The following is a 72,089-nucleotide window of genomic DNA, read 5'->3' as shown; positions in this document are numbered from 1 at the left end:
TATGGTATTTATACAATTTTCTTTTACCAACTCCCTCCCCAAATATAATCTACTGGTTTCTTATAAAAAACAACAAAAATGCTTACTATTATACTTTAAATAAATTCAAAATATTTACTGTACAAATCATTAGTAAACATACAAGAATTATGGGATTATTGGAGTTAGTTCAGTATGACAACTGTCTACTCATCATTTTTAGGAAAATGCTTCTTATTTAGAAACGCTCCATTGAAAGGAAAATCATAATGCCCAGAATTATTCCTGTCTATAAATTGAGTAATTTTCATGGTTATTTCAAATCTATTAATGAACACTGACTTCTTACCAGAACCTTCCATTGGTTGTCTGTGGAAATAAATTGTATGAAATCAGTTCAAGTAGCCTGCTCCTATCAATGTGAAATTGAGAGAGGTAAGTCCCAGCCCTGCTAACAAAATCTGTTCTTACATTAAAGGACCTAAATTTCCAAAATTTCTCGGATATACACTGAAAAGTTTCCAAGAGATAAATAGTAAGAATAGCATAAATAATAAAAGAAGCCATTTTTGATGGTGGCTGAGGATACTGAGGAACTAAAGCTTTTGTCCAATTGCTTTGTTTGAATAATTGGGGCCATGTTTTGGACTGCTCCTAGGTTCCCCTTTGGTGTTTGCAGGTACTTTTGCAGAAAATGTAGTGCCCTCTTCTTAGTTGGTATGATTGCATATCCATGCATTAACAGAGAAGAAAAATAGATTTCTGTTATTTATTTACTTTTAATATTCAAGCTTTTTATTATCCTTTTTTTCAGGCAAACTTAGACTCCTGGAGTCTGTGTGGATTTAGATATATATACAACAAAGGGTTAAGTGTAACGGCAGATATTTTGATGAAACTGTAAACCACATATTATTTTTCACTCATATTTCAGAAGAATAATTTGTGGAAAAAAACAGCAGAAAAAATTGACAGTAGAAGAGTTCCGTGAAGACCTTTCCTCCATGATAAATGAGGAAGCATGGAAACTAACTCACTAAAAAAAAACACATCCCCAAATACCTGACCTATCTATTGTAGTATATTCAGGGACCATTTTTTTTTTTAACTCCTGCTGTCTAATACTATGTTGTTTTCTGTATGTATTCTTTTTCTTTTTTAATAGTATCTTACTGTATTTTCGGTGGAAGTGTACACAGCAAAACAGGTTCCCATTCAACATTTCTACAGTTATTGCTCAGTAATATTGGTTACATTCTTCACATTGTATCAACATTCTCATTGTTTCCGTTCTAGTTGTTCTGTTCCCTTTGACCTAGTTTTACAGTTCCCCAACCTTCTCAACTATGCTTCAGAGTTTTTGGTGACCATTTTGGTCTCATATAGATGTATTTTCTTTCTTTCTTTTTTAAGAGCCCAATACTTAAGGGTGATGTTTCTTACTTTATGAGCTAAACTGTTATTTAGCTAAAAGGTGACTTGAGGGAATAGTTTCAGTTCAAGGTTTAAAGAATATCTCAGGTAAATAGTCACAGGGGTTCCTTCTGTCTAAGTGGGTCCATTGAGTCTGGATTTATTGAAAACTCGAAGTTTTGTTCCATATTTTTCTCCTTTTCTATCAGAACCCATCTACCATATTTTTTATGCAAATAACACTCACCTTTTATGTTTGTTTGCCAACTGTGCCTTCACCCCACGAGGTATTTTCATAAATGCCACTACGCCATTTTATTTTTTACATGTTGCAAAAAAAATTAGCATAGGGCATTATGAAAATACTTCACGGGGGAAGGAGAAGTTGGCAAACAAATGTAGAAGGCTCAAGTAATTTGGATAAAAATATGGTGTTGTGATACTGATCAGAACATTTGGTAGTGGTAGCTGTGTACCATCTGGTTCTGGTCTCAGGGTAAATGATGCCCTAGTTCATGCAGACAGTGTGTAGACTGGTTCCTTCTCTGAGTCTTCGATTTCCATCTTTCTATTTTGCTCCCAGATGAGCAGAGACCAATAATTGTATCTTGGATGGCCTCTCCTAGGCTTTTAACACCCCAGATGCTACTCGCCAGACTAGGATGCAGAACATAAACTTTATGAACTATGTTAAACCAATTGACTGAGGTGACCTGCAAAACTATGACCCTAAGTCTTGAAACCAAAACAACTAATCCCATGAGGTGACTGGTTATGTCTAAAAAGTATCAGTTTCTGTGACCCTTATTTGTTTATAAGTATATATGTATATATACATTTCACATTTACATCAATAGTAAAAAAATCTACTCTCCAGCTATTTTGCATATTAACAATGTTCACCTGGCAGTAACTAACACCAAGGTGCTAGGCTAGAGTAACGCTGGTTGTGATGGTTAAGATTATGTGCAACTTGGCTGGGTCATGGTTCTCAGTGGTTTGGCAGTTATATAATGCTGTAATTTGGCAGTTATGTAATGCTGTAATTTGGCAGTTATGTAATGCTGTAATTTAGCAGTTATGTAATGATGTGGTCATCCTCCATTTTTGCAAAATGTAAATTTTTGCATACCAACATAGTCTTTGGACCCTAGCCATGTCAATAAGTGAGAAGTGGGTGTATATATAGGCACACACACACACATATTTATACATATATATGTATATATAAACTCACACAACATGTATTTTGGTTGTTGTTGATATGGCTGAAAAATTCCATATAGCATAGCATTTACCTAAACATCTTGTGTGTGTGTGTGTGTGTGTATGTGTGTGTGTGTGTGTGTGTGTGTGTACAACCTAGCAGCATTAGTTATCTTGGTTAAGCTTTGTGAACTTCTCACATACTTAGTGCTACCCTTTCCATCACCGTAAGTAAAAAATGACTACTGTATATAGAATGAAAACCCCTTTCCTCCCCAATCCCACCCCTGAACCACCAACAAATATTGGTCACTGCATGTATAGCTGTTCTTGTCATTTTATACAAGTGAGAACAATATTTGTTCTTTTGTGATTGACTTATTTCACTCAGCATAATGTCCTCTAGGTTCATCCACGTCCCAAGATGTTTTGGGAAGTCATCATTCCTTATGGCAGCGTAGTATTTCATTGTATGTATGTACGACTTTTTGTTTATCTACTCATCCACTGATGGGCACTTAGGTTGTTTGCACCTTTTGGCTATTGTGAATAATGCTGCAATGAACATAGGTGTGCATATGTCTCTTCTATTAGATCTCTAGGGTATATAAAAGGAGTGGAATTGTTGTAACAAAGGGTAGCTATATGTCTAATTGTTTGAGGAATTGCTATACTGTTATCCACAGTGCTTGTACCACTTTACAGTCCCACCAGCAATGGATAAGGGTTCCAAACTCCCCACATGCTCACCAACATTTATCCTTTTCTCTTTCTCTCTCGTTTTTTTTTGTTCTGTTTTAGTTTTATTGTGTTTCAGGTGAAAGTTTACAGTGCAAAATAGTTTCTCATTCAAAAATTTATACACGAATTGCCTTGTGACATTGGTTGCAATTCCTGCAATTTATCAGCAGTCTCCCCCTTTCCCTTTCCACCCTTGGTTCTCAGTGTCCATTCATTCAGTTTTCCAGTCCCTTTCTGACTTCTTGTCTTTCTTTTGGACAATTGTTGCCCATTTGGTTTCATTATTGTTTGTTTTATAGGCCTGTCTCATCTTTGGTTGAAAGGTGGACTTTGGGAGTGGCTTCAGTTCTGAATTAACAGGGTGCGATGCTTAAAACTGTGTATGAGTTTGGCTGGGCCATGATTCTCAGTGTTTTGGAAATTGTATAATGTTGTGATCACTTCCCTGTTGAAATTTGATATGTGATCACCCCCACGATGGAATCTGCTGAATGGGACCAGTGGGGATGCAGCTTGTGGCAGCTCATAGCCCCCTCAGCTTTCATCACTTCCACTGCCTACTTCCTTCCTGCTTGCCTTGCAAAGATTGTTGGTTCATTCAGGATCCAACAGTTGTCTCTTGTCTGATCTCTGGTTCTTGGGACTTGAGCTAACAGCTTACCTGCCCATCTTGGGATTTGTCAATTTTCAGGGCCTGCGAGCAAGAGTCCTGTCCCCTGACCTGCTTATCTTGGGTTCGCCAGCCCCTGCAGCTACGTGAATCAGGAGAAACCTGGCAGTCTTGCCTGCCAACCTTGGGGATTCCTTGACCGTCACAATCTGTGAGCAGGATTCCTGCTCTCTGACCTGCTCATCTTGGGTTCACCAGCTTCTGCGGCTCCGTGAATTGGGAAAGGCCTCTATCCTGATCCAAGGACTTGGGACTTTCCAACACCCACAGTCACGTGAACTGTTTCCTTGATATAAATCTCTCTGTATATATTTATATGCTTTAATGGTTTTGCTTCTCAAGAGAACCCAGCCTAAGACACAGAGTGTCAGAGGGCCTTAGTCTCAGGGGTTCCTCCTCTCTCTGTCAGACTGGTAAGTCTGGTTTTCTTTTGGGAATTTAAATTTTGCTGTCTATGTTTCTCCTGCCCTGTCTAGGACTTTCTATTACAATCGCTGTCAGAGCAGTCAGTGGTCTCTCTCTCTCTTTTTTTAATCATTGCCAATTTAGCAGGGGTGAGAACTCGTTGTTGTTTTGATTTGCAGCTAATGACTTAGAGCATCTTTTCATGCGTTTGTTGGCTGCTTGAATGTGTTCTGGGGAAGTATCTGTCCATGTCCTTTGCCCATTGTTTTATCGGGTTATTTGTCTTTTTGCTGTTGTGTTGTTGAAGTTTTATATATATTTTGAAATTTAGACCCTTATCCAATATATGATTCCAAAGACAATTTCCCAGTCTGTAGGTTGTCTTTTTACTCTTTTGATAAAGTCTTATAATGAGCATAAGTATTTAATTTTTAGGAGGTCCCAGTTATCTAATTTGTCTTCTGCTGTTCATACACTTCTAGCTGTGTTTGGTAACCTATCTTTATAAAAAATTAGGTCCCATCGTTTTGTCCCTATGTTGTCTTCCAATAACTTTATAGTTTTAGCTTTAACATTTAGGTCTTTGATTCATTTTTAGTTAGTTTTTGTTTATGGTGTGAGGTATGGGTTCTGTTTCATTTTTCTGCAAGTGAATACCCAATTTGGAAACACCATTTGTCGAAGAGAGTATTTCTTCCTCATTGAATGGACTTTGACCCCTTCTCAAAAATCAGCTGTCCATAAAAAAAAAAAAATTTCTGTCCATAGATGGATTTATTTCTGGGTTCTATTATACTCTACCGGTCTATGTGTCAATCACTGAACCAGTAGAAGGACGTTTTGGTTACTGTACCTGTAAATTACGTTTTGAGATTGGGCAGTATGAGGCTTCTTACTTTGTTCTTCTTCAATAGTTCTTTGGCTATTTGTGGACTCTTTCCTTTCCATATAAAATCGATGATTAGTTTTTCCATTTCAGTATAAATGCAGTTGGAACTTTTATCAGGATTGCATTGAATCTATAAATCATTTTGGGTAGTATTGACATTTTCACAATATTAAGTTTCCTATCTATGATCACAGAATGTACTTACATTTACATAGATCTCTTTTAGTCTCCTGTAGTAGTGTTTTACAGTTTTCATTGTATAAATCTTTTGTATCCTTGGTTAGGTTTATTTCAATGTATTTCATCCTTTGTGCTGTGGTTGTTGTTGTCATCAAGTTGGTTCCAACTTATAGTGACCCTATGTAAAACAGAATAAAACACAGCGCAATCCTGCACCATCCTAATGATCATTGTTATGTTTGAGCCCACTGTTGCAGCCACTGTGTCAAACCATCTCACTGAGGGTCGTTCTCATTTTTGCTGACTCTTTACTTTACCAAGCATGATGTCCTTCTCCAGGGATTGGTCCCTCCTGAAAACATATCCAAAATATGTGAGACAAAGTCTTGCCATTCTTGCTTCTAAGGTACATTCTGGCTGTATTTCTTCAAAGACAAATTTGTTCGTTCTTTTGGCAGTCCATGGTATATTCAATATTTTTTGCCAACACCATAATTCAAAGACGTAAATTCTTCTTTGGTCTTCCTTATTAACTGTCCAGCTTTTGCATGCATATGAGGCAATTGAAAACACCATAGCTTGGGTCAGGCACACCTTAGTCTTCAAGGTGACATCTTTGCTTTTTGACACTTTAAAGAAGTCCTTTGCAGCAGATTTACCCAATGCAATGCATCTTTTGATTTCTTGACTGCTGCATCCATGGGTGTTGATTGTGGATTCAAGTGTGATGAAATCCTTGAGAACTTCAATTTTTTCTCTGTTTATCATGATGTTGCTTATTGGTCTAGCTGAAGGCTGTGGTCTTTGACCTTCATCGGTAAGTGCTTCAAGTCATCTTCACTTTCAGCAAGCAAGGTTGTGTCATCTGCATAACACAGGTCGTTAATGAGCCTTCCTTCATTCCTGATGCCACGTTCTCCTTAATATCATCCAGCTTCTTGGATTATTTGCTCAGCATACAGATTGAATAAGTATGGTAAAAAGATACAACTCTGACCCACACCTTTCCTGATTTTAAAACATGCGGTAACCCCCTGTTCTGTTCTAATAACTGTCTCTTGATCATCTCTTATACAGGTTTCACAGGAGCACAATTAACTGTTCTGGTATTCCCATTCTTCACAACGTTATCCATAATTTGTTTTGATCCACACAGTAGAATACCTTTGCATAGTCAATAAAATACAGGTAAACATTTTTCTGGTATTCTCTGGTTTTAGCCAAGATCCATCTGATATCAGCAATGATATATTCCTCATTCCACATCCTCTTCTGAATCCGGCTTTAATTTCTGGCAGTTAGCTGTCCATGAACTGTTGCAACCACTTTTAAATGATCTTCAGCAGAATTTTACTTGTGTTTGATATTAATGATATTGTCCAAAAATTTCTGCATTCTGTTGGATCACCTTTCTTGGGACTAGGCATAAATATGGATCTCTTCCAGTCAGTTGGCCAGGTAGCTGTCTTCCAAATTTCTTGGCATAGATGAGTGAGCACTTCCAGAGCTGCATCCATTTGTTGAAACATCTCAATTGCTGTTCTGTCAATTCCTGGAGCCTTATTTTTTGTCCATGTCTTCAGTGTGGCTTGAACTTTTTCTTTCAGTACAGTCAGTTCTAGATAACATGCTACCTCCTGAAATGGTTGAAGGTAGACCAATTCTTTTTGGTATAGTGACTCTGTGTCTTCCTTCCATCTTCTTCTGATGCTTCCTGTGTCATTCAGTATTTTGGTCACAGAATCCTTCACTATTGCAACTTGAGGCTTGAATTTTTTCTTCAGTTCTTTCAGCTTAAGAAATGCCAAGTGTGTTCTTCCTTTTGGCTTTCTATCTCCAGGTCTTTGCACATGTCATTATACTTTGTCTTCTCGGACCACCATTTAAAATCTTCTGTTCGGCTTTTTTACTTCATCATTTCTTCTGTTTCCTTAAGTTACTTGACATTCAGGAGCATGAGTCAGAGTCTCTTCTGACATCCATTTTGGTCTTTTCTTTCTTTTCTGTCTTTGTAATGACCTTTTGCTCTCTTCATGTATGATGACTTTGGCGTCATTCTACAACTCATCTGGTCTTCGGTCATTAGTGTTCAATGTGTCAAATCTATTTTTGAGATGGAGTCTAAATTCAGGTGGGATATACTCTAGGTCATGCTTTGGCTCTTGTGGACTTGTTATAATTTTCCTCAGCTTCAACTTGAACTTGCTTATGTGCAATTGATTGTTCTTCTGCAGTTGGCACCTGGCCTTGTTTTGACTGATGATATTGAGTTTTTCCATTGTCTCTTTCTACAGATGTAGTCGATCTGATTCCTGTATTTTCCACCCAGCGAGGTACATGTGTATAGTTGCTGTTTATGTTATTGTAAAAAGGTATTTGCAATGAAGAAGTCACTGGTCTTGCAAAATTCTATTATGTGATCTCCTGCATCCTTTCGATCTCCGAGGCCATATATTCCAACTACCGATCCTTCTTCGTTTCCAACTTTTGCATTCCAATCACGAGTAATTATCAATGCATTCTGGTTGCATGTTCAATCAATTTCAGACTGCAGAAGTCGGCAAAATCTTCAGTTTCTTCATCTTTGGCCTTAGTGGTTGGTGCCTAAATTTGAATAATAATTGTATTAACAGGCCTTCCTTGTAGGTGTATGGATATTATTCTATCACTGACAGTATTGTACTCAGGATAGATCTTGAAATGTTCTTTTTGACAGTGAATGCAAAGACATTCTTCTTCAATTTGTCATTCCTGGTATAGTAGACCATATGATTGTCTGATTTAAAATGGCCAATACCAGTACACTTCTGCTCACTAATGCGTAAGGTATCAACCTTTATGCATTCCATTTTATTTTTGACCATTTCCAATTCTCCTATATTCATACTTTGTACATTGCATGTTCAAATTATTAATGCATGTTTGTGGCTGTTTATTCTCATTTTGAGTCATGCCACATTAGCAAATGAAGGTTCCAAAAGCTTGACTCCATCTACATCATTAAGGTCGACTCAACTTTGGGGAAGCAGCTCTTCTCCAGTCACATTTTGAGTGCCTTCCAACCCGAGGGGCTCATAAGAAAATATTTTACATAATGAACAATTTCGTGTATATCTTAAGTTTCAATTCCAGATGCTTTTTCACATATATTAATGCAACTAACTAGCTAACTAACTAATGAACCTGTTGCCATTGAGTGATTCTGACTCACAGCAACTCATCTGTTACAGAGTGGAACTGTTCACAGGAGTTTTCTTGGCTATAATATTTATGGAAGCAGATTGCCAGGCCTTTCTTCTGCATAGATCAATTTTGTTGTTGTTGTGCACCATCAAGTAGATTCCAACCCCAAACCAACTCTATGTGACAGAGTAGAACTGCCCCACAGGGTTTTCTGATTTGAAATCTTTAGGAAATCTGATCTCCAGGTCTTTCTCTCCTGGAGCTGCTGGATGGATTCGAACCACTAACTTATTGGTTAGCAGCCAAGTGCTTAACCATTGCACCTCCAGTTTATTAAATACATAGATCCACAAATGTATGACTTGATTCAATGGCTATATCCTCACACCCAAACTGATTCGTATCTTTACACAGGAGTAATAATGGGCAGACAGCATGAAGCTTCTTTGAGGACTTTTCCAAATTTTGACCACCAAATTCTCAAGCAATATTCATCTTGGTCAATGATCTTTGTTCATCTAGCACCTGATGATGTGGAAACTTCCCTCATTCCTTCATTCTGTTTCTTGTCACTTCAACAATGGGGGCTCAAAGACTTGAGTATTTAACTTCCAGAGCATTAGGAGCCATTTCCCTGTTTGTTAATGTTTTCTTTGTATCACGAAAAATAATATTTATGTGATTATTTCAAATATTTCTTTAATTTCGTCTGTTGAGTGATTTTATTTAGGAAAGGAAAATCCCTAGACTACTTTTAATTGAAAGCTGATTTCAATAAAAATTCAAGGATAGCGATAGATTTTAATTCCATTTGATTTATCAGTAACCTTTGACTACCGATTTTGAGACCATACTGTCATTTATCTTGCTTTTTCTTCTTAGGCAACTTATTTTTTAAAAGTACACATTCCTTGAGTGGATAAACAAACTATGGTACATAGACAAAATGGAGTATTACACAACAATAAAGAACAATGATGAATCTGTGAAACATCTCACAACATGGATGAATCTGAAGGGTGTTATGCTGAGTGAAATAAGTTAATCACAAAAGGACAAATATTGTATGAAACCAGTCTGGTAAAAACTCATGAAAAGGTTTACACACAAAAAGAAACAATCTTTGATGGTTACGAGGGAGGGGAGGGGTGAGGGTGGAAAAACATGAAATAGACAATAGATAAGTGGTAACTTTGGTGAAGGGTAAGACAGTAGTACACAGTACTGGGGGAACCAGCACACTTGTATGAGGCAAGGTCATGGACACTCCATAGATACATCCAAACTCCCTGAGAGACCAGATTACTGGGCTGAGGGCTGGGGACCTTGGATCTTGGGGAATATCTAGCTTAATTGGCAAAGCATAGGTTATAATCATTCTACAGTCTACTTTGGTGTGTAGCATCTGGGGACTTAAAAGCATGTGAGTGGCCATTTAAGATACTCCATTAGTTTCACCCCTTTGGGAGCCAGGGAGAGTGAATAAAACTAAAGACACAATGGAAAGGTTAGTCCAAAGGACTAATGGACCACAACTACCATGGCCTCAACCAGACTGCCTCCAGTACAACTAGGTGATGCTTGGCTACCACCACTGACTGCTCTAACAGGGATCACAGTAGTGGGTCCTGGACAGAGCTGGAGAAAAATGTAGAACAAAATTCTAGCTCACAAAAAAAGACCAGACTTACTGGCCTGACAGAGACTGGAGAAACCCTGAGAGTATGGCCCCTGGACACCCTTTTAGCTCAGTAACGAAGTCACTTTTGAGATTCACCCTTCAGCCAAAGACTAAGCCCATAAAACAAATGGAGAGTAAAGGGGCACAGCAGCCCAGGGGCAAAGACAAGAAGGCAAGAGGGGACAGGAAAGCTGGTAATAGGGAACCCAATATCAAAAAGGGAGGGTGTTGAAATTGCATGGAGTTGTTAACCCATGTCATAAAACAATATGTGTACTAACTGTCTAATGAGAAGCTAGTTTGTTCTGTAAACCTTCATCTAAATTACAATGAAAAAGGACACATCCTTTATTTTTGATTGTTTTATGACATCCAAAGCCGGCATTAATCTCAACTACTATATGATGTATCACAATTACATTATGAGTCATCTACTATTTTTTGACTCCTTGGCCTGTCATATATTCAATAAAGAATTATTATTTCCAATTGAATTTCAATGCAAATGACCTAAAAGCACACCGTTTGTTTTTCTTCTTTGCCTGATGATATTCTTCATTTTTAACATTCCAAATAAACTGGCCGATGCAATGGGCCTTTGGATATTCTGAAAGTCATTATAGAAATATTGAGATTCTCTAATCTACAAGACAAACACATTTTGTGGGAAAATGAAGCATTCTAATAAGTTTTGTAAACTGTATATCGTTTACCTTATGCTGTTAGTCAAAATTTAGCTGAAAGAACATTAAGAAAATCAAAGTAGACAGTTCAAGCAACTTTCTAACATCAAGTGTGCAGACTTGAGTGATATAGGTAGCGATTTATCAGCTACTTTGGAGGGAAGCACATTCTTAAAGGAAATAGCAATAAATAATCAATATAGGTGAAGACCAGAAGAAAGGCAGATAAAAAGGAAAAAGTAAGGAGAAGATTGCATTGAAAATATACTGCATAAAATTTATGTAAATGTATATGTGTGTGTATATAAAAGCATAAAGAAATTAGAAAAGTATATTTCAGGAATATCTATCTATAAGGTAGAAAAAGTTACTTGCAGATTAAATAGTACATATTTTTCACTTTTTGGTGCAAACAAACCTATCAACAACAAACCCCTGAAGATATATGTATATACATCAGTATATGTTATATGAGCAAGAAATATGGAGGATGCAAGATGATAAGTGCTCTGGAAAGCTCATTGTCCTCATCTTTATACATTTTGCTATTATAATATTTTGCTTCTCATAAGAGGCATTTATTTTTATAACTTGAAAATTTTATCAAATAGCTAAAACAATGTAGCAAATAAATAGAAGTAGGAATAGAAAACATAAGAATATAACAAAACAGTGGAAAAAAGGCAGATTTGATAAAGTACCAAATGGAAATTTTAGCAAAGAAAAAACTTAGTCATTAAAATAAAAAAACCTCAATATTCAGTTATTCAGAAGTTTAAACAGGTCTGCAGAGAGCATTAACAATCTAAGCTCAGCCCTTAGAACTCTTTTCTAGTTTTCCTGCCCTAATTCCCTTCGTGATCTCAAGCGTTCTCAAGGCTTTGAAAACTATCTCTATACAAACATTATTTTTTCAGATTTATGTCTTCAACTTTTAACTTGCGGCTGAACTTCAGTCTTATATATTCAAAAAACTCAAAAATCTCTACCTGCGGAGGCACAGCCAACATGGATCTATAGACAGAAGCACCATGCCATCCCTCTAAGAAAAAGATCTGAAAAACTAAGTAAAACAGATACAAATATCAATCATGGAACCCCAAGTGTCAAAGGAAGGGATAAAGAACTAGATCGAGCACCAAAAGGAACAAGAAACTGAGAGAGAAGAAAGAAGGAGGACAGCTATGGAGTGTAGGTCCCCTACTAGCTAATGCAGCACAGATTTGCCATCTTGGACCTCAGCCACCAAGAAGAGCAGACAGGGAGTACAAGAAGTCAACTTCACGGAGCTCCCAACAGGAGACAGAGCACCCAGTAACCAGGGATACACACTTTCCCATCCCTCATCCTTCTTCCCCCCACACAGCCTCCACCACTTTCCAAAGACCATGGTCACTTGACTAGAGAGACACCAGTTCACTGGCAGCCGGGGCCACCCTGTCCTCACTGGTTGGCTCTTTCAGCACCATTTTTTGGCTTTTTTTTTGTTGTTGTTGTTTTTCTCTCTCTCTCTTCCTTTCCTTTCTTCCACCTAGCTAGCACCATGTGACAGCCTGTGGCAGACCACTTGGCTAGAGAGCCACCAGCACATGGCTTTCCCAGTCAGTGCCACCCCACTGACTGGCTCCCTCAGTGCCTGTTTTGTTTGTTTTTTTCCTATCTCTTTCTCCTTCCTTCCTTTCCTTTCTCCCACCCAACTAGCCACATGTGCCATCCCCACCCTTTCTTGATGGGCTGTGCCATACCTCTCAGCCAGAAAGTCATGGACACACAGATTCCCCAGGTCCGTGCCACCCCACCGGTAGGCTCCTTCACTGCCATTTTTTTTTCTCGGCTTCTTCTCTCTCTGTCTCTAACTCTTCCTTCCTTTCCTTTCTCTTGCCCACCTTGCCCTGTGTGCCATCCACTGCCTGTGTGGACAGGCTGTGCCACACCACTCAGCTGGAAAGCCACTGGCACAAGGCCTCCTTGGTTTCACACTACCCCTACTGGTAGGCTCCTTCAGCACATTTTTTCCTTTCATTTTTTTGTTTGTTTTTGCTTTTCGTTGTTGTTTCTTCACTCTCTCTCCATTCCTTCCTTTCCTTTCTCCCACCCATCTAGCCCTGTGTGGTGCCCCTCCCCCTCAACGGGCTGTCTTTTACCCCTCAGCTAGAGAATATCCGGCACAAAGCCTCCCTGGGTCTATACTGCCCCCAGAAGCCAGCTCCCTCAGTGCCATATATTTTTATTTTTATTTATCTTTCCCCTTCTCCCTTTTCCTTCTCTCTCCCATCTAGGCCCTGCTGCTGCCTCAGTCCCTTACTGACTAGCCATGCTGTGTAACCTGCAAAGATAGACATCAACTCACCACTACCCCAATTCCATCCCATCCCCAACAGCTGGCTCTCAAAGCACCATATTTATTTTTGTAATTATTGTTGGTTTTATATTTTTTGTTTGTTACTTTTATCTCTTTCCCTTCTTTCATTTCCTTTCTCCTGCCCCCCTAACTCTGTGTGCTACTCACACTCCTTCTCCACAGGCCAAGGCACACTGCTCAGCTAGATACCCACTGTCACGCAGCCTCACCAAAGCTGTCCTGCCTCGACTCACTTAATCCTACCCTGCTACCATTTTATTTACTTTTTCTATTTAGTTTTTTCTTTTTTCCTTCATTTTTCTTTTTTTTCTATTGTTTCTCTTTCTTCTTTTCATCTTTCTCTCACCCACTTAGATCCACACATCACATCTTCTCCCTTTCCTCCTGCCTATTTGTACTGTGTGCTTAGCATCATGCCCCCAAGTGGCACAGGGACAGACCGCCACAACCCACCCTGTGCTGCCCTCCAGCACCACCCCATTCACTCCAGTACATGCTGCAAATGAACCATCTTTGCTCATCCCCTCCTCCACTGAACCTGCTGCACCATAGCTGAGTGACTGGCACTGCCCTCCTGGACAAGATGGTGAGAAGCACCATGCCCACACATGAACAAGCAACAAAACATGCCAAGCCTGCTTGCCCAGACATAATCAAATAAAACAAAAAAAGCAGGATGAAACAGGCAAATATACAATAAGTAAATGAATAAAATAATTCTTGAATGTCCCAAAGACAGGAGATGTTATCAAAATATATATTTTTTAAAAAAGGATAGGAAGGCTCCAGAAAGTGGCAAAAATAAAACATCAGAGGACTTTCTGGTAGAAGAAAAGGAGCTGGAACTTTCTGACAAAGAATTCAAAACTCTAACATTGAGGGCTCTCCAAGAGATGAAGGAAAAAACACATATAAAAATGAGGAAAAAATAGACAAAATCAAGGAAAATACAGACAAAATCAGGGAAAACACAGGCAAAGCAATGGAAGAATTCAGGAAAATAATACAGATGGAACAACATCAAAATAAATAAGCAATTAGAAATCATACAAAAACAGCAATTAGAAATCCAAAAGATAAACAACAGGATTTCAGAAATGGACAGCACAATAGGTTTTAGGAGTAAATTTGAAACAATGGAAGTGAAGTTCAGCAAAATTGAAGGCAAATCCTTGGATACCACTTTGTTTGAGGAAAAATCAGAGAAAAGAATGAAGAAACCCTAAGAATGATGTGGGGATACAAACAAAAGCAGAGTCCCAGAACAGGGGGAAAAAATGGAAAAATTGAAGATTTGCTGATGGGAAACTTCCTAATATTAGGAAAAATGAAAAGCTGGCCATCCAAAAAGCTCAATGTACACCATATAGGATAGACCCCAAAAGAAAATCACCAAGACATATCATAATCATACTCACTAAAACCAAAGACAAAGAAAGAATTCTGAGAGCAGCTCCAGGAAAATGAAAAGTCACATACAGAGGGGAAACAATAAGACTAAGCTCTGATTACTTGGCAGAAACCATGCAGGCAAGAAGGCAAAGGGATGAGATATATAAAACCTTGAAATAAAAAAAATTGCCAACCAAGAATAATCTATCCTGCATAACTCTCTTTAATATATGATGGCAAAATTAGGACATTTCCAGAAAAATGTAAATTAAGGGAATAAGTAAAAACCAAACCAAAATTATAAGAATTATTAAAGGAGTCTTTTGGTTAGAGAACCAAAAATATCAGACAACAACCTGAATCCACGAAACAGGACAGCAACAACCAGATATCAACCTAGGTAATGAACTCTCACAGATAAAAACTATAATATTTACAACAGGGAACCAGAGAGGTCAATCTGTAAATGACAACAATGTCAGAAGAATAAAAGAAGGGATAAACGACATAGGAGAGGAAGTCAAGGTAATCTCAAGTAATAAAAGACTAGTTTAAACTTACGAAGATAGGGGCATTTTTCAAGGTAACCACAAAGAAAATTAACAAACCTACTGATCGAATTAAAAAAGAAAATCATAAAGTTTCATTAAACACAAAGTTTACAAAAACAAAAGAAATCCACAAACAAAAGGAATTCAGCACAGGAGAGTAAGAGGAACAAAACGTCAACACCACAAAAAAAAAAAAAAGCACAACAAAATAACAGTAATAAACTCACATTTTTTATCAATAATCGCACTGAACTTAAATGGCTGACATACTCCCATAATGAGAGAGTGGCAAAATGTATAAAAATCAAGGTCCATCAATATGCTGTCTCCAAGAGACACCCCTTAGAAACAAAGACATAAATATATTAAAATCAAATGATGATAAAAAAAAATATGTCAAGCAAACAACAACCAAAAAGATCAGAAGTGGCAATACTAGTCTCAGATAAAATAGACTTTAAGACAAAATCCACTATAAAAGACAAGGAGAGAAACTATATAGTATTTAAAGGGACAATCTACAAAGAGAACATAACCATAATAAATATCTACACACCCAGTGACAGGGCTCCAAAATACATAAAACAAACTCTAACAGCACTGAAAAGAGAAATTGACACTTCCGCAATAATAATAGGAGACTTCAATAAACCACTCCCGATAAAGGAGAGGCCATTTAGAAAGAAACTCAGCAAAGATACAGGAGATCTAAAGGACACAATCAACTAAATCGACCACATAGACATATATAGAACACTCCACTCAACATCAACAAAGTACATATTCGTTCCCAACACACATGGAAAGTTCTTCAGAATAGACCACATTTTAGGCCAAAAAGCAACCCACAAAAAAAATCCAAAACATTCAGATAATACAAAGTATCTTCTCTCATCACAAGGCATAAAAGTCAAATTAATAACAGGAAGAGCGAGGGGAAAAAATCAAATACATGGAAACTGAATAACACATGGTTATAAAACCACTGGGTAATAGAAGAAATCAGAGAGGCAATAAAAATTTTTTTTCAGAATCAAATGAGAATGAAAACACATCATAGCAAAACTTTTGTGATGCAGTTAAGGCAGGGCTCAGAGGTCAATTTATAACAATAGATGCACACATCAAAAACAAAAAAAGGGACAAAATCAAAACATTAGCTATACAACTTGCAAAAATAGAGAACAGCAAAAGAAGCCCACAGACACCAGAAGAGAGGAAATAATCAAGATCAGAGCAGAAGTAAATGAAATAGAGAATAGAAAAACAATAGAAACAATCAACGAAACTGAAAGTTGGTTCTTTGAAAGAATCAACAAAATTGACAAACCAGTGGCCAAATTGACAAAAGAAAAACAGGAGAGGACTCAGGTAACATGAATAACAAATGAAATGAGGGACATTACAACAGACCTAACTGAAATAAAAAGGATCATAATAGAGTACTATGAGAAACTATATTGTAACAAATTTAAAAACCTAGAGGAAATGGACAAATTTCCAGAAACACACTACCTACTTAAAATAATAAAAACTGAGGTCAAAAATCTGAACAGACCCATAAAAAGAGAAGAGAATAAAAAGGAAATAAAAAACCTCCCAACAAAAACAAAAAAACCTTGGCCCGGGTGGCTTCACTGGAGAATTCTACCATTCAGAGAAGAGCTTATACCAGTACTACTCAAACTATTCCAAAACATAGAAAAAGAAAAAAACCTCCAAATTCATTCTACGAAGCCAGCATAGCCCTGATACCAAAGCCAGGCAAAGACACCACACAAAAAAAAAAGAAAACCAGAGACCAATATCTCTCATGAATATAGATGCAAAAATTCTCAACAAAATTCTAGCAAATAGAATTCAGCATCATAGAAAAAATAATAATACACTCCAACCAAGTGGAATTCATACCTGGTATTCAAAGATGGGTAAACATTAGAAAATCAGTCAGTGTAATACACCGCATAAATAAAAGGAAAGAAAAGAACCACATGATCATCTCAATCAACAATTGATGCAGAAAAGGCATTTGACAAAGGCCAACACCCATTCCTGATAAAAAACTCTCAATAAAATTGTTATAGAAGGGAAGTTTCTTCAATGTAACAAAGGACATTTATGCAAAACCAACAGCCAACATCATTCTTAATGGAGAGAGGCTGAGAACATTCCCCTTGAGAAAAGGAACAAGATAAGGATGCCCTTTATCACCACTCCTACTTCACATTGTGCTGGAAGTTCTAACTAGAGCAATAAGACAAGAAAAAGAAATAACGGACATCCAAATTAGTAAGGCAGAAGTAAAACTGTCCCTATTTGTGGATGATATGATACTATACATAGAGAACACAAAAGACTCCACAAGAAAACTATTGGAACTAATAGAAAGATTCAGCAGAGAAGCAGGATACAAGATAAACATACAAAAATCAGTTGGACTCCTATATACCAACAAAGAGAATGATGAAAAGGAAATCAGGAAAACAATACCATTTATAATAGTCCCCTAAAAAAATAAAACACTTACGAATAAATCTAACCAGGGTGCTGCAAAACACTACTGCAAGAAACTTAAGAGATCTACATAAATGAAAAAGCATGCCATGCTAATGGATAAAGTAGGCTCAATATTGTGAAGATGTCAATTCTATTCAAAGCAATCTACAAATACAATGCAATTCTGAGGCAAATACCAACAGCATTCTTTAACAAGATGGAAAAAACTAATCATTAACTTTATATGGAAATGGAAGTGGCCCCAGATAAATAAAACACTATTGAAGAAGAAGAATTATGTAGGAGGATTCACACTACCTGGTCTCGGAACCTACTTACTACACATCCAAGATAGTCAAAACAGCCTGGTACTAGTACAATGACTGACACACTGAGCAACAGGACAGAATTGAGAACACAGATGTAAATCTATTCATTTATGGTCACCCGATCTTCAACAAAGGCCCAAAGTCCATTAAATGGGGAATAGATAGACTTTTTAACAAATGGTACCCGAAAAACTGAATGTTCATCTGTTAAAAAAAAATGAAACAGAACCTATACCTTACTCCATCCACAAAAGCAAATTCAAAATGGATCAAAGACCTAAATATAAAACAAAAAAAACATAAAGATCATAGAAGAAAAAATAGGGTCACCTAATGCACAGCATAAGCAGGATACAAACCATATCTAACAACACACGAAAATCGGAAGATAAGCTAGATAACTGGGATCTTCTACAAATTAAACACTTATGCTCATCAAAAGATTCACCAAAAGAGTGAAAAGAGAACCTACAGAACGGGAAAAAATGCTTGGCTATAACAAACTATGGCTTTAACAAAGGTCTAATCTCTAAAATCTATAGGAAAATCCAACACCTCAACAACAAAAAGACATACAACCCAATTAAAAAATACACAAAGGGTATGAACACACACTTCACCAAAGAAGATGTTCAGGTGGCTAACACACATATGAGGAAATGCTTGCCATCGCTAGCCATTAGAGAAATGCAAATCAAAACTACAATGAGATACCATCTCACCCCAACTTTACTGGCACAAAAAAAAAAAAGACAGAAAATAAATGCTAGAGAGGAAATGGGAAAATTGGAATGCTTATGCTCTGGTGGGAATGTAAAATGGTACCATTTTGGAAAACGATATGGCACTTCCTTAAAAAGCTAGAAATAGAAATACCAGCTATCCCACTCTTAGGACTATATTCTAAAGAAATAAGAGCTGTCACAGGAATAGACATATGCACACTATGTTCATCGCAGCATTATTCACAATAACAAAAAGATGGACGTGCCCATCAACAGATGAATGGATAAATAAACTATGGTACATACACACAATGAAATACTATACAATGATAAAAACAATGATGAATCTGCAAAACATCTCATAACATGGATGAATCTGGAGAGCAGAGTGAAATAAGTGAATCATAAAAGCACAAATACTATATGAGAATATTATCATAAAAACTCATGGAAAAATTTACACAGAAAGAAACAATCTTTGGTGATTATAAGGGAGGAGAGACCGGGAGAGGGAAAAAACACTAACTAGAGAATAGATAAGTGGTAAATTTTGCGAAAGGGTAAGACAGTGCACAATAATTGGGAAGCCAGCACAACTTGACCAAGGCAAGGTCATGGGAGTTTCATAAACATATCTGAATCTCTGAGGGACCTAAGGGGAATCTAGCTCAACTGGCATAACCTTGTTTATAAAGAAAATGTTCTACATCTTACTTTGGTGAGTAGCATCTGGGGTCTTCATTCTTTGCATATGTATATCCGATTCACAGCACTGTTTATTGAAGAGACTATTCTTTTCCCACTGAATGGACTTAGCACCCTTGTCAAAAATCAACTGACCATAGGTGTATTAGTTTATTTTTGGACTTTCAATTCTATTCCATTAATCTGTATGTCTATACTTACACCAGTATCACATTGTTTTGATTACTGCAGAATTATAACACATTTTAAAACTTGGAAGTGTGAATCCTTCTACTCTGTCCTCCTTTCTCAAGGTTGTTTAGACTATTCAGAACCCCTTGCAATTCCATATGAATTAGAGGTTTGAAGTCTCCATATCTCCAAAATAAAGCTGTTGGAGTTTTGATAGGATTTGGTTGAATCTATAGATCTCTTTGTGTAGTGCTGACATCCTAACAATATTAAGTCTTCAATCCATGAACATAAGATGAAATAATTATTTTTCATTCAAACATAGCTGGTGTAATTTGCATGACTCTTCAGGGAAGCTTTCATCTGTGTAGTAACTCAGTGATTCAGGCTGTTTTAATCTTGTGACATTCTGCTAGCTCAATACAAAGGGAAGAGATATCTTGAAAAACATGCAGGAGCTTTGCATTGTCTCAATCACTTCTGCTCACAACCCACCAGCCAGAACTAGTTAAAACACCCCTCTCAGCTGCAAAACTAAAAATGTTTGCCGCCACCCCTGGAATCAGTGGGACATAACATGCAAGCTGAGACAAGACAAATGCAAAGTTTTTGTTAGAACCAAGGAAGTATTAATAATTAAAAATAAAAATAATATTGAACAGTTTTGCCATAATAATGTTGAAATTAAAAATTTATGTAACAAACATTATTGACTTTTAATTTTTAATCGAATTAATACACTACTGTGATAAAAATACTTTATAAAATTCCTTAATGTCATAAAACATTAAATTTTCTCGTTAACCTGTACATTTAATGCAAGTCCTATCAGAATCCTGCAATTTTTATTTTGAAATTGTTATTATTTCTTGAAGAACCTTTTGAAAAAAGAGGATATTGAGAGAGGACTTACACTAGCAGATATGAAAACTTCCTATAAATCTATTGATAGCAAATTACAAAAAAAAAAAAAACAGATAAGGGAAGCAGATCTGAGAAATCAGAAGAAGTTGCAAGTGTGTATGAGAACTTAGTATATTATAAACTAAACATTTCAAGTTAGTGGTGAAAGAATGGCTTATTTAATAATTTATAGTTGCAGAATTGACTATACATTTGTGGGGAAGAAAAAGACTCAGTCCATTTAAAATAACTTAACAAAATATTTCACATGCATTAAAGATACGTTAGTGTTAGAATGTCCCCAGGTGGCACAAATGGTTTGTGTTTAACTGCTAAACTGAGGGTTGGCGGTACAAACCCACCCAGTGGTACTGTGGAAGAAAGGGCCTGGCAATCTACATCCATTAAGATTACATCCAAGAAAACCCTATGGAGCAGTTCTTCTGTGTAACACGTAGAGTTGCCATGAGTCAGAATTGACTCTATGGCAACTAACAACAACAGAAGATATAAGTAAACACAAATTATATGTACACATATATATGATATCAAAATAATAGAAGAAAATTGAAAATGATTTTGCAACCTCAAGTTGGAGAACAGAAGTCTAGAAACCATAAAAGAAAAGATAAATATATACTAAAAAAAATTATATACTACAACACGAATATTAAATAGTCTATGACAAAAAAGGATATTACTATGAGCAAAATCAAAACGAAAATTACAAACAAGAGGAAAATATTTGAAAACCATTTTTCAGACAAGAGGCAATGTCACTAATACACTAAAGAAAAAAGAGCTCTACAAATTGATAAAGAAAAGAAAAAAAAATACAATAGAAAATGGGCAAGGAAGGTAATCTAGAAATCAATCCATCAAGAAACAGAATTCAAAAGATCAATAACTTAAGAATAGATTCTCAGTATCACTAGTAGTCAGGGAATTAAAATTTGAGACAACAAGATAACATTTTTTTGTTGCTGATCCATGAGTTTGGCAAAAAATATAAATGATTCGATAATATCAAATACCTTTGGCTATACGGTCACTATGAGTAGGAACAGATTCGACAGCAAAAAAAAAAGATTAACAACAATGGGGGAAATTGTTACAATCATGCATTAGTTTGGAATGTGATTTAGTACAACCTTTATGCTGTATTTACTTAAAAAAAGTAAAATGCATGTACTTTTTGACTCATTAATCCCTCTTCATGTAAATCTTATTCAGAAATAAAAGCACTAATAAGTAAGTGCGTGTGTGCAAGGATTCAGTCTGCATCATTCATAGTGGCCAAACGATAGTAATAACGTGAAGATCTAGCTATAGGAGAGTGACTGAATACCATACTTTACATGAAAGAAATAAAAAAACTAACTGGATAGGAAAATGCAAGATCACTGTAATTTGTTATTTCAGTTACAGGAGTCATAAGCTGAGAGTACTCGTTTTGAGAAACAATCTATTTTAGATCTTTAACCATCAGAAAATCAAGGTGCCATCAGCCTTTCTTTGTCTGCATGAAGAATATGACTTTGTTTTGAAGGTTGACATCTGTATCAATCAGATGTATTTATGTCTTAAAATATGCTTGTAGATGATGCATTAGGATAAACAGAAAACTACAACTCTCTTCACTTAACAACTTTAGCTTTTGAATAACCTGGCATTGAGTAAAAAACTGTTGATTTATACAGATATATATATATATATATATATATACTTATATTTCCATTCATTTTGATTGGAAAAGTGTGATGCCTTCCATCTCAAACCTAGATAAACAATTTGCAAATATATAATAATAGGCTGATTGAACAATGCAAACAATTTATATAATAATAAAAAGCATTTTGAAAGTAAATAGAAACATTTTTAAATAAAATAATATAAAGTTTTATTGTACTTGCTAAAGGAGGAAGAGAAGGTTTGATTATACGTGGAGGAAGGATGTGAGGGAGTCATCATTTGGAAGATGGTGGGAAGACAAGTGTTCAACTTTTAGCAGGTATTTAATACCAGAATCAGCTGTGGTTCAATGATAATTTTCTCTTACTGGAGATTTTGACAGAAGTTCCTGACAAAAAAGGCTTTGGCATATCTGTAGAGGAAGTAGAATTTGTAGTTTAATTTTTTTTAATTAAACAAAAAATATCCTCAAAATAAAAATATAAAAATGTACTTGACTTCTCAGAGTTTGCATCCAAACATTATCTTGTACTCAAATCACACTCAAATACAGTATCATAACACACACACACAAAGAAAAAAAACACCTTAAGGCAAAATACAAGAGAATTACAAACATATGGAAACAGATGGAAGAGTCATGGAAAATACTACTTCTTTACCATTTTTGCAACAATTTGGGGTTCATCTAAACATGACACACAATACAAATTTGTCCTTTATTATATGATTTGACTAGAAATTGTTATGTCAAGTAAAATGGTGAGTGTACTTTTGCCTGAAAATATGATGTTGAAATATCACTTCTTATAGCCTTATTTGTCCCTGGGTGGCACAAACAGGTGCTGGACTACTAGCCAAATGGTTGGTGGTTCAAACCCACCCAGAGGTGCTTTGGAAGACAAGCCTGGTGATCTGCTTCTCAAAGGTCACAGCCTTGACAGCCCTGCGGAGCAGTTCTACTCTGTAAATGTGGGGGTTGCTATGAGTTGAATAGACTCGATAGGGCAACTAACAACAACATAGCATTATTTATGTGACAGGAAATAGGTTATCTATTCTAAAGGGATTTGCTCCCCAAAAAGTGGTATAACTTTTCGAAAAGGCTTTATGGCAAAAAAAAAGTCACAAATAAAACAGTTGTTACGTGAGTTATGTCTGAATTTAGTTGCTGTGATTTCAATTCTATGGCAAAGAAGCCTGTATGTGAATGAGTTAGACAAAATTATTTGATTAAATCTGTTCATCATAAATCTAAGTGGGGATTTATAAGCACTGTAGATATGATGATACCTTCATAATATGCCTACACCAAAACACAGTGCCATAAACGTATTTGACAGCTTCACGGCACTGTCTCCTTTTCTAAATGTTAAGGCTGCATCTTCTTAGCATAAATGCCAAAGGATATTTTAATAATTGTCAAAATAAACACTATATAACGTATTTTATAGTAATGATATTAACACCAAGTTATAGTTAATATATAGGTAGTGAACACACAAGACCCCTAAAATGCTCTCACCATCCTTTTCTATCAATTTTTAGCAGAATTCCAATATTGTTGTGTTCTTAGGTGCCATTGAGTTGGTTTCAACTTATAGCAACCCTATGTACAATGGAATGAAACAACGCCCGGTCCCGCGCCATTCTCACTATCATTGATATGCTTGAGCCCGTTGTTGCAGTCATGGTGACAATCCATCTCGTTGAGGGTCTTCCTCTTTTTCGCTGACCCTCTACTTTACCAAGCAGGATGTCCTTCTCCAGGGTCTGGTCTCTCCTGATAACATGTCCAAAGTATGTGAGACGTAGTCTTGCCATCCTTGCTTCTAAGGAGGATTCTGGGTGTACTTCTAAGACAGATTTTTTTTTGTTCTTTTGGCAGTCCATGGCATATTCAATATTCTTTGCCAACACCACAATTCAAAGGTCTCAATTCTTCTTTGGTCTTCCTTGTTCATTGCCCAGCTTATGCATATATATGAGGCAACTGAAAACATCATGGCTTGGCACAGGCACACCTTAGTCTTCAAGGTGACATCTTTGCTTTTTAACACTTTTAAGAGTTCTTTTGCAGCAGATTTGCCCAATGCAGAGTCTTTTGATTTCTTGGCTGCCGCTTCCATGGGTGTTGATTGTGGATCCAAGTAAAATGAAACCTTTGACAACTTCAATCTTTTCTCCGTTTATCATGATGTTGCTCATTGGTCCAGTTGTGAGGATTTTTGTTTTCTTTATGTTGAGGTGCAATCCAAACTGAAGGCTGTGGTCTTTGATGTTCATTAGTAAGTGCTTCAAGTCCTTTTCATTTTCAGCAAGCAAGGTTGTGTCATCTGCATAACACAGGTTGTTAATGAGTCTTCCTCCAATCCTGATTCTCCATTCTTCTTCATATAATCCAGTTTCTTGCACTATTTGCTCAGCATACAGATTTAATAAATACAGTGGGAGGATATGACTCTGAAGCACACCTCTCCTGACTTTAAAACACGCAGTGTTTTAAGAGTCATATATTTTATGATCTTACAAAATACCATAATGAAAGAAGTACTACTAAACTTTCGCAAGCCTGGGGCTAGTGTTCTGCTTTTGGCTCTTTGGAAGAATTTAATGAAATTTATATCACTATAAGTGTGCCATTATGTAATTTGTTATCAATCTTGTAATTACAGTATCTTAAATGATAAAATAAAAAGCAGAATTAGATAGTATGACCTAAAGCAAATAGGTGGCTGGTGGTAGTAGTGGCACAGAAAAAGTAAATCAATATCAAAAGTAAATTACAAGGGAAAATACTAACATATCCTTTCCTACCCTAGGCCCAGGGCCTTCAAACAAATACTGTAGTAGTTACCTTGCTCATTTGGTTGTGATTTTGTTTTTGTATTGCATATTCTAAAAGTAAGGCATTCTCACTGTAGATAATATGTAAAATACATAATTACTCAATTTTTAAAAATCAGCATTTTTATTTTGACCTTTTCAATATATTTTCAGGAAGAAACCTATTAAAGGCAATCCTTTAAATTCATATGAATATTTAGAATGATATACTTTAGAGCAAGTCATCTCAATTTTTTTTCTCAATCACAGATCTTTAAATTTTAGTAGGCCTTTCTAATCTCACTCTTATTTTTTATTATAGATTGAATCCTCAAATTACCTGATAAATTTCATTAGATTTCAAAAATTTTGGGTAAAATGATCAGGTCTCTGCTTTTAAAAATTGAAGGATGTAGAGAAGCTAGGCTATACGCCCGGACATTCCAGTGAATAGAGCGATGATATCCTTTTCTAAATTTTAAGAGGAACCCAGCAAGCTCAATTTGATTTGGATTGTTCCCTTCTCATTCTGCCCATTTTTATAAAATTCTTTCGATAAAGAGGTGGGGGACAAAAGACACTCTCTTTGCCACACGATTTTCTACTCCATACAGTTTATCTTCAACTGAAAAGGACTTGCATTCCACATACACATGAGCAAAAAAAGAAGAGAGCATGATGCCCTCAGATCTGTACATAGTCTTCCTCCAATCATAACAGAAAAGATTTCTTTTTTATTTGACTCCTCTCATCATTACCTGCCTCAACATTTAAAATCTAGAGATAGAATTAAAGTGTGCTAGGAGTAAATAAAAAAAAAAAATTTTTTTTTTTTTAGGAGTAAATGAAGGAGCCTTGGTGGTGCCTTGTTAAAGCACTTGACTGCTAACCAAATGGTCGGCTCTGAACCCACCAGCAGCTCCATGGAAGAAATATATGGCAGCCTGCTTCCATAAAAATAACAGCCTTGGAAACCCTATGGGGCAGTTCTATTCTGTCCTATAGGGTCACTATGAGTCGGAATTGGCTGGGTGGCAATGGGTTTGGGTTTTTTTGTTTGATAGTTTTTAGGAATAAATATCCAAGATGAATCTTTTGCTGCTGACTTTTTGTGCTCTTTTTATTTTTAGTTCTAGTATATGTATTTTTTTATATTTGTAGGAAGATAATGGAGTTATGGGCAGAGTATATGTAAATGTACACATAAACATCTTAAAAATAACTCTAGAAAACATATAAAAATATTCCGGCATCATTTGGATCATTATTACAAATAATTATTTTCACAAAACTTTAACTTCCATTAGAACTGTATTTTGCACTTTTTTTTGCAAATTTCTTTCTAGTTGTGGAGGCAAAATCAAAACAACAGCAACAACAATAACCTTACCGATCATTGTGAAACCAATCTGATTTTCAAATGTGATTGTATAGTAGGGGAATAGTTAAGTATTTTAAATGAGCATACTATTTAAATGAATATAACAATTTAAATGATCATAATATTTCATGGGATTTCTTAAAGCTCAGATTCTTAATTGAGGAGGAAGATGAAATACTAGCACTATTTTATATTCTACAAAAGTATTTTAGCATAAAGCCCATATAACTGTGTGCCTTTATTGCCTCATTTTTCAAAAAAGTTCAAAACAATATCAAACTTCCAGGAAAACTAAAATCCTGGTACAATATCTTTTCTTTCCTGAAGCATTTGATAGTACTTTGCTGACGGGAAGCCCCTCATCCCCTGAATACTTCAGTATTTTCTACAAAAAGAATATTTTCTTAGTAACTACAATAAAACCCTCAATTTAGAAAATTAACATTGACACATTACTACCATCTAAACTTCAGATTTCATTGGAGTTTTTCCAATTGCCCCAACGTAGCAAAAGGATCCAGTTCAGAATCACACATTTCATTTTGTTGTAATGGGTCTAAGTGTCCTTCGATCTTCAACAATTCTTTCACCTTCCCTTGATTTTCATGACCTTTACACTTTTAAAAAAAATGCAGGCTAGTTATTTTGTAGAATGCTCTTCGATTTGGATTTGTCTGATATTTTCTGGTGATTATATTTTATATTTAAGTTATACACCCTTGGCAGTGATATCACTGATGTGATGTTATTTTCTTCTCATTGCATGCTATCAAGTAGCAAATTATTTCAATTTGTCTCATGACAAATAATGTTCACTTTGACCACTTCTTTAAGGTAGTGTTTATCAGTCTTATCCACTGTAAATGTACTCTTTTTCCATTTGTAATGTGTGGAGCTAGTCTGAGAATATATAAATATGCCATTCTTCATCAATCTTTCAGTGTATTCATGGAGTTATTTATATAGATCTGGATCCACAGTCTCCTATTTTATTCAGGGGGTTATAATCCATTAGTGATTTTGTTTATTATGATGCTTATATTGACCCAGATTTGGCCAGTGGAAGCCCTTGCAAGGTGGTTTCTGTGTCCCTTTGATATGCTTCCATTATTCGTTGAACATTTCTTTCCTTTATGGCCCAAAAAGTTGTTCTATGATAATCTTCAACTTTCCCTTTCCTGCGTAGGATCATTAATTTATCCAAAGAGACCTGGCACATTTTAGTGGGAATAGTATTTAAAAGCCAAGATCTGCATTCTGGGGTACTTGTTTTTATTGAGATGTTCTTACTCCCTGCCATTTCAACAAACAGACCTAGGGAATATAAGCATATATGCACACAAGCATTTATCTTTTCCTTTCTTTCTTTCTTTCTCTTTTCCTTCCTCCCCCCCTTCTCCCTTTTCTGCCTGCCTTCTTTCTTTCTAGAAAATCATGCACTTCCAAATCCAGTTGAACAGTGAAAAACCTGGGTCCCATTATTCTTAATATATTTAATCATTTGATTAACCCCACATAAATGAAAAAAAAATCCTACCTCTGCTGCCCAGGAAAATGCTCTCCTTTTTTTTCTATTCACGCTTAGATACTTCATACCCAACAACCTACATGAAAGGCCTCCTTGCTCTGCCTGTGCTCTGACAAAACTTATCAGGTTACCCAACCATGTAGAAGCTCTCCCAACCTCAACTGGACTCTGAGACTGTGGTGGGCCAAAAACTTGCCCCTCATTGAGCACCCTCCTTAACCCACTTAAGCTGTAAAAACCAGTAAGGCAGCCCTTTTATGCAGATGCTGTACTCACTGCCACAGGCTCTCACAGCCTAAACCAGGCAATCCTTCACTTTGTCATGTTCTGACACACCACCCTCAGCCACCACAGCTCTGCCCCTTTACCCACTCACAGTGTGGATGCTGTCCTGCTTGGCCACATCTAATGGCTTTAGGATTAAGTTATTTGGTGAAGGGAAAGGGAAGCTCTTGCTTATTTCTGTATATTCTTAAAACTGGAAAGAGCTTAAGAGATCACTTAGTATAGTGATTTTCCAACTATATTTCACAAATCTCTGGAAAGGTACAACTGAGGCCACTATAATAGAAAAGTGTATGAGAAGGCAGAGATTGAAAGTGTGGTGGTGTCTGAACCCTTCCATTCTTGCTTAATCAGATCAAATCCAATTTTTCTTTATAATATATTGACGTTCCATGTAAAATTTTGTTTGGGGAAAAGTTTTACTGTTAAATAACAAAAACTTAAAAAAAATGATCTAAGCTAGTTCCCACATTTTACAGACATAAAAACTTATGCCTAGTGTCTTAGGCTGCTTTCTCTAGAGAAGCAAAACCAGTAAATACAAATATATAGATAGATGATAGATAGATAGATAGATGATTGATAGATAGATAGGTAGATGATAGATAGATAGATAGACAGACAGATAGATAGATAGATGATTGATAGATAGAGAGATAGATGATTGGTAGATAGATAGATGATAGATAGATAGGTAGATAGATAGATGATTGATAGATAGAGAGATAGATGATTGGTAGATAGATAGATGATAGATAGATAGATGATAGATAGATAGATAGATAGATAGATAGATAGATAGATAGATAGATAGATAGATAGATAGATAGATAGATAGATAGATAGATAGATAGATAGATAGATGATAGATGATAGACAGACAGACAGACAGACAGATAGATAGATAGACAGACAGACAGATAGATATTTATATCAAGGAAACAGCTCACACAATTGTAGGGGTTGGAAAGTCCCAAGTCCTTGGATCAGGATAGAGGCCTTTCCCAATTCATGGAGTCACAGAAGCTGGTGAACCTAAGATGAGCAGGTTGGAGAGCAGGATTCCCACTCACAGGCTGTGAAGGTCGAGGAATCCCCAAGGTCAGCAGACAAGAACGCACGGTTTCTCCTGAGTCATGTAGTTGCAGGGGCTGGCGAACTCAAGATAGGCAGGTAGGGGAACAGGACTCTTGCTTGCAGGCCGGGAAGACTGACGAATCCCAAGACGGACAGGTAAGCTGCTAGCTCGAGTTCCAAGAACCAGAGGTCAGACAAGAGACAGCTGCTGGATCCAGAACAAGCCAACAATCTTTGCAAGGTGAGCAGGAAGGAAGTAGGTGGTGGAAGGCGGAGAGATGAAGGCTGAGGGGGCGGTAAGCTGCCACAGGCCTCACCTGCACAGGTACTACTAAGCAGACCCCATCATTGGGGTGATCACATATCAAATTTCAACAAGGAAGTGATCCCAACATTATACAACTGCCAAAACACTGAGAATCATGGCCCAGCCAAGTTAACACACATTCTTAACCATCACACCCAGGACAATTTAAATAGTCTTCCAAGGTCATACAATTTTAGTAGCCGAAAAGGTATAAGTACTTCAGTTTCCTGGTTCTCAATCCAGTTGTTTCTGTTCTATCACATATTCATAGTTTAGAATTCAAAGAGTTATTATGGTGGTCCATATATTTGAAAACACTTATGCTACCACAAAATATTCAAGTGTTAGATAAATTTCATAAATGTATGACAGTATGATCAAGAGTCAGAAAAACAACAAATTAACAAAATGAGTTTTTTAAAAATTTCAGATATTGGAATGTTCAGATTCATAATATTTTAAATATATGAAATGTTTATAGACATTAAAGACGCTATTGCAAAATGACTCAGGAACAAGATTGTCTAAATTTTTTTTCTAGCAGACAGATTTGAAAAATAATAAACTAAAACTTCAGGAAAAATGTATATAAATACTGAGGTTAATATATGCCACAATCCAAACCAACCAAACCCAACCCAGTGCCATTGAGTCGATTCTGACTGATAGCAACCCTATAGGACAGAGTAGAACTGCCCCATAGAGTTTCCAAGGAGTGCCTGGGGGATTCAAACTGCTGACACTTTGGTTAGCAGCCTTAGCACTTAACCACTATGCCGCCAGGGTTTCCCAGAAGATAAAAATAAAGACATTTTAAAAGCATCATTCATGGAAAAAAAAATCTATTGGGAAAATAAGTTGAGCTATAGAGAAATATGAATTCTTGGCCCCATATGAAATTATCTGGCCAAGGTTTGAGCATTATTGTACTATTACAGCAAAAGTAAGGTAGGAATCAGAATGACCTATGCAAAGTTTCCCTGAAGGGAAAGGATGAAGAAAGGGTTTTAGATTAACTACTCTCTCCTCTCCCCCTCTCCCCATTCTGTCCCTCTCCTTCCCTGTCCTTTTCTCCTTTTTGTGTGCATGTGCGCATGCTGGAAGAAAACTCTGAAACTCCTCTTCACGCAAGCATTCTCTGCACACGTATTTTCTCTATCACACACCTTTACTGTCTGTCATAAACTACTGTCTCTGTCACATACTCTTTGTGGCATACTTTTGTGTCAGCCGTGCTCTCCCTATGGTGCCAGCCCACCCACTTGCTGTCACCTACCCTCTCTCTAATTCTCTGTTTCTCACTATCTGTTGCCAATTTTTTCTGTTTTTTTTTAGTAGACAAACATGATACTGGACGTGATATCTTACAGACTTTATGTTGCTGTAAACATCTTATGCAGGTAATTGAGGGAAAAAGCTTACATCAGGACGAAGTTTGGAAAAATATCTCATAACTCACTGGAATACGTGGAAACAACTGATTGAAGTGTCCCACAATTCCGTAGTCATACTGAATCAAAGCAGACTACTATGACTCACTTTGTCTCGTGTTACAGAATTATTTAGAATCTCCTACTCCTCTTCCTTGTAAATACACACTGGGTCTGCAGATGTATCCCATACAGATTTCCCTCATTATTTAACTTCCCTTCTCCTTCTTCTCAGAATTCCCCTTTTTCATCCCATCTAACCCTTCCATATCTCCCTTCCTCTTACCTCTTCCTAATCCATGGGCTTCTTTTTTGACTAGAGGGGAAATATGAGGGGCAGCAAAGGAACCATAGTCACTAAATGTAGCTACATGGTTAAATCATAAAATGCTAGTACACATGTTGTTACATGAAAATTGGCTCATTTTTGCATAGGGTATAAGGACATACGACTGAACACACTTGATTTCAATTTTCTATTACTATTAAAATTATGTGTGTGAATGCACATATACATAACTCATAAAGATTCAAGGATAAGATCATTTCCAGTGATCAAACAGAGCCAATGTGAAAGAAAAGTGAAACATTTTCCCAAACTTCAAAATGGTAGAACACACCACACATACAATCAGAAGTCATGCTTTTGGCTTGGCTTATGTAAATCAATTTCTTTAGCTGTAACTACTGCCTAGGTCATAAATGACAAATATTTCTCAGGTTTCTCAACACATTGCACCATGGCCATGGCCAACATCTACTCAATCATGGTATTCTTTCCTAGTGAATGATGATATGACTTCACATTTCTTGTCTGCGCAGCACTCCAGGAGCCACTGTCAGGTGATCAGAGTTAGTACATGAGATCAAATCTATTTACCATTTTGAGTCTAGCAGCTTCAGCCAGGCTGTTCTGGAGTTCAGATATTTTGGTTCAGATTATTTCTAGCTTCCAATTCAGTCACTGGATTCACTGTGCTGCAGATGGCTTGCAGGTGTTGGCTTTCTAGGTACCATCTGTTTAGATGTCACAGCATGCTATTCTGCGCTTGTTGGGATGTTTTGTTCTATTATTAGTGAATGACACATATGAATGATTTGTCTCCTCTGTTCATTAGAAAACAAAAATAATTAGAAACTGAGCAAAGGGAGGCAAAGTAAATTATAGAAAAAAGATTAATTTTATAGTGCAGCCTTATAGATAAAGCTGAGTCAAAATCTGGATTCCTGTCTGCTGGCGAGGATGAAGCTGGGATGTTGCGAAAAAGATGATGTGGCTAGGTCAGTTTCCTGCTAGTTTTTGCTGTGCTATGCAAAAAAAAAAAAATGCATAGGGTTATAGTCAAAGAAGTGAAAGCTAAGAAATCCTGTTTACAGAGTAAAGGATTAGAAGAACATTCCTGACAATGCACGGAGAGTGTCCCCTTAGTTATACCAAGATATATACATTAATAAAGGTAACCAAAGATTTTTCTGTAAGAACATCTTAGTTGATCCCCATATCTGAAGCTACACCATGAAATGAAAATGAACAACTCAAACTAAAAAATACATTTTCTCTTTGCCAGGGAATCCCCTTACTAATTGAGAACAACCCCCTATTTCCAGTCACTGAACCCACTATAATGCTCTGCCCGCGGGAAAAACGCAATTATTTCCTGGCTTGTGTAGGTATGTCATTGGTCTTGAATATTCCAAGAGGAAATTTCCAGGACTGCTTTCCGCAGTCAATAGATCTGAGCAGAGAATCAGTCTTATTCAGTTAATATGGCTAAGAACAATACACTGGGATAATGGATCAGTTAGCTGATATCCTCATGGAGACAAGTCCACAGCTTCTAAGAACTTTGGAAGAAGGGTACATGTATTGCTTTTCTTTCGAGTGAGAAATGAGATGCAGGTATGTTATACATCATTAGTAACAATGACAGAGAGAATCGCCAGAAGAAATTATGATAGTTGAGGACCATGCTCTGACTTCATTTAAGAGAATACATGGGAAAAAAAAAAGAAAAACTGTCCCTTTATCAAAAATATGGTATAGCTTCATCAATTTTGATGATATTTAAGTAGGATGGAGAGATTAGAGTTTCATTTACTCTTATCCATTGACTAGAATTGTAGTTAAAATTCTATTTAATATGTAATCCACATCACTCTTTAGGCACAAGATACTTTTAGAAAAATAATCTTAATTCTTAATAAATGTGTATGTATAATATATACATAAATATATATATAAACATACTTTTGAAAAGACAGAAATAAGTAAGTCACTATCAGTGGGATTTGATGTAGTATCTGTAAAGGAAACATTGAGAAACATTTATTTTGCATATCATCATGTTAAATTATTTTGGGTATATCTTATGAATATGTGTGTTTGTGAAGGGACAGAAGAATAATGAGAGAGAAAGTGACAGTGAGAGAGAGAGAACTTCACTCTTATGTAAGCAAATAGAATTTTCTCCTTTCATTACTAATTGTAAAACAACGCAGCATGTTTGAAGCCCCCATAGATGTAAAAAAATAGGTTGCTGGAGGCTAGCAAATTCACAGGCATGAAAGGAAATGAAAATCTACCTGTGAGTAGAAACATCTGGGGAAACTGGAAAAAAAATATTTTAATTCACTTGGTTTTCTCTCCCGCAGTACATCGACAGGCCCTTAACTTATTTCTTCTTAGGCCTTAGCAAAAAAGGTAAATAGACTATCTATTAGGTTTGATATTATATTTCACCAATTCCATGGGACATCCAAGACCTTATCATCACAATGTTGGTTAAAGTTTGGCAGCAGTAAATGTCATGTCTGTCATCCTGAGCTGTACTGAGCCAATCCATGTTAGATTTACTCTAAGTAAATGTCAGTGCCATTGAGAGTGCCTAGAAAAAGCAGATTTTTTTTCTACTGACAAGTGCTTGACAATAAATTGTCTGGCTAGTACAATAGAAGCAAGCTAATGACGAGTCCTTGCTTCTTGTAAAGATGTGAAGAATATCATGTAGTTCATTTCATTTGTCAGGAAGGATTGCACATACTGCTTTTATATGCATATTTTATGTAGATGAATTGGGATGGCACCTCATTTTAAGGATTTCTTGAAAAATTTATATATTTTTAGTCTGATGCACTTATTTGTGATATGATATATAATTTTATCTAGTATCTCTTTTTTCCTTCTTTTAGAATAAAAGGACAGGCTGCCCTTTACATTCTTAGTAGACTTCCAAGCACAGAGGATAAGGAAGTAAGCCGCCAACTCAGTACTTCCCATCACGTCACAGCACCTGCAATTACAATTGCCACCCTTAACCATTACTTTCATTTCTTGAAACAATTTCTGGAGGCTATTTTAAATGCCACGTCTATAAAATATAAGGGGAAAAGAGACTAAGTGATGTGTTCTCTAATGAGAGTATGTAATAAATTGAAAGAAAGACTTCTTCCCTTCATATTGGGAAAACACATAGCTTGTATAATTTGGCTCCCAAATAGAAAAGAGAGTGTGTTTGATATAAAATATCGAGTAAAATAATAAACCTTTCCTCATAATCTCCTTGAAAAAATTAATAATAATTTCACACATCTCTTGACATCTACTCTATGGTAATTAAAAGTATGGACTCTGGAGGCAGGCAGGCATGAATCCATCACTTTCTAACTGTGCAACTTTGAGTATATTATTTAACCTCTTTGAGTCTCAAGTTTCTAATCTGTAAAATGGGGAAAATTATAGTGCTTACCTAAGAGATTTATTTTGGAATTTAAATGAGAGAATGTCTGTAAACCACCAAGCACAATGTGTGAAACAAGAACTCAATAATTATGCCTTCTCTTTCCAATCACATTTCAACACTGTTTGAGAGACACAGGAGTCAGACAGATGGAGGTCAAAATAGACCTTTATTATTGAACAAACAAATTAATGAGCCTTTGGATCCACAGCCAAAGGGTCTTTCTAATACTCTCTTCCCCACCTCCACCCCAATTAGATTGATTTACTCAGGCACAGGCTGTGCTGAACTGCAGGGAAAAGTCTACCCTACTAAGCCTACCACACTTCAGAGATTACACCAGATTTTATCTTGTCTGTAGTCAGGCACATGTGAATAAGAGAGAGAAAGAAATTGAGCTTAGCTCCTTCTTCCAAACTAAGCAACCAAGTAAATAATTTCTTCTGCTCTCTTTCTGCGTAAGTGAAGAGTGTGGACAGAGATCATTAGGATTATTACAACTGCCCCAAAAAACCCAGTGCTCTCAAGTCGATTCCAACTCATAGCAACCCTATAGGACAGAGTAGAACTGCCCCATAGAGTTTCCAAGGAGCGCCTGGCAGATTCGAACTGCCGACCCTTTGGTTAGCAGCCGTAGCACTTAACCACTATGCCACCAGTGTTTCCTATTACAACTGAAATGTCTCTAATTGAAAACATGAGGCCAGGGAAAAGTAGGTTCCCAAATACCAAGAGTTCTCCTAATGCTAATAATCATATGTTCTCTGCCTCACTGATCAGCAAAATCATAAGGATACAATGAGAGAAAAGACGACTTACCTATTTAGCTACTTTGATGGAGAAATGTGCAATACTCAGCATTTTCTTACCATGATCATATTCTACTTCTCTCCTTGCCTTTATGTGTTTCATGTAACAGCCCGAAAGAATTATTTACAGTACCATTAGTTTCTCTTCTCTTCATTCACTTGCACATATAGTTTAGATATGTACTCAGCCTTGGGTTTTCTCTTCCCTACATGTGGCTTTTTTGTCACTTCTTTTCTGGTTTCATGAGCAATGGGAGTGTTTGCTCTGGTAGCTTTTCATTCTAGCAACTTGGAAGCAAAAATTGAGTTGTTTTCTTTAGACCTCTTATTCCTATTGAGTCTAATGGATGCCTTTAAGCCCACCATGAGAAACTAGTCTTCAAAGCAAAGAACATAAAAGTAGAGTTTCTGTGAAAGACAGATCAGAACAAAAGGTGAATAGTTTTCTATATCAATACAACTCTCACAGTGTTAACATAGGGGTTAATTCATTGCCACCTTGCTTGAGCGAGTGACCATGAAATCAAAAGCAAATTGTTCCAATATTAAAGGAAAACCTTCAATCTTGGAGCAGTTTCTGTGAGATCACATTTCTAGAATGCAAGAAGTATCTATTATTTTCAAGAACGAGTACTCTGGAAAGGATCATTAAAGCCTATGATTCCCCATTGCCACGGAAAATACACATATCCTTGTTGTCAAAGAAGTTCAAGAAAATAGTGTAAAAAACATTTACACACCTTGTTCTGAAAACACGGTTTGAATGAATGCAAATCAATTTTAAATGCCCCATGGGTCAGCCAATTCCTATTAGCATTTGATATTTTTAGTTAAATTAAAAAAATAAGAATAATAACCAAATGAATATTTGTCTAAACTGTAAATGGAGTACTGTGATCTAATTTTAAAGAGTTATACAATTCATGAGATAAAGAAATCCTTTAAAAGGTCATGCTCATATTATCAAATAATATTAAACATATTAACCAGTACTATAAAAGCAGTCTATGTAGAATATCTAGGTATATAAAAAAACATTGCCATTGAGTCATTCCGACTCATAGCAATCCCATAGGACAGAGTAGAACTACCCCATAGGGTTTCCAAGAAGACCTGGTGGATTCGAACTGCCAACCTTTTGGTTAGCAGCCATAGCACTTAAACACTACACCACCAGGGCTTAAAACCCATTTCCATAGAGCTGATTCCAACTTATAGCTACCCTATATGACAAAGCAGAACTGCCCCATAGGGTTTCCAAGGAGCATCTGGTGGATTTGAACTGCTGACCTTTTGGTTAACAGTAGTAGTAGTTGGTTACCAGAGGCTGATGGCCCATTGGTTAAAAACTTGGCTATGAGCCAGAATCCACTCAGTGGCAATGGGTAGTTAATTATCATCTGACTTAAATGGTATATACTGAACTACAGTTTCCTTGGCACAGTAGAAAATAGTCATTTTCTGAAATGATACTCACACTGACACATATTTTATCATGATGAAAATGTTTTCAAGGGATATTTCTACGTGCCTAATAAATATCAACAGAAAGGAAGCAGGGTCCAAGAGGACAGGTTTTAGAGGGTCAGAAGACATAATCAAAAGAACTAAGCACAAAAAGCTACCAGAAATCTGTATCAGAATGGAACTTGGGAGGACAATTATGAAAGTACCAAAATATGAAAAAAGGGAGCTTAAATAAGAGAATATCTGTTGAAGATGGTCCTGTCATAGAGTTGACTATGTTAAAATTGAGATGCCACCTGGATCAAAATAAAATAAAGGATACCAAGAAACTAGAGAGTGTAGTCTGAACATTAAATTCCTTGGAAAATGGATTGACCACAGCTTTTAAGTTTAACTTCTCTGTCATTCCCATTTTGATGCTTTATAGCGACTGTTTTAGAGGTGCTAAAACTATTTGGCATCAAGTGTTCTGGGTAGACTTGATGGAATAAGCCCTAATGTCATAAGGTGCTATCTTCAGCATAGTATATAAAAGAAATATAGCAGTAATAATTTATCTTGAATAGGTAATACCCATATTTCATCTCATCTTGTCTTTAACCTGCTTAACATTCTGATGTCCAGCTTTGTCCCACAATGTAATCCCAGAATACACCAGCTGTTTGCACCTTTGGTGTCAGTTTGTCCATTAGTTTTCTCAGTTTCCTATCCTCCCTGGCACTGTTTCGTATCTTGCCTTGTGTGAAAACCGGCTTCTTAGGCATGGCATCAGTATTCTGTCATCAATAGATCTACAAGAAATTATAAGAAAATGAGATCTTGCTTCTCCATTATGCTCACTTATTAAAAAATACGTGTGATTAAATTTAATTTTATATAATAATGCTTTGTCTTTTTTAAGAAGTCCTGGTGGCACAGTGATTAAAACCTTGGCTGCTAACCAAAAGGTCAGCAGTTTGAATCCACCAGGGCTGCTTGAAAACACTGTGGGGCAGTTCCATTTGTAATGTTCAGTTCCCCATTGACATTTAACCCATTGACATAAACCCATGAGCCGCTCAGCAGGAGAACAATCTGTCGGTACACTTCCTTAAAGATTACAGACTTGGAAACCTTATGGGGCAGTCCTACTCTGTCCTATAGGGTTACTGTGAGTCAGAATCCACTCAAGGCCAGGGGTTTGTCTTTTTTCAATAATGATAGAATTCCACTGTAGAGAACATAGAAAACACAAATATATACACACAGCTACTCCTCACTTACCCACATGGTTAGCTTCCAAAGAACAGGTCATTATGCGATATCAGCTTTAAGGGAGAGTCAGAGGCCACACCCCATCTTCAGCGCCAGCGTACCCTCAACCCTCACCCTCTCATCATTCACCATCTGTCGGGTGCCCCCGGCGCGACTGGGGATGCGCATCGCACTGGGGCACCCTTTCCCCACCATGCCATCCCCACCACCAAGGAGCCCGCGGGGATTAGGGATGGTGGTGTTGGCGGTCGGGTGTTTCCAGTCTCCTACCGCCCGCTGCCTCCCGCCTCCCGCCCTGGGCAGAGACCCCTCTCAAATTCTGTCCTCCCCGGCCCCACAGCCTCACGTGGCCCCCTTCTCTTGCTTTTCTTTCCTGCCTCCCCTCACCGACCTCTGGAGCACCTTTGGGCCTCCCCCTGCCTGCCTGTGACCTTGCCTTGCCCCTTTGTCCCTCTCCCAGCCCCTGGGTGCCCTCCGTGGCAGGACTGAGACGTCATGGACAAACAAGATAATGTGTCCAGCAGCCAGCAAGGTCATCGCTGGGGCCTCCGGTATATTGTTTGGGGTGGTCCATGGAGGGGCCCCAGGCCAGCCGCAGCCCTAGGTGGGACCCAGACTATCAGAGGTGCTGCCTGAGAATTTTTTCAAAGTTGATGTAAATTGGTAATGTTGATAACGAGATCGTAGGTGAGGAGCAGGTGTGTATATATATGTATATATATATGTGTGTGTTAAATGTATAAATATGTTATTAGTATTTTTCTGTGAGCTGAATTTTCCAAGGTTTTCAATGTTATAATATATATGTAATATTTAAATCCACAGAAAATTCAGTGTACAGATAGATATTATTAACATATTGGTGTTTTTTGTTACGGTCTGTTTTCTATATATATTTGTATGCAGTTGATATGTCTATCGTTATCTTTGTATCTATGATTTCAGGCACTGTCAGATAATATCTGCAAGTTATTATTAACTAGTTATCCTCAATTAAAAAATGATTCATCAGTCACATGAATTTTAAAGACACAGATATATCATTATTCAAGTTCCTTGACAATTAAAATGTAGCAGATTACTCTGTTGAGTTGTTTTTGTGGAGCGATATAAAGGCTTAGTAATTCTTCTGTTATAAGGCTTTATAAATGTAAAATTTTAGTTATCATTGACAAAGGCTGGAGCTAAATAGCACCAAGGATTATTTTAAGTGATCATCACACATAACAGGATATTTTACTTAAATATTAAGACCTTCCCATTTAGAATCAAAGTTTGAGCACGTCAAGGAGCTGAGATGAGCTAAGCTGCCAGGTGTCAGAATAGCATATTAAAGACAACAAGCAAAGATGAAGGAAAAGCACTGAGTAAAATTTTCTTCAAAGTTCCTTGATAAGGAGGTCTTAGTAGAGATACCTGAGGAAGGCTTATGCCCAAAGCCCTTGATAAAGAGGCTTCCACATGGAAGTGCCTGGCCTAGGAATACAGTTATGCAAAAAAGCATGGTCGGCCAGGGAGACCTAAGTCCTTGACTTCAACTCCCTTCAGAGACTCTAATGAACTGGCCATGCACCAAGTCAGGTGTTGGGAGGGCAGCTTCCCCCACCATGGTCAGGTCTGAAAAATCACACACAGGTTTTCAGCTAGGACCCAGATGCCTCAGAGCACAAGTGTTTTTCTCCTTTCCTTTGAAAAATCCCATTAACATGACAGTACAAAGTCTCTTTCTCACTCTCTGATGCAGTTTTTTTCCGATTTTAAACCATGCGATATTCCCTTGTTCTATGTGAACAACTGCTTCTTCATCTATGTGCAAGTTTCCCATGAGTGCAATTAAGTTTTCTGGAATTCTCATTTGTCACAATGTTACCCATAATTTGTTACAATCCACACAGTCAAATGCCTTTGCAATGTCAGTAAAACACAGATAAACATCTTTCTAGTATTCTTGGCTTTCAGCCAAGATCCATTTGACAACACCAGTGATATCCCTCATTCCATGTCCTCTTCTGCACACAGCTTGAATTTCTGGCAGTTCCCTGTTGATGTACTCCTGCAGCCCTTTTCATTATCTTCAGCAAAATTTTGCTTGCATGTAATATTACTGATAATGTTAATAATTTTCGCACTTCCTTGGATCACCTTTCTTTAGATTGGGCCTGAATATGGAGCTCTTTCAGTCAATTGTCCAGGTAGTTGTCTTCCAAATTTCTTGGCATATATATGTGAGCTCTTCCAGCATTGCACCCATTTCTTAAAGCATCTCAACTGGTATTCCATCAATTCCTGGAGCTTGTTTTTCACCAATACCTTCAGTGCACCTTGGGCTTCTTCCTTTAATACCATTGGTTCATAATCATATGCTACCTTCTGAAATGGTTGAACATTGACCAATTCCTTTTGATATAGTGACTCTGTGTATGCCTTCCATTTTCTTTTGATGCTACTTCCAGCATTCATTTTCCCCATAGAAACCTTCAATATTGCAACTCAAGGCTTCAATTTTTTCTTCAGTTCTTTCAGCTTGGAAATGCTGAGTATGTTCTTCCCTTCTGGTTTTCTAACTCCAGGCATTTGCACATTTCTTTACAATACCTTGTTTTCTTGAGCCGCTCATTGAAATCTTCTGTTCAGCTGTTTTGCTTCATTTCTTCCTTTCACTTTAGCTACTCTGCACTCAAGAGCAAGTGACATACTGTTGCTGTTGTGTTGTTAGGTGCCACTGAGTAGGTTCCAACTACACACAACAAAATTAAACACTGCCCAGTCCTGCACCATCCTCATAATCTTTGTTATGCTTGAGTCCATTGTTGTAGTCACTGTGTCAATCCATCTTGTTGAGGGTCTTCCTCTTTTTTGCTGGCCCTCAACTTTACCAGGCATGATACCCTTCTACAGGGACTGGTCCCTCCTAATAACATATCGAAAGTATGTGAAACAAAGTCTTATCATCCTTGTTTTTAAAAAGCATTCTGGCAGTACATCTTTCGAGACAGATTTATTTGTTCTTCTGGCAGTCCGTGGTATATTCAATATTCTTCGCCAAAACCATAATTCAAAGGTGTCAATTCTTCTTCAGTCTTCTTATTCATTGACTAGCTTTCACATGCATATGAAGTGATTAAGAACACCATGATTTACATCAGGCATATCTTAGCATATATTGCAGTGGACAAATCTGCTGCAAAAGACCTATTTGAGGAGGTGGGGCCAAGATGGCTGACTAGGTAGAAGCTACCTCAGATCCCTCTTGCATCAAAGACTCGGAAAAACAAGTGAATCGATCACATACATGACAATCTACGAACCCTGACCATCAAACACAGATCTAAAGAGCTGACCTGAGTGACAGAGACTGAGAACGAACAACCACGGGGTAGCAACGACTGCTTTTGGAGCCTGGAGCCAGCATCCCAGTCAGAAAACCTTGGCGCTGGGCTTTGGACTGGAAGCAGGGGAGCTGAGCTCTGCATCCTGAGATGGCACAAACAAGGGACTCAGCGCTAGCCCCCAGAAGTGACATTGGGGGAAGTCCAGCCAGTGCACGCAGGCAGCACAGCAACGTGGCTGACAGGAGGAGAGGTCACCGGGAGGCAGCGACTGGTTTTGGAGCCTGGACTGCAGCGTGCCAGCCGGGGAACCTTGGTGCTGGGCTTTGGATTGGGAGCGGAGGAACTGACCACAGCTTCTGAGACAGCATAAACACAGGACGCAGGCCTGACCCTCGGGGGCAATCTCTACCCAGCCAGCACACACAGTCAACACGCCCCTCAGGAATCTCAGATAAAACAGTCATCCCAAGCAAGATAAGTAACTTTGTCTATATTCCGGGGTGCTACTCTCTCCTATTTATCTGAACCCTCCCCTCCCCTTCCCAGGCGGCTTTATTAACATTGGAATTTCCTCAGCCAGAGAGTGAAGCGCACTGTGGTTTTTCTTTCTTTCTTTCTTTTTTTTTTTTTTTGGTCTTTTCCTAACCCATTCTCCTGGCCTGAGAGAAGCAGCTAGAAAAAACCCAGGGACCAAAAATCCTTCACTAATTGGACTAAAAACACAGAACCAGCTCTAGCCAAACATATGTGATCCACAGTCTTGGGCTTTCATCCCTACAAGGAACAAGGTGGCTATTATAATGCAAAGGCATTTCTGATAGGGATCTGACTGTAATTGTTTAAGCAGATTACTGGAAAGACAAGTTTCCCAGGTCTGATATCTGCATATTCAACACAGCCCTCACTGACCCACAACAGGGAACTGAGGGCTGAAGCTCCCACCAGACCACCTAGCCTCCTGTCGAAGGGATCTAAGGAGGGTGAAACCTACCAAGCTGTAGAGGTACATGCATTGGGGGCCTAAGGTACAGCTGCAGAGGCCACCCACCAAAGTGCTTTAGGAATAGAGACACACCTACCTCACTGGCACTTGGGGGAAGCCTGTCAGCATCTTGCCCCACCTGGAGTGTGAAACCCTGCTGCTACTAGAATCTGATGCATATAACTATCACCACTTCTTCTCTAAGTGGATAGGTGACAGTCTGCACCACACACTTCATGACCCAAAATCAGATTCTACTCAAGAATAGTGAATGGATTCTTATGCTTATATATCTGGTAACAGCCCAAACCAGCTAGTAATAGGACATAAGTGATTCAAGGGCTACAACAATCAAAACAGTGCAATCTAGTAGCCCATCTAGGTATATTGAAGGAAAACAAAACAAGATAAGACTCAGTGAGCAAATATACAATAAATCACTACAATATCTTAGAGATGGCTCAGAGACAGCAGTCCATATCAAACCACATAAAGAAGCAGACCATGATTGCTTCTACAACTCCCCAAACTAAAGAATCAAAATCTTTCCCAAATGAAGATACAATCCTGGAACTGCCAGATGCAGAATATAAAAAACTAATTTACAGAATGCTTCAAGACATCAGGGATGACCTCAGAAATGAAATAAGGCAATCTACAGAAAAAGTAAAGGAACACACTGATAAAGCACTTGAAGAACTCAAAAAGATTATTCAAGAACACAGTGGAAAAATTAATAAGCTGCAAGAATCCATAGAGAGACAGCATTCAGAAATCCAAAAGATTAACAGTAAAATTACAGAATTGGACAACGCAATAGGAAGTCAGAGGAGCAGACTCGAGCAATTGGAATGCAGGGTGGGCGATCTGGAGGACAAGGGAACTGACACCCATATAGCTGGAAAAAAATCAGATAAAAGAATTTCAAAAAATGAAGAAACCCTAAGAATCATGTGGGACTCTATGAAGAAGAATAACTTACATGTGATTGGAGTCCCAGAACAGGGAGGGATAACAGAAAATACAGAGAGAATAGTTGAAGATCTGTTGGCAAAAAACTTCCCTGAAATCATGAAAGATGAAAGAATATCTATCCAAGATGCTCATCGAACCCCATATAAAATTGACCAAAAAAGAAAATCACCAAGACATATTATCATCAAACTTGCCAAAACCAAAGATAAAGAGAAAATTTTAAAAGCAGCCAGGGATAAAAGAAAGGTCTTCTACAAAGGAGAAGCAATAAGAATAAGTTCAGACTACTCAGCAAAAACCATGCAGGCAAGAAGGCAATGGGATGGCATATATAGAGCACTGAAGGAGAAAAACTGCCATCTAAGGATCAAATATCCAGCAAAACTCTCTCTCAAATATGAAGGCAAAATTAAAACATTTACAGATAAACACAAGCTTAGAGAATTTGCAGAAACCAAACCAAAAACTCAAGAAATACTAAAGGAAATTGTTTGGTAAGAAAAGCAATAACATCAGATCCCAGCACAACACAAGGTCACAGAACAGAACATCCTGATATCAACTCAAATTGGGAAATCACAAAAACAAATTAAGATTAATTTAAAAAAGAAAAAAAAATGCTCAAAACAGGGAATCATTGAAGTCAATATGTAAAAGATCACAATAATGAAAAAGAGGGACTAAATACAGGAGGCATAGAACTGCCATATGGAGAGGCAAACAAGGCGATATAGGACAATACAAGTTAGGTTTTTACTTAGAAAAATAGGGGTAAAAATTAAGGTAACCACAAAGAGGTATAACAACTCCATAACTCAAAATAAAAACCAAGAAAAACATAATGACTCAGCAAACATAAAGTCAAATACTATGAAAACGAGGAACACACAATTTACAAAGAAAAACATCTCAGCACAAAAAAGTAAGTGGAAAAATGAAACTGTCAACAACACACATAAAAAGGCATCAAAATGACAGCACAAAACACATGCTTATCTATAATTACGCTGAATGTAAATGGACTAAATGCACCAATATAGAGAGAGTCTCAGACTGGATAAAGAAACGGGATCCGTCTATACGCTGCCTACAAGAGACACACCTTAGACTTAGAGACACAAACAAATTAAAACTCAAAGGATGGAAAAAAATATACCAAGCAAAAAGCAAGCAAAAAAGAGCAGGAGTTGCAATATTAATTTCTGAAAAAATATACTTTAAAGTTAAATCCACCACAAAGCATAAAGAAGGACACTACATAATGATTAAAGGGACAATTGACCAGGAAGATATAACCATATTAAATACTTATGTACCCAATGACAGGGCTGCAAGATACATAAAACAAACTTTTACAGAACTGAAAAGTGAGATAGACACCTCCACAATTATAGTAGGAGACTTCAACACACCACTTTCGGAGAAGGATAGGACTTCCAGTAAGAAGCTCAATAGAGACACGGAAGACCTAATTGCTACAGTCAACCAACTTGACCTCATACACTTATACAGAACACTCCACCCAACTGCTGCAAAGTATACTTTTTTTCTAGCACACATGGAACATTCTCTAGAATAGACCACATATTAGGTCACAAAACAAACCTTTGCAGAATCCAAAACATTGAATTATTACAAAGCATCTTCTCACACTGCAAGGCCATAAAAGTGGAAATCAATAACAGAAAAATTAGGGAAAAGAAATCAAATACTTGGAAACTGAACAATACCCTGCTCAAAAAAGAGTGGGTTATAGAAGACATTAAGGAGGGAATAAAGAAATTCATAGAATGCAATGAGAATGAAAATACTTCCTGTCAAAACCTCTGGGACACAGCACAAGCAGTGCTCAGAGGTCAATTTATATCAGTAAATGCACACATAGAAAAAAAGAAAGAGCCAAAATCAGAGAACTGTCCCTACAACTTGAACAAAGAGAAAGTGAGCAACAAAAGAATCCATCAGGCACCAGAAGAAAACAAATAATAAAAATTAGAGCTGAACTAAATGAATTAGAGAACAGAAAAACAATTGAAAGAATTAACAAAGCCAAAAGCTGGTTCTTTGAAAAAATGAACAAAATTGATAAACCATTGGCCAGACTGACTAAAGAAATACGGGAAAAGAAACAAACAACCTGAATAAGAAACGAGATGGGCCACATCAAAACAGACCCAAGTGAAATTAAAAGAATCATATCAGATTATTATGAAAAATTGTACTCTAACAAATTTGCAAGCCGAGAAGAAATGGATGAATTCCTAGAAAAACACTACCTACCTAAACTAACACAATCAGAAGTAGAACAACTAAATAGACCCATAAAAAAAAAAGAGATTGAAACGGCAATCAAAAAACTCCCAACAAAAAAATAAAAAAGCCCTGGCCCGGACGGCTTTAGCGCAGAGTTCTACCAAGCTTTCAGAGAAGAGTTAACACCACTACTACTAAAGGTATTTTAATGGATAGAAAATGACAGAATACTACCTAACTCAATCTATGAAGTCACCATATCCCTGATACCAAAACCAGGTAAAGACATCACAAAAAAAGAAAATTACAAACCTATATCCCTCATGAATATAGATGCAAAAATCCTCAACAAAATTCTAGCCAGTAGAATTCAACAACATATCAAAAAAAATAATCCACCACGACCAAGTGGGATTTATACCAGGTACCCAAGGATGGATGGTTTAATATTAGAAAAACCATTAATGTAATCCACCATATAAATAAAACAAAAGACAAAAAACACACGATCTTATCAATTGATGAAGAAAAGGCATTTGACAAAGTCCAACACCCATTCATGATAAAAACTCTCACCAAAATAGGAATTGAAGGAAAATTCCTCAACATAATAAAAGGCATCTATACAAAGCCAACAGCCAACATCACCCTAAATGGAGAGAGCCTGAAAGCATTTCCCTTCAGAACGGGAACCAGACAAGGATGCCCTTTATCACCGCTCTTATTCAACATTGTGCTAGAGGTCCTAGCCAGAGCAATTAGGCTAGACAAAGAAATAAAGGGCAGCCGGATTGGCAAGAAAGAAGTAAAATAATCTCTATTTCCAGATGACATGATTTTATACACAGAAAACCCTAAGGAATCCTCCAGAAAACTACTGAAACTAGTAGAAGAGTTTAGCAGAGTCTCAGGTTATAAGATAAACATACAAAATCACTTGGATTCCTCTACATCAACAATAAGAACATCGAAGAGGAAATCACCAAATCAATACCATTCACAGTAGCCACCAAGAAGATAAAATACTTAGGAATAAATCTTACCAAAGATGTAAAAGACCTATACAAAGAAAACTACAAAGTACTAGTGCAAGAAACTAAAAAGGACCTACATAAGTGGAAAAACATATCCTTGTTCATGGATAGGAAGACTTAACATAGTAAAAATGTCTATTCTACCAAAAGCCATCTATACATACAATGCACTTGCGATCCAAATTCCGATGACATTTTTTAATGTGATGGAGAAACAAATCACCAACTTCACATGGAAGGGAAAGAAGCCCCGGATAAGTAAAGCATTACTGAAAAAGAAGAAGAAAGTGGGAGGCCTCACTCTACCTGATTTTAGAACATCTTATACAGCCACAGTAGTCAAAAGAGCGTGGTACTGGTACAACAACAGGCACATAGACCAATGGAACAGAATTGAGAACCCGGATATAAATCCATCCACATATGAGCAGCTGATATTTAACAAAGGCCCAGTGTCAGTTAATTGGGGAAAAGATAGTCTTTTTAACAAATGGTGCTGGCATAACTGGATATCCATTTGAAAAAAAATGAAACAGGACCCATACCTCACACCATGCACAAAAACTAACTCCAAGTGGATCAAAGACCTAAACATAAAGACTAAAATGATAAAGACCATGGAAGAAAAAATAGGGACAACGTTAGGAGCCCTAATACAAGGCATAAACACAATACAAAACATTACTAAAAATGACGAAGAGAAACCAGATAAGTGGGAGCTCCTAAAAATCAAACACCTATGCTCATCTAAAGACTTCACTAAAAGAGTAAAATGACCACCTAGAGACTGGGAAATAATTTTCAGCTATGACATCTCCGACCAGTGCCTGATCTCTAAAATGTATATGAGTCTGTTAAAACTCAACCACAAAAAGACAAACAACCCAATCAAGAAGTGGGCAAAGGATATGAACACGCACTTCACTAAAGAAGATATTCAGGCAGCTAACAGATACATGAGAAAATGCTCTCGATCATTAGCCATTAGAGAAATGCAAATTAAAACTACCATGAGATTCCATCTCACTCCAACAAGGCTGGTATTAATCCAAAAAACACAAAATAAATGTTGGAGAGGCTGCGGAGAGATTGGAACTCTTATACACTGCTGGTGGGAATGTCAAATGGTACAACCACTTTGGAAATCTATCTGGCATTTTCTTAAACAGTTAGAAATAGAACTACCATACAACCCAGAAATCCCACTCCTCGGAATATACCCTAGAGAAATAAGAGCCTTCACACGAACAGATATATACACACCCATGTTTATTGCAGCTCTGTTTACAATAGCAAAAAGCTGGAAGCAACCAAGGCGTCCATCAACAGATGAATGGTTAAATAAATTATGGTATATTCACAAAATGGAATACTACGCATCGATAAAGAACAGTGACGAATCTGTGAAACATTTCATAACATGGAGGAACCTGGAAGGCATTATGCTGAGTGAAATTAGTCAGAGGCAAAAGGACAAATATTGTATAAGACCACTATTATAAGATCTTGAGAAATAATTTAAACTGGGAAGAACACATACTTTTGTGGTTATGAGGAGGGGAGGGAGGGTGGGAGAGGGTTATTTACTGATTAGTTAGTAGATAAGAACTACTTTAGGGGAAGGGAAGGACAATACTCAATACACGGAAGGTCAGCTCAACTGGACTGGACCAAAAGCAAAGAAGTTTCGGGGATAAACTGAATGCTTCAAAGGTCAGCGGAGCAAGGGCGGGGGTTTGGGGACTATGGCTTAAGGGGACTTCTAAGTCAATTGGCAAAATAATTCTCTTATGAAAACATTCTGCATCCCACTTTGAAATGTGGCGTCTGGGGTCTTAAATGCTAACAAGCGGCCATCTAAGATGCATCAATTGGTCTCAACCCACCTGGATCAAAGGAGAATGAAGAACACCAAGGTCACACTATAACTATGAGCCCAAGAGACAGAAAGGGCCACATGAACCAGAGACTTACATCATCCTGAGACCAGAAGAACTAGATGGTGCCTGGCCACAACTGATGACTGCCCTGAATGGGAGCACAACAGAGAACCCCTGAGGGAGCAGGAGATCAGTGGGATGCAGACCCGAAATTCTCATAAAAAGACCAGACTTAATGGTCTGATGGAGACTAGAGGAATCCCAGCAGTCATGGTCCCCAGACCTTCTGATGGACCAGGACAGGAACCATTCCCGAAGACAACTCATCAGACATGGAAGGGACTGGACAGTGGGTTGGAGAGAGATTCTGACGAAGAGTGAGCTACTTGTATCAGGTGGACACTTGAGACTTTGTTGGCATCTCCTATTTGGAGGGGAGATAGGAGGGTAGAGAGGGTTTGAAACTGGCAAAATTGTCACGAAAGGAGAGACTGGAAGGAGGGAGCGGGCTGACTCATTAGGGGGAGAGTAAGTGGGAGTATGGAGTAAGGTGTATATAAGCTTATATGTGACAGACTGACTTGATTTGTAAACGTTCACTTAAAGCTCAATAAAAATTATTTTAAAAAAAGACCTATTTGAAGTTTAAAAAAGCAAAGATGTCACTTTGATGACTAAGGTGTGCCTGACCAAGTCATGGTATTTTTTATTACCTCATATGCATGCAGGCTGGAAATGAAAAAGGAAGACAGAAAAAGAGTTAATGGATTTCCAGTCATGGTGTTGGCAAAGAATACTGAATGTACCATGGACTGCCAGAAGAATGAACAAATCTGTTTTGGAGGAAATAAAACCAGAATGTTCCTTAGAAGCAAGGATGCAGAGACTTTGTTCATCTTGTTTGCTTTTGGACATGGCATCAAGAGGGATCGGTCCCTGGAGAAGGACATCATGCTTTGTAAAGTAGAGGCTCAGCAAAAAAGAGGAAGACCATCAATGAGATGGATTGACACAGTGTCTGCAAAAATGGGCTCAAACTTACCAACTATTCTGAGGAGAGCACAGGGCTGGACAAAGTTTTGTTTTGTTATACTTAGGGCCATTTTCAGTTGGAACTGACTCAATACCACCAACAACAATATTTTTGAAAAATATTAAACTCATGACATTTATATTTATCTTAAGTCATGATATTCTTGGACTCACAGCAAGACATCCACAGGGAACAGCTGGATTCAGAAGAGGACTTGGAACCAGGGATAGCATTGCTGATGTCAGACAGATCCTGACTGAAAGCAGAGAATACCAGAAAGATATTTACCTGTATTTTACTGATTATGCAAAGGCATTCAACAGTATGGGTCATAACAAATTATGGATAACATTGCTAAGAACGGAAATTCCTGAGTACTTAATTGTGCTCATGAGAAACGTGTACTTAGACCAAGAGGCAGTCCTTTGAACAGATCAAGGGGATTTAGGTAGTTAAAGTCTGGAAAGGTGGGCGTCAGGGTTGTATTCTTTCAATATACTTATTCAATCTTTGTTGAGCTAATAACCTGAGAAGCTGGACTAGTTGAAGAATGGGACTTCAGGATTGGAGGAAGGATAATTAAAAACATGTGTTATGCAGATGACACAACTTTGCTGAAAGTGAAGAGGACTTGAAGCACTTAATGATGGTCAAAGACCACACCCTTCAGTATGGATTACACCTCAACATAAAGAAAACAAAAATCTTCACTAATGGACCAATAAGCAACATCATGATAAATGGAAAAAAATATTGAAGTTGTCAAGAATTTCATTTTACTTGGATCCACAATCAACACCATGGAAGCAGGAGTCAAGAAATCAAACTACATATTGCATCAGGTAAATCTGCTGGAAAAGACCTCTTTTATTTTATTTAATTTTTAAATTTTTTTAAATTGTGCTTTAGATGAAGGTTTACAGAGCAAACTAGTTTCTCATCAAACAGCTAGTACACACATTGTTTTATGACACTGGTTAACAACCTCACGACATGTCAACACTCTGCCCTCTCAACCCTGGGTTCCTTATTACCAGCTTTCCTGTTCCGTCCTATCTTCCAGTCCCTGCCCAGGGCCGGTGTGCCCCTTTAGTCTTGTTTGTTCCATGCATCTGTTCAATCTTAGGCTGAAGGGTGAACCTCAGGAGTGACCTCATTACTGAGCTGAAAGGGTGTGTGGGGGCCATACTCTCAGGGTTTCTCCAGTCTCTGTCAAGCCAGCAAGTAGGGTCTTTTTGAGTTAGAATTTTGTTCTACATTTTTCTCCAGCTCTGTCTGGGACTCTCTATTGTGATCCCTGTCAGAGCAGTCAGTGGTGGTAGCTGGGCACCATCGAGCTGTATTGGACTCAGTCTGGCAGAGGCCATGGTAGATGTGGTCCATTAGTTCTTTGGATTAGTCTTTCCTTATATATTTAGTTTTTTTTTTTTCATTCTTCCTTGCTCCCGAAGGGGTAAGACCAGTGGAGTATCCTAGATGGCTGCTCACAGGCTTTTAAGACCCCAGACTCAACTCACCAAAGTAGAATGTAGAACATATATCTTCATAAACTATGTTATGTCAGTTGAGCTAGATATTCCCCGAGATCATGGTCCCCACAGCCCTCAGCCCAGCAATTCGGTCCCTCGGGGAGTTTGGATGTGTTTTTTTTTATGGAGCTACCATGACCTTGCCTTGTACAGGTTGTGCTGGCTTCCCCGGTATTGTGTACTGTCTTACCCTTCGCCAAAGTTTCCACTTATCTATTGTCTATTAAGTGTTTTTTCATCCCCACCCTACCCCTTCCTCATAAACATCAATGATTGTTTCTTTTTGTATGCAAATCTTTTCATGAGTATATACCTTAGTGGTCTCATACAATATTTGTCCTTTTGTGAATGACTTATTTCACTCAGCATAATGTCCTCCAGATTCATCCATGTTATGAGATGCTTCACAGGTTCATCCTTCTTTATCATTGCATAATACTCCATTGTGTGTATGTACCATGGTTTGTTTATCCATTCATCTGTTGATGGGCATCTAGGTTGTTTCCATCTTTTTGCTACTGTGAATAATGCTGCAATGAACATGGGTGTGCATGTGACGACTCTTATTTTTCTAGGATATATTCCTAGGAATGGGATTGCTGGATCATATGGTGCTTCTATTTCTAGCTTTCTAGGGAAGTGCCATAACATTTTCCAAAATGGTTGTATCATTTTGCATTCCCACCAGCAGCGCATAAGAGTTCCGATTATCCCGCAGCCTCGCCAACATCTGTTATTTCCGGTTTTATTGATTCCTGCCAGTAATGCCAGTGTGAGATGGTATCTCATTCTGATTTTGATTTGCATTTCTCTAACGGTTAGAGATCGTGAGCATTTCCTCATGTGTCTGCTGGCCTCTTGAATGTCTTCTTTGGTGAAGTGTCTGTTCATTTCCTTTGCCATTTTTTAACTGGATTATTTGTCTTTTTGTTGGAGAGGTGTTGGATTTTCTTGTAGATTTTAGAGATTAGGCCTATTTCTGATTTGAAATAGTGAAAATTTTTTTCCCAGTCTGTGGGGTTCTCTTTTTATCTTTTAGGGAAGTCTTTTGATGAGCATAAGTGTTTAATTTTTAGAAGATCCCAGTTATCTAGCTTATCTTCTGAAGTTTGTGTGTTGTTGGTTGTGGTTTGTATCCTGTTAATGCCATGTATTAGGGCATCTAGCATTGATCCTATTTTTTCTTCTATGAACTTCGTGATTTTGGACTTTACATTTAGGTCTTTGATCTGTTTTGAATTCATTTTTGTATATGGCGTGAGGTATGGGTCCTGTTTCTTTGTTTTTTTTTTTTTTTTTTGCAGATGGACATCCAGTTTTTCCAGCACCATTTGTTAAGAAGACTATCTTTTCCCCATTTGATGGACTTTGGGCCCTGGTCGAAGATAAGGTGACCATAGGTGGATGGATTTACATCTGAGTTCTCAATTCTGTTCCATTGGTCAATGTATCTGTCATTGTGCCAGTACCAGGCTGTTTTGACTATCATAGTTGTATAGTAGGTTCTGAGGTCAGGTAGTGCAAGTCCTCCTACTTTATTCTTCTTCTTCAATAGTGCTTTACTTATCCGGAGCTTCTTCCCTTTCCATATAAAGTTAATGATAAGTTTTCCAGCTCTTTAAGGAATTTTGTTGGTACCTGGATCGGGATTACACTGCATTTGTAAATTGACTTGGGTAGAATTGTTATTTCACCATGTCGAGTCTTCGTATCCATAAGCATGGTATGTTTTTCCATTTATGCAGATCTCTGTTGGTTTCTTGCAGTAGTGTTTTGTAGTTTCCTTTTTATAGATTTTTTACATCTCTGGTCAGATTTATTGCCAAGTATCTTATTTTTTTAGGGGCTATTAAAATTGTGTTGTTTTCCTTATTTCATTTTCATCATTCTATTTATTGTTGTATAGGAATCCAACTGAGTTTTGTATGTTTATCTTATATGCTGCTTCTCTGCTGAATCTATTAGTTCCAGTAGCTTTCTCATGGAGTTTTTTGGGTTTTCTATGTAGAGTATCATCCCAGTCCCAGTGCCGTCGAAGAGTATCATATCATCTCCAAATAGGGAGAGTTTAACGTCTTCATTACCAATTTGGATGCCCTTTATTTCTGCTTCTTGCCTTATTGCTGTAGCTAGGACTTGCAGCACAACATTAAACAGGAGTGGTGACAAAGGGCATCCTCGTCTTGTTCCTGTTCTCAAGGGGAATGTTTTCAGCCTCTCTTCTTTAAGAATGATGTTAGCCTGGCCATTGGTTTTGAATAGATGCCTTTTATTATGTTGAGAAATTTTCCTTCTATACCTATTTTATTGAGAGTTTTTATCAGGAATGGGTGTTGGACTTTGTCAAGTGCCATTTCTGCATCCATTGAGATGATCATGTGATTCTTTTCTTTATATGGTGGATTACATTGATTGATTTTCTAATGTTGAACCATCCTTGCATATCTGGCATGAATCCTACTTTGTTGTGGTGTTTTTTTTTTTGATATGATGCTCAACTCTATTGGCTAGAATTTTGTTCAGAATTTTTGCATCTATATTCATGAGAGATATTGGTGTGTAATTTTCTTTTTTTTTTTTTTTGCCTGGTTTTTGTATCAGGGTTATGATGGCTGCATAGAATGAATTCAAAAGTATCGCTTTTTGTTCTATGTTCTGAAATAGTTTGAGTAGTTCTGGTGTAAGCTGTTCTCTGAAGGTTTGGTAGAATTCTCCAGTGAAGCCATCTGGGTGAGGACTTTTTTTGTTGGGAGTTTTTTTTTATTATTACCCTTTCAATCTTTTCTCTTATTATGGGTCTGTTCAGATTTTCAGCATCATTTTGAGTTAGTTTGGGTAGGTAGTATGTTTCTAGAAATTTGTCCATTTGCTCTAGGTTTTCAAATGTGTTAAGTATAGTTTTTCTTAATACTCTGCTATGATTGTTTTTATTTCAGTTGGGTCTGTTGTAATGTCCCCCATTTCATTTCTTATTTGGGTTATTTGTGCCCCTCCTGTTTTTCTTTTGTCAGTTTGGCCAGTGGTTTGTTGATTGTGTTAATCCTTTCGATGAACCAACTTCTGGTTTTGTTGATTCTTTTTATTGTTCTTCTATTCCCTATTGCATTTATTTCTGCTCTGATCTTTATTATTTCCTTTCTTCTGGTGGCCGTGGGTTTCTTTTGCTTGTCTCTTTCTATTCAAGCTATGTGGCTAATGTTTTGATTTTGTCCCTTTCTTCTTTTTTGATGTGTGCATCTATTGCTATAAGTTGACCTCTAAGGATTGCCTTTGGTGTGTCCCAAAGGTTTTGGTGTGATGTGTTTTCATCCTCGTTTGATTCTAGGAATTTTTTGTTTCTATCTCTGATTTCTTCTATTATCCAGTGGTTTTTAAGCAGGTTGTTATTCAGTTTCCATGTAATTGAATTTTTTTTCCTTGCTTTTCCTGTTGTTAATTTCTACTTTGATGTTATTGTGGTCAGAGAAGATACTTTGCATTATCTCATTGTTTTGGATTTTATTGAGGATTGTTCTGTGACCTAAGATGTGGTCTATTCTGGAGAATATTCCAAGTGCATTGGAGAAGAATGTATACTTTGCAGCTGCTGGGTAGAGTGTTCTATATATGTCTATGGGGTCAAGTTGGCTGATTGTGCTCTTTAGCTCTTCTGTATCTTTGTTGAATTTCTTTCTAGATGTTCTGTCCTTTACCAAGAGTGGTGTGTTGAAGTCTCCTACTCTTTTTAGTGCTGTTAGAGTTTGTTTTATGTATTTTGGAGCCCTGTCATTAGGTGCATAGATGTTTATTCTGGTTAAGTCTCCATGATGGATCACCCCATTAATCATTATATAGTGCCCTTCTTTGTCTTTTATGGTGGATTTAAAGTCTATTTTATCTGAGATTAGTATTGCCACTCTCGTACTTTTTTGGTAGCTATTTGCTTGATATAATTTTTCCATCCATTGATTTTAGTAAATTTGTGACTTTGTTTCTAAGGTATGTCTCTTGCAGACAGCATATTGATGGATTCTGTTTTTTTTTTTAATTCATTCTGTCACTCTGTGTCTCTGTATGGGTACTTTTAAGCCATTTACATTCAGTGTAATTATTGATAGGTGTGAGTTTATTGCTGTCATTTTGTACTGCTTTTTTTTGTGTGTGTGTGGTGCTAACGTTTTCTTTGTTCCTCTTACTCTCCTCTGTTGAGTTAATTCTGTTTGTGGATTTCTTTTTCATTTCTCTTGTTTTTTTAGGTCTTGTTTTTATTGAGACTTTATGTTTTTCATCTCAATTTTGATGAGTAGGTTTGTTACCCTTTCTTTGTGGTTACCTTGAAATTTACCCTTATCTTCCTAGGTTTGAACTGGTCTATTATTACTTAGTATCTCCTTGCCTTCCTCTCCATTAGAAAGTTCTATACCTACACCATTTATTCCCTCTTTTAATGTTCTGACATTGTTGTCATTTACAGATTAACCTCTCTGGTTCCCTATTACAATTCCTTTGGTTTTTGGATAGTCCTTGAGAGTTCATTTCCTATATTGGTGTCTGGCTGGCACAATCTTGCATCCTAGATTCAGGCTGTTGTCTGATTTTGTTTAATAATTCTTGTAAGTTTGATTTAGTTTTTACATAATCCCTTAATTTCTGTTTATCTAGAAATGTCCTAATTTCACCATCATATTGAAGGGAAGTTTTGCAGGATATATTTATTAGTCTTGGCTGGCAGTTTTTTTCTATCAAGGTTTTATATGTCATTCCATTGCCTTCTTGCCTTCACGGTTTCTGCAGAATAATCAGTTTAGTCTTATTTTTTCTCCTCTGTATGTGACTTTTTGTTTTTCTCAACCTGCTCTCAGGACTTTGTCTTTGTCTTTGGTTTTAGTGAGTGTGATTACGATATGCCGTGGTGTTTTTCTTTTGGGGTCTATCCTATATGGAGTTTGTTGAGCTTCTTGGATGGTCAGTTTTTCATCATTCATGGTATTAGGGAAGTTTTCAGTCAGCAATTCTTTGATGATCCTATCTGTGTTTTCAGTTTTCTCTCCATGTTCTGGAATGATGATCACTTGCAAATTTTTGCTTTTTACTGTGTCCCACATATTTCTCAGGCTTTCCTCATTTTTCTTCATTCTTTTTTTCTAATTTTTCCTCAAACAGAATTGTATCTAAGTGTTTGACTTCAGTTTCACTGATCCTGTCATCCATCATTTTAAACCTGTTCCTCAGTCCTCTGTGACACTGTCCATTTCTTAAATCTTGTTGTTTATCTTTTGGATTTTTCTTTTTTTATGATTTCCAGTTGTGAATTTATTTTGGCATTTTGTTTCTGTATTATTTTCCTGAATTCCTCCATTTTTTTTGTCTGTATTTTCCACGAATTTGTCTGCCTTTTCCATAAATTTGCCTATTTTTTCCTCATTTTTGCTTTTTGCTTCAACTCTTGTATAGCTCTGAACAGTAGAGATTTGAATTCCCTGTCAGGTAGTTCTACTGCCTTTTCTTCTAATAGAAAATCATCTGGTGTTTTATTTTGGACGTCTACTAGAACCATGCTGTCCTGTTTTTTTTCATATGTTTTGATATTGTCTGCTGTCTTCAGGACATTCAGTAGTTATTTTCTTCATTTCTTAATTGTAGATTTGTTTGTTTTGTCCTGGCTTTTTGTTTTATTTGGTTATATCTGAGCAGGCGGGCTGTGCATTCTTTGTTGTTTGCTTATCTGTAGTCCCAATACTTTTCACCTCCTTGTTCAATGGGTGAGTCCAGTCACCGAACTATAGTGCAGCAGAGCAGGTGCAGCTAAAGGGGTAGGGCTGGAATGGGTTGTTTGTGTAACGTACTAGGGCCAACAGGGTGGGCCAGGAATCAGTGCCAGGCAGGTTCTGCTAGACCATGCCCATGCTACTAAGAGGTGTGAAGTTCAGTTCATGGTGCAGGTAGGCAGGAAAGAGGGGGGATGTTGTGATGTATGGAGCTAGTATGGGTATGGGAAAGACAAGAGAGTAACAGGAGCCAAAAACAAAGGAAAAAAACACACACATGCCCCCCAAAAAGAATGCAAAGGGAGCTTGCTATTGGAGTAGAGAGATGAGAACCTGAGAAACGGAGAGAAGCAAAAAAAGGAAAAAGAAAAAAGTTAACTAGATAAAAATTAGGAAAATAGAAAAGTAGAAAAGCCCCCGGGGGTCCCACCAGTGCAGCCACAAAGGCTGGGGAAGTCTCCCAAGTTGTGCAGTATAGCCTGGCTAGAGAGGGTATAGATGTCACACAGCGCCAGGTATTCAGGAGACTGGAAAAGAAGGTAAATACAGACAGACAAGAACCGAGAAATGAAGAAAAACAGAAAGATAAAAAGAGAGTAGGAAAAAGTAAAAAGAAATAAAAAAAGAAATGCCCCCAGGGATCCTGCCTATGTGGCAGTGCAGATTGGGCAAGTGGCTCCTAGGCCATGCAGTGCAACCCAGCAAGAAGGGGCTCCCAAGTGTGAAAGAAGAAAGAAAACCAACAAGCAAAACAGAAGAAAACAAAAGAAGCAAAAAAAGAAACAAAGCCCCAGGGATCCCACCAGCATGGTGTCACAGGCCAGGAGAGTGGATCCCCAGTCGAGCAGGGCTTCACAGCCTTTCAAGAAGAAGCAAAGACAGCACACAGAGCCAGGTGTTCAAGAGAAAGGAGGAGGAGTTGGTGGGAGGCACAGAAGAAACCAAAAGACACAGAAAGAAGCTACACCAGCTCAGGGACCTGGCCAGTGTGGATGGGGTGAATCCAAGCAGCTGGGGTGGAAGCTGTTGCCTCCTGCCCAAGGAAATGCTGCTGGGGGGAGGCAGAGGAGGCCAAAGGGGGAGAGGAAGAAGGGTAGGGGTTAGGAAAGCGTATATTGCTCCTTACCCGGTGCTCTGTCTCCTGCTAGAAACTTCGTGAAGCTGCTTTCCCATACTCCCTGTTCTCCGATCTGTGATGTGTGTGAGGCAAATCCAAGCAGCATGTGTGCTGCATTTCCTGACTGGAGTAGCCATTTCAGCCAGCCCAGAATCTTGGAGGTACAGCAGCAGGAATAGGATGGGGGTCAGAAAGCATGCACTGTTGGTTACCTGGTGCTCTGTCTCCTACTGGGAGCTCCGTGAAGCTGTTTTCCCTTGCTCCCTGTCAGATGATTTCTGACAGGAGTCCAAGGTGGTGAATCTGTGCTGCATTAGCTGATAAGGAACCTTGGCAAGTATCTCTCCTCACTCTCTGCCCTCTGTCAGTTTCTTATTCCGTTCGGTGTTTGGCTGAGTTTTTTTTATCTCTTCTGACACTTTGGGTTCCAGGCATGAAGTTTTCTGTTTTACTTAGTTTTTCAGGTCTTTGCTGTAGAGAGACGGCATGGTGCTTCTGTCTATGGTGCCATGTTAGCCGGAAGTCGATTCTATTTATTTATTTATTTATTATTGTGCTTTAGATGAAGGTTTACAGAACAAACTACTTTCTCATTAAATAGTGAACATACTGTTTTATGACATTTGTTAACAACTCCATGATGTGTCAACACTCTCCCATCTCAACCTTGGTTTCCCTATTACCAGCTTTCCTATCCCCTCCTGTCTTCTAGTCCTTGTCGCTGGGCTGGTGTGCCCCTTTAGTCTAGTTTTCTTTTATGGGCCTGTCCAGTCTTTGGTGAAGGGTAAACCTCAGGAGTGACTTCATTACTGAGGTGAAAGGGTGTCCTGGGGCCATACTCTCAGTGTTTCTCCAGTCTCTGTCAGGCCAGGAAGTCAGGTCTTTCTTTTTTAATAATTTTTATTGTGCTTTAAGTGAAAGTTTACAAATCAAGTCAGTCTGTCAAATATAAGCTTATATACACCTTACTCCATACTCCCATTTACTCTTCCCTTAATGAGTCAGCCCACTCCCTTCTTCCAGTCTCTCCTTTCATGACCGTTTTGCCAGTTTCTAACCCTCTCTACCCTCCCATCTCCCCTTCAGACAGGAGATGCCAACACAGTCTCACGTGTCCCCCTGATACAAGTAGCACTCTTCATCAGCATCTCTCTCCAGCCCATTGTCCAGTCCCTTCCATGTCTGATGAGTAGTCTTCAGGAATGGTTCCTGTCCTGGGCCAACAGAAGGTTTGGGGACCATGACCACTGGGATTCTTCTAGTCTCAGTCAGACCATTAAGTCTGGTCTTTTTATGAGAATTTTGAGTTAGAATTTTGTTCTACATTTTTATCTAGCTCTGTCCAGTACCCTCTATTGTGATCCCTGTCAGAGCAGTCGGTGGTGGTAGCCAGGCACCATCTAGTTGTACTGGACTCGGTCCGATGGAGGCCGTGGTAAATGTGGTCCATTAGTCCTTTGGACTAATCTTTCCCTTGTATCTTTAGTTTTCTTCATTCTTCCTTGCTCCTGAAGGGGTGAGACCAGTGGAATATCCTAGATGGCCACTCACAGGCTTTTAAGACCCCAGATGCTACTCACCAAAGTAGAAGGTAGAACATTTTCTTTATAAACTATGTTATGTCAATTGAGGTGGATGTTCTCCAAGTGGAAAGGACCTCTTTAAAGCATTAAAAAGGAAAGGTTTCACTTTGAAACTAAGGTGTGCTTGTCCCAAGCCATGGTGTTTTCAATCACCTCATATGCATGTGAAAGTTAGACAATGAATAAGGAAGACTGAAGAAAAATTGATGCCTTTGAATTTTGGTGTTGGCAAAAAATATTGAATATACCATGGACTGCCAGAAAATGAACACATCTGTCTTGGAAGAAGTACAGCCAGAATGTTCCTTAGAAACAAGCTTGGTGAGACTTCATCTCACATGCCTTGGATATGTTACCAGAAAGGACCAGTCCCTGGAGAACGACATCATGCTTGGTAAAGTTGAGGGTCAGTGAAAAAGAGGAAGACCCTCAACAAGACGGATTGACACAGTGGCTGCAACGATGGGCTCATGCATAACAACTATTGTGAGGCTGATGCAAGACTGGGAAGTGTTTTCTTCTGCTGTACATAGATAGGATTGCTTTGAGTGGGAACCAACTCTATGGCACCTAACAACAACAACTCAAAGCAATCTACAGATACAATGCAATTTCAATCTAAATTTCAACAACATTCTTTAATGAAATGGAGAAACAAATCACCAATTTTATATCAAAGGGGAAGAGGCCCTGAATAAGTAAAGCTTGTTAATGAAAAAGAACAGAATAGGAGGCATCACACTACCTGATTTTAGAACCTATTATACAGCCGTGGTAATCGAAATGTGCTGGTACTAGTACAACAAACACATAGACCAATGGAAGAGAATTGAAAATCCAGATGTAAATCATCCATATATGAGCAGTTGATATTTGAAAAAGGGCCAAAATCCATTAAATAAGGAAAAGGCAATCTCTTTAGCAAATGGTGCTGGCACAACTGGATGTCTGTTAGTAAAAAAATGAATCAAGACCCATACCTCATACCACACAAAAGGACTAACTCATAATGGATCAAAGACCTAAACATAAAATCTAAAATGATGAAGATCATGGAAGAAAAAATACAGACAATACTATGGACCCTAATACATGCCATATGTAGTACACAAACCATATCTAACAATGCACAAACATCAGACAAGAAACTGTATAACTGAGAACTCCTAAAATGTAAACACTTATGCTTATGAAAAGAGTTCACTAAAAGAGTAAAAAGAAAACCAGAGACTGGGAAGATTTTTTTGGCCACGACATATCCTACAAGGTTCTAATCTCTTAAATCTACAAAATACTTCAGCACCTCAACAATAAAAAGAGAAACAATTGAATTAAAAATGGGCAAAGAATACGAACAGACACTTCACCAAAGAAGACATTCTGCTGGCTAAGAGACACATGAGGAAATGCTCAAGATCATTAGACGTCAGAGAAATGCATATCGAAACTACAATGAGATACCATCTCACCCTGAAAATACTAGCTATAATCAAAAAAAAAAAAAAGAAATAAGAGCTGTCACACAAATAAACATACACACACCCGTGCTCATTGCAGCACTATTTGCAATAGCAAATAGGTAAACAAATGAGGATACATACACAAAATGAAATATTACGCAATGATAAAGAACAATGAATTCTCAGAACATCTCACAACATGTTTGTGATCATGAGCCATTAGAGAAATACAAATCAAAACTATAATGAGATACCTTCTACCCCGACAATACTGGCACTAATCCAAAGAACACAAAATAACAAATGTTGGAGAAGTTTTGGGGAGATTGGAATTCTTATGCACTGCTGGTGGGAATGTAAAATGGCACAATCACGTCAGAAAATGATATGGCACTTTCTTAAAAAGCAGAAATAGAAATACCATACAAATCCAGTAATCCTACTTTTAGGAATATGCCCTAAAGAAATAAGAGCCATCACACTAATAGACATATGCACATCCATGCTCATGGCAGCACTATTCACAGCAGCAAAAAGATGGAAACAACCTAAATGTCCATCAACAGATGAATGGATAAACAAATTAGGGTACATACACATGATGGAATACCATGCAATGATAAAGGCCAATGATGAATCCATGAAATATCTCACAACATTGCTGAATCTGGAGAGCAATATGCTGAGAGAAATAAGTCAGTCACAATAAGACAGATATTTCATGAGACCCCTATTATAAGAACACAAGAAAAGATTTACACACAGAAAAAAAATCTTTGATGGTTAAGAGGGAGGGAGGGAAGGGGTGTAGACAAATGTAAATTTTAGTGAAGGTAAAGACAATACACAACATAGGGGAAGTCAGCACAACTTGGCCAAGACTAAGTCATAGAAGTTTCCTAGACACATCCAAACACCTTGAGGGATGGAGTTGCTGGGGCTGTGGGCTGGGTACCACAGCCTCAGGGGTTCCAGGTCAATTGGCATAACACAGTTCATAAAGAAAATGTTCTTCACCCCACTTTGGTGACTAGTGTAATGGACCTTAAAAGCTTGTGAGCAATCATCTAAGATGCACCAATTAATCCCATCCCATCCAGAGCAAAGGAAAACGAAGAAAACCAAAGACATAAGGAAAATATTAGCCCAAAGCACTAAAGGATCACATGAACCAAAGCCTTCACCAGTCTCAGCCCAGAACAATTAGATGGTGCCAGCTACCAACATGGCTGCTTTGACAGGGTTCACAACAGAGAAGATCTGGACAGAACGGGAGAAAAATGTAGAACAGAATTCAAATTCATGAAAAAAAGACCAGACTTATTGGTCTGACAGAGACTGGAGGAACCCCCGAGACTATGATCATTGGACCCTTTGCTAACTTAGAACTGAAACCACTCCCGAAGCCCATTTTTCAAAGATAGGACAGGCCTGTAAAGCAAACAATAACACACGTGAGGAACCTGCTTCATAATTCAATCAAATATCTAAGGCCAAATGGCAACTTCTGCCCAAAAGCAAGACTAGAAAGCAAGAAGGGACAGGAACAGGACGAATGGACACAGGGAACCTGGAGTGGAAAGGGAACGTGTGCTGTCACATTGTGGGAATTGCAAGCAATGTCACAAAACAATGTATGTATAAATTTTTTAATGAGAAATTAACTTGGCCTGTAAACTTTCACCTTAAGCACAATAAAATTAAAGAAAAAAATGGTCATAGGAATATTATGAACAATTGTACACCAACAACTTAGATAACCTACATGAAATGGAACAATTTGAAAAAACACATTAACTTTCTGAATTGACTCAAGAAGAAATAGAAGATCTCAACAAAGAGATTGAATCACTAATAATCAAAATCTACCATAAAAGAAAATTCTGGACCAGACAACGTTGCTGGAAAATTCCACCAAGCTTTTATAGAAGAATTGATTCCAATTCTTCCTACACTCTTCAAAAATAAATAAATAAAAGAAGGCACATTTTCTAACAAGACCAGGGATTGACTGTGGAACAGACCATTCATTTCTCATATGCAAGTTCAAGCTGAAGTTGAAGAAAATTAGAACACATCGACAAGAGCCAAAGTGCAACCTTGAGGATAACCCACCTGAATTTAGAGACCATTTCAAGAATAGATTTGACACATTGAACACTAATGACTGAAGACCAGATGAATTGTAGAATGACATCAAGGACATCATACAAGAAAAAAGCAGGAAGTAGCTAAAAGACAAGAAAGAAAGAAAAGACCAAAATGGATGTGAGAAGAGACTCTGAAAGTTGCTCTTGAACATGGAGTAGCTAAAGTGAAAGGAAGAACTGATGAAGTAAAAGAGCTGAACTGAAGATTCAAAAGGGTGGCTCGATGAGGACAAAGTTAAGTATTATAATGAAATGTACAAAGACCTGGAGAAAGAAAACCAAAAGGGAAGAACAAGCTGGGAATTTCTCAAGCTGAAAGGGATGAAGAAAAAATTCAAGACTCGAGTTGCAATATTGAAGGATTCAACAGGGAAAATATTAAATATTGCAGGAAGCATCAAAAGAAGATTGAAGGGATAAATAGAGACAGTGTACCAGGAAGAATTGGTTGACATTCAGCCATTTCAGGAGATAGCGTATGATCAAGAGCCGATGGTAATGAAGGAAGAGATCCAAGTTGTACTGATAGCACTGGCCATAAACAAGGCTCCAGAAATTGACAGAATACCAATTAAGATGTTTCAACAAACGGATGAAATGCTGGAAGCACTCACTTGTCTATGCCAAGAAATTTGGAAGGCAACTACCTGGCCAGTCAACTGAAAGGGATCCGTATTTGTACCCATTCCAAAGAAAGGAGATCCAATAGAATGCAGAAGTTATGGAACAATATCATTAATATCACACACTAGTTAAATTTTGCTGAAGATCATTCAAAAGTGGTTACAACAGTACATTGACAGAGAACGACCAAAAATTCAGGCTGTATTCAGAAGAGGACACGGAACAAGGAATATCAATATTGCTGTCAGATAGATCACAGCTAAAAGCAGAGAATACCAGAAAGATATTTACCTGTGTTTTATTGACTATGCAAAGGCATTTGACTGTGTGGATTATAACAAATTAGGCATAACATTGGGAAGAATGGGATTTCCAAAGCACTTAATTGTGCTCATGAAGAACCTGTACTTAGAACAAGAGGCAGTTCAAACAGAACAAGGGAATACTAGGTGGTTTAAAGTCAGGAAAGATGTGTGTCAGAATTATATCCTTTCACCATACGTATTCAATCTGTATGCTGAGGAAATAATCTGAGAAGCTGGACTATATGAAGAAGAACGTGGCATCAAGATTGGAGGAAGACTCATTAACAACCTGTGATATGCAGATGACACAACCTTGCTTGCTGAAAGCCAAGAGGACTTGAATCACTTACAGATGAAGATCAAAGGCCGCAGCCTTGATTATGGATTACACCTCAACGTAGAGAAAACAAAAACCCTCACAAATGGACCAATAAACAACATCATGGTAAATGGAGAAAATATTGAATTTGTCAAGGATTTCATTGAATCCACACACACCCCATGGAAGCAGTAGTCAAGATTTCAGACGACACACTGAATTGGGCAAATCTGCTGCATGAGATCTCTCTAAAGTGTTGAAAAGCAAAGATGTCACTTTAACGACTATGGTGCACCTGACCCAAGCCATGGTGTTTTCAGTTATCTCATATGTATGTGAAAGCTGGGCAATGAATAAGGAAAACCAGAGTAGAATTGATGTCTCTGAATTATGGTATTGGCAAAGGATACTGAATATGACACAGACTGCCAGAAGAATGAACACATCTGTCTTGGAAGAAGTACAGCCAGAATTCTCATTAGAAGGAACGATGGCACGACTTCATCTCACACACTTTGAACATATTATGTGGAGGGATCAGTCCCTGGAGAAGGACATAATGCTTGGTAAAATAGAGTGTCAATGAAAAAGAGGAAGACCCTCATGGAGATGGATTAACACAGTGGCTGCAACAATGGGCTCAAACACAGCAACAATTGTGGGGATGCACAGGACCGGGCAGTGTTTCATTGTGTTGTACATAGTGTCGCTGTAAGTCAGAATTGACTTGACAACACCTAACAACAAGAACACACTTCCTAATTCATTCTATGAGGCTAGCATGACTCTGATACCAAAGCAAGACAAAGACACCATGAGAAAAGAAAACTACAGAGTAATGTATTTTATGAATATAGATGTAAAAATCCTCAATAAAATACTAGCAAACCAAATCCAAAGACATATTAAAAGGATTCTATACCTCTATCAAGTGAGATTTATCTCAGAAATGGGAGGGTGATGCGGCATTAGAAAATCAATACACATAAACCACGTAATAAAGCAAAAGTATGATTATGTCAATCAATTCAGAGAAGAAATCTGACAAAACCCAACTCCCTTTAATGGTAAAAACACTTCAACAAGACAGGAGAAGAAGGGACAATCCTCAATCTGATAAACGGCATTTACGAAAAACTGACAGCTAACATCATACTCAATCGGAAAAGACTGAGAGTTTTCCCCTTAAGATCATGATCAAGACAAGGATGCCTGCTCTCACCACTGCTATTCAACACTGTACTGGAAGATCTAGCCAGAGCAATAGGCTAAAATATAAATAAAAGGTATCCAAATCAGAAAGGAGTAAATAAAACTATCCCCTTTTGCAGATGACACTGTCGTATATGTAGATAATCCCAAGGAATTCACTGATAACTACTAGAGCTAATGGCAAAATGGCAGGATACAAAGTCAACACACAAAAATCAGTTCGGTTTGTATACATCAGCAATGAGCAATATGGAAAGGATATTAAGGAAACATTTCCATTTAAGGTAACCTTCGAAGTAATAAAATACCTAGGAATAAATTTAACCAGGAAAATGAAACACTTCCACACTGAAAACTATAAAACATTACTGAAAGAAATCAAAGAGAGCCTAAATAAATGGAGGACATTCCATACTTATGATTTTGAAGACATAATATTGTTAAGATGTCAATAATATCCAAAGCAATCTACAGATTCAAGACAATTGTCATCAAAATTCCAACAACCTACTTTGCAGAAACGGAAAAGCCAATCCTCAAATTTATACAGAGCTCCAATAGCCAAAATAATCTTGGAAAATGAAAACAAAAATAGAAGGATTCACACATCTCCATCTCAAAATATATTATAAAGCTATATTAATCAAAACAGCCTGGCACTGGCATAATAATATACATATAGAATAATGGAGCATAATTGAGAGTCCAAAAATAAACATGTAAATCTACGGTCAACTGATTTTCAACAAAGGCATTGGCCATACAATGGAAAAAGAATAGCCTCCTTAGCAATTGGTGGTGGGACAGCTGGATTTCCACAAGCAAAAGAATGAACCTGGACCCACACATCACAACATATACAAAAATTAACTCAAAATGGGTGAAGAATCTAAACGTAACAACTAAAACCATAAAAACCTAAGGACAAAACATAGGGTAATGTTTTCAGACTGAGTTTTTAGCAATGGATTCTTATGTATGACACCAAAAGGACAAGAAATGAAAGACAAAATAGATAACAGGGACTTCATCAAAATTAAAAACATTTGTTAATCAAAACATTTTAACAGCAAAGTGAAGACACAACCTATAGGTTGGAAGAAAATTTTGGGGAACCTTGTATCTGATAAAGGTTTAATATGCAGAATATATAAAGAACTCTGACCAAACCAAAAACAACAAACTCGTTGCCGTTAAGTCAGTTGCAACTCGTAGCAGCCCTACACACCTTAACAAAAAGATAAACAACCCAATCAAAAAATGGGCCAAGGATTTGAATAGACATTTCACAAAAGAAATATAAAAATGGTCAAAAAACACATGAAAAATTCTTATTAGGCAAATTGTTGCTGTTGTTAGGTGCCTGCTGGTTGGTTCTGACTCATTGTGACCCTATGTACAACAGAATGAAACACTGCCTGGTCCACTATCTTCATAATCATTGCTATGTTTGAGCCCATTGTTGCAGCCACTGTGTCAGTCCATCAGGTTGAGGGTCTTCCTCTTTTTTACTGACCCTCTAAAAAAAAAAAAAATTTACCCTCTAATTTACAAAAAAAAAAAAAAAATTTTTTTTTAATTTACCAAGCAGGATGTCCTTATCCAGGGGCTAGTCCCTCCTGAAAACATACATCCCCAAAGTATGTAAGACAAAGTCTCACCAAACTTCCTTCCAAGGAGCATTCTGGCTGTACTTCTTCCAAGACAGATCTGTTTGTTCTTCTGGAGAGATCCATGGTTTATTCAGTATTCTTTGCCAACACCATAATTCAAAGGCATCAATTCTTCTTCCATCTTCCTTATTCATTGTCCAGCTTTCACACGCATATGAAGAGACAAAAAAATACTATGGCTTGGATCAGGCACACCTTATTCCTCAAAGTGACATCTTGCTTTTTAATACTTTAAAGAGTTCTTTAGCAGCAAATTTGCTACCTCCTTGATGCGTCTTCCACAGAGGGTAGGGAGGACGATGGTTATGGATCCAAGTAAAATGAAATCCTTGACAACTACAATCTTTTCTCTGTTTATCATAATGTTGCTTATTGGTCCAGTTGTGAGGATTTTTTGTTTTCTTTATGTTGAGGTGTAATCCATACTGAAGACTGTAGTCTTTGATCTTCATCAGTAAGTGCTTCAAATCCTATTCCCTTTCAGCAAGCAAGGTTGTGTCATCTGCATATCACAGGCTGTTAATAAGTCTTCCTCCAATCCTGATGCCACATTCTTCTTCATAGAGTCCCCCTTCCCTGGTTATTTGCTCAGCATACAGATTGAATAGGTATGGTGAAAGGATGCAACCCTGATGAACACCTTTCCTGATTTTAAACCACACAGTATCCCATTGCTCTGTTTGAACAACTGCCTCTTGTTCTGTGTAGAGGTTCCACATGAGCACATTTAGGTGTTCTGGAGTTTCCATGCTCAGCAACATTATCCATAATTTGTTATGATCCACACAGTCAAATGCCTTTGCAACATCAATAAAGCACAGGTAAGCATTTTTCTGGTATTCTCTGTTTTCAGCCAAGATCCATCTGACATCAACCACATTCACTTATGAATCCATCTTGACTTTCTGGCTGACCCTTGTAAAAGTACCACTACAACCACTTTTGAATGATCTTCAGCAAAATTTTACTTGCATGTGATATAAATGATATTGTTTGATAATTTCCATATTCTGTTGCATCACCTTTCTTTGGAATAGGCAAAAATATGGATCTCTTCCAGTCAGTTGGCCAAGTAGTTGTCTTCCAAATTTCTTGGCATAGGCAAGTGGGTATCTGGAGCGCTGCATTCCTTTGTTCAAAGATCTCAGTTGGTATCCCATCAGTTCCTGGGGCCTTGTTTTTCACCAATACCTTAAGTGTAGCTTGGACTTCTTCCTTCAATACCACTCATTCTCGATCATATGCTACCTCCTGAAATGGTTGAACGTTGATCAACTTTTTTTGCTACAGTGTGTATTCCTTCCATCTTCTTTTGATGCCTCCTGTGTTGTTCAATATTTTGCCCATAGAATCTTTCAATATTGTAACTTGAGGTTTCAATTCTTTCAGCTTGAGAAATGCTGAGCACGTTGTTCCCTTCCGGTCTTCTAACTCCAGGTCTTTGCACATTTCATTATAGTACTTTACTTTGTCTTCTGGAGCTGTCCTTTGAAATTTTCTGTTCAGCTCTTTTACTTCATCATTTCTTTCTTTTGTTTTAACTACTTGACATTCAAGAGCAAGTTTCAGAGTCTCTTCTGACATACATTTTGATCTTTTCTTTCTTTCTTGTCTTTTTAATGGCCTCCTGCTTTCTTCTTGTATGATGTCCTTGATGTCATCCCAAAACTAGTCTGGTCTTCAAGTCATTAGTGTTCAATGGGGCAAATCTATTCTTGAGTTGGTCTCTAAATTCAGGTGGGATATACTCAAGGTCATACTTTGGCTCTCATATGAACTTGCATATGAGCAATTGATGGCCTATGCCACAGTCGGCCCCTGGCCTTGGCTCTGACTGATGACATCGAATTTCTGCAGTCTCTTTCCACAGATGTAGTCAATTTGATTACTGTGTATTCTGTCCAGTAGGTCTAAGTGTATAGTTACCATTTATGTTGTTGAAAAAAGTTATTTGCAATGAATGAGTCATTGGTCTTGCAAAATTCTATCATATGCTCTGCGGTGTTGTTTCTATCACCAAGGCCAAATTTCCCAACTACTGATCCTTCTTTGTTTCCAACTTTTGCTCTCCATTCACCAGTAATTATCAATGTATCCTGATTGCATGTTTGATCAATTTCAGACTGCAGAAGTTGGTAAAAATCTTCAATTTCCTCATCTTTAGCATTAATGGTCGGTTCGTAAATTTGAGTAATAGTCGTGTTAACTGGTCTTCCTTGGACGTATATGGATATTATCCTATCACTGACAGCATTGTACTTTAGGGTAGGTCTTGAGTTTTTTTTTTATGGTGAATGCAATGCTATTCCTTTTCAATTTGTCATTCCCAGCATAGCAGACCACATGATTTTCAGATTCAAAATGTCCAATGCCAGTCCATCTCAGCTCACTAATCACTAGTGCCTAGGATATTGATCTTTATGCATCCCATTTTATTTTTGATGATTTCCAGTTTTCCTAGATTCACACTTCATACATTCCACATTCCAATTATTAATGGATGCTTGCATCTGCTTCTCTTCATTTTGAGTCATGCCACATCGCCAAATGAAGGTCCTGAAAGCTTGACTCCATCCATGTCATGGTCAACTCTGCTTTGAGAAGGTATCACTTCCTCCATCTATGTTGAGTGCCTTCCATCCTAAGGGGCTCATCTTCCAGCTCATCTATCAGACAATCTTCCACTTCTACTCATAAAGTTTTCACTGACCAACTTTTTTCAAAAGTAGGCCACCAAATCCTTTTTCCAAGTCTGTCTTAGCCTGGAAGCTCTGCTGAAACCTGTCCACCCTGGGTGACTCTGCTGGTATTTGAAATACGGGTGGCATAGCTTCCAGCATCACAGCAATAAGAAAGCCATCACATTAGAACAAACTGACAGATGAGTGGTGGAGGCAAATCATTAGGGAAATGCAAACCAAAACCACAATGCAATATTACTTCATACCCACTAAGATGACTGTTTAAAAAAAAAAAATGAAAATCAGCAGGTGTTGGTGAGGATGTGGAGAAAATTGGAACACTTGTTCATTGTTGGTGGGATTGTAAAGTGGTGCAGCTGCTGTGGAAAGGAATTTACTGGTTTTTCAAAAATCCAAATGTAGAATTACCATATGATCCCAGAATTCTACTCCTAGGTATACGCCCCAAATAACTGCAAGCAGGAAAGTAACTGATACTTGTACATCAATGTTCATTGCAGCATGACTCACAACACCTAAATGTCCATCAACAGATGAATGGATAAACACAATATGGTGCATACATACATAGGAATATTGATCAATGACAAGAGAAATAAAGTCTTGATACATGCTGCAACATCGATGAACCTTGAAAAGATTATGCTGGTTGAAATAAGTCAATCACAAAAGAACAAATATTGTATGATCCCACTTATATGAAATATCTAGAATGAGCAAGTGTATACAGACTAAAGTTTATCTGCAGTTACCAGGGAAGGATCTGAGAGGAAGAGGAAGGGGGACTCATTTCTTTGGGAATATTGAGCTTCTTTTGAGTGTACAGAAAGCATTTGGAAATGGATATTTGTGATGGCTGAACACTATAATGAACATAATTAATGTCACTAAACTGTATACGTAAAAATGTTCAAATGCGTGTTTTGTTACATATATATTTATCACAATAAAAAAAGATGTCTAATAATTTAAAAAACATTGTCACAATAGGTCAGTTTCCATGCTGTTTTTTTTTTGTTGTTGTTTTATACTGTGTTCTTTTTTTTTTTTTTTTTTTTTTGCACACTGTCTATGTAGTGAAGGTATTATGTCTGGGTGAGAAAATAATTCTAAATGTTATATAAAACATGAACAAAGAAGAATAGGTAGTGAGGAAACATATATGAGGGTACATATTGCTATCACACCTCATAAAGTTTGTTAAATATTTGGAAGCTTGATATAATGTAGAAAGTAATATTCCAGAAAATAGGAAGTAGTAGAAAAAAGAAGTAACTTGAAGAAAAGGTTATTGAGAGGCACATGACATGTCCTTTAGGAGGCTAGAAAGAAAGAAAATTTAGATCACAGTGGGGATATTAAACAGTTAGATATAAAAAAAATATGGATAAAAGCACATTTGTTTTTATTCAATTCTGCATATACCCTCAATAAGAAGTTGTGAAAGAAAGGACTGAAACAGATGTCAGAAGAGACTCTGAAACTTGCTTTTGAACTTCGAGTAGCAAACACAAATGGAAGAAATGATGAGGTAAAAGAACTGAACAGAAGATTTCAAAGGGTGGTTTGAGAAAACAAAGTGAAGTATTATAATGACATGTGCGAAGACTTGGAGTTAGAAAACCAAAAGGGAAAACATGCTCAGCATTTCTCAAGCTGAAAGAAGTGAAGAAAAAATTCAAGTCCCAATATTGAAGGATTCTACAGGGAATATATTCAACT

Source organism: Elephas maximus, chromosome X (assembly GCF_024166365.1).
Source record: "Elephas maximus indicus isolate mEleMax1 chromosome X, mEleMax1 primary haplotype, whole genome shotgun sequence".
Lineage (NCBI taxonomy): Eukaryota > Metazoa > Chordata > Mammalia > Proboscidea > Elephantidae > Elephas > Elephas maximus.
Note: the sequence above shows the minus strand (reverse complement) of the source record.